Below are 72,089 nucleotides of genomic sequence, written 5' to 3'. Positions count from 1 at the left end.
TATTGCTCTTTAGTATAGTTTAAGATCTGGTATAGCGATGCCACCTGTTTCACTCTTCCTGCTTAGAATTGCTTTAACTATTCTTGGTCTCTTATTTTTCCAGGTGAATTTCATAATTACTTTTTCTATTTCTGTGAAGAATGCTATTGGGATTTTGATTGGAATTGCATTGAATCTGTATAGTGCTTTTGGTAGTATGGTCATTTTAAATAATATTAATTCTGCTTATCCATGAGCAAGGTAGATCTTTCCATCTTTTAAGGTTTTCTTCTATTTCTCTCTTTAGGATTCTATAGTTTTCATGCATAGATCTTTCACCTCTTTTGTTAAGTTGATTCCCAAGAATTTTTTTTTTGAGGGTATTGTGAATGGGGTAGTTTTCCTCATTTCCTTTTCAGAGGATTTGTCACTGATATACAGGAATGCCTTTGATTTATGGATGTTTATTTTATATCCTGCCACTTTGCTGAATTCATTTACTAGTTCTAGAAGTTTCTTGGTAGAGTTTTTTTGTGTCTTTTAGGTATAGAATTATATCATCAGCAAATAGTGCTAGTTTAAGTTCTTCTTTTCCTATAGTTATTCCTTTAATTTCTTTCATCTGTCTAATTACTCTGGCCAGTGTTTCAAGAACTATGTTGAATAGAAGTGGTGAGAGGGCATCCCTGTCTTGTTCCAGAATTTAGAGGGAATGCCTTCAGTTTTTCTCCATTTAGAATGATGCTGACCTGAGGCTTAGCGTAGATATCTTTTACAATGTTGAGGTAAGTTCGTGTCATCCCTAGTTTTTCTAATGTTTTGAACATAAAGGGTGCTGTTTTTGTCAAATGCTTTTTATGTGACTATGGAGATAATCATGTGGTTCTTATCTTTAAGTCTATTGATGTGATGAATTACATCATGAATTACATTTATTGATTTCCGTATGTTGAACCAACCTTGCATCCTGGGGATGAATCCCACTTGATCATGGTGCACAATCTTTTTGATAATGTTTTTATATCTGATTTGTCAGGATTTTATTGAGGATTTTTGCATCTATATTCATTAGAGATATTGGTCTGAAGTTTTCTTTCTTTGAAGTGTCTTTATCTGGTTTTGAAATCAGGGTGATATTGGCCCTGTAGAATGAATTTGGAAGTACTCCCTCTTTTTCTATTTCCTGAAATACATTGAAGAGTATTGGTATTAACTCTTCTTTAAATGTCTTATAAAACTTGGCTGTATATCCGTCTGGTCCTGGGCTTTTCTTGGTTGGTAATCTTTTGATGGCTTCTTCTATTTTCTCACTTGATATTGGTCTGTTTAAGTTGTGTGTATCTTCCTGACTCAATCTGGGCAGAGCATATGAATTAAGAAATTTATTGATGTCTTCACTATCTTCTATTTTATTGGAGTATAAGGTTTCAAAATAATTTCTTATTATCTTCTGTATTTCTGTAGCATCTGTTGTGATATTGCTTTTTTTATCCTGTATGCTAGTAATTCGGGTTCTCTCTCTTCCTCTCTTCTTTATCATGGCTAAAGGTCTGTCAATCTTATTTATTTTTTCAAAGAACCAACTTTTAGTTTTGTCAATTTTTCAATTGTTTTGTTTCAATTTCATTGATTTCAGCTCTGATTTTAATTATTTCTTGCCTTCTACTGAATTTGCTGTTGATTTGTTCTTCTTTTTCTAGGGCTTTAAGGTGTAGGGTGAGGTCATTTTTTTGTTGGCTTTTTCTTCTTTTAAGGAATGAACTCCATGCAATGAATTTTCCTCTTAGCACTGCTTTCATAGTGTCCCATAGATTTTGATATGTTGTGTCTGTGTTTTCATTTACCTCTAAGAATTTTTAAATTTCCTCCTTGATGTCTTCTATAACCCATTGTTCATTCAGTAGCATATTGTTCATTCTCCATGTGATGTAGGAATTTTTCTTCCTTATTTTATCGTTGATTTCCAATTTCATTCCATTATGATCAGATAAAATGCATGGTAATATCTCTACTCCTTTATATTTGCTAAGAGATGCCCTATGGCATAATATATGGTCTATTTTTGAGAAGGATCCATGTGTTGCTGAGAAAAAAGTATATCCACTTGATGTTGGTTGAATATAGTCAATTAAGTCTAAGTTATTGTGTTATTGAGTTCTATAGTTTCTTTGTTCAACTTTTGTTTGGAAGATCTGTCCAGTGGTGAGAGAGGTGTGTTAAAATCACCCATGATTATTGTGTTGTGGTCTATTTGTCTCTTGAACTTGAGAAGAGTTTGATTGATGAACATAGCTGCACCATTGTTTGGGGCATATATATTAATGATATGTCTTGTTGGTGAATGGTTCCCTTTAACAATACGTAGTGTCCTTCTTTATCCCTTTTGATTAACTTTGGCTTGAAGTCTATTTTATTTGATATGAGTATAGACACCCCTCCTTGCTTCCGAGGTCCATGTGAGTGGTATGATTTTTCCCAATCTTTCACCTTCAGTCTGTGTATGTCTTTTCTTATCAGATGAGTCTCCTGTAGGCAGCATATTGTTGGATCTTTTTTTTTTAATCCAGTCTGCTAGCCTATGTGTTTTGATTGGTGAGTTTAAGCCATTAACATTTAGGGTTACTATTGAGATATGGTTTGTACTTCCAGCCATGCTTATTTATTTTTGTTATTTAACTTGATTTGTTTTTCCTCTTTGATTAGTTTTTCCTTTACTGTACTATCTCCCACTGTTGATTTTCGCTGTTGAAAAATGTTTTGCCAATGATGCTTTGAAGCACCGGTTTTCTAGTTGCAAATTCTTTTAATTTTTGTTTTTCAAAGAAGATTATCTTCAAACCTGAAGCTTAATTTTGCTGGATACAAGATTCTTGGTTGGAACCCATTATCTTTCAGTGTTTGAAATACGTTGTTCCAGGATCTTCTAGCTTTCAGAGTCTGTGTTGAAAAATCTGCCGTTAACCTAATTGGTTTACCCCTAAATGTAATCTGCTTCCTTTCTCTTGTGGCTTTTAAAATTCTCTCCTTGTTCTGTATGTTGGGCATTTTCATTATAATGTGTCTTGGTGTGGGTCTCCTGTAGGCTTCTAGGATTTGGATTTCCGTTTCATTCTTCATGTCTGGAAAGTTTTCTAAAATTATTTCATTGAAGAGGTTGCTCATTCCTTTGGTTTGGACCTCTATACCTTCCTCTATTCCAATAACTCTTAGATTTGGTCTCTTTATGCTATCCGGTATTTCTTGGATGTTCTGCTCGTGGTTTCTTATCAGCCTTTCTGAGCTGTCTACATTTTTTTCGAGATGATATATTTTGTCTTAGTTGTCTGATGTTCTGACTTCTAAGTGTTCTACTCTGCTGGTGATACTCTCATTTGAGTTTTTAATTTGGTTTTTCATTTCCTTCATTTCCAGGATTTCTTTACCTATTCCCAACACCTGGGACATGGAGTACTCAGATTCACTGGTCTAGGTCACATAGTGGCACTTCTAATGTCCCCTTTCCCTGATCCAGCTACTTCTAAATTCTGTGAGTCAGTGGTCATTTGTCACCAAACATCCTACTATATATATTTGTGAGTAATTCAACAAATATGCTTTAGTTTCTAGGTGAATAAAATTTATCTCACTAAGCAAGATAAAGGAGTTGAGCTTATAAGACACATAGGATCCTGTGTCTATTTAAAGAATAATTTATCGTGCTGGGGCTGTGGCTCAGTGGCAGAGCACTCACCTAGCATGTGCGAGGCCCTGGGTTCGATCCTCAGCACCATATAAACATAAATAAATAAAATGAAGGTATTGTATCCACCTAAACTAAAGATAAATTTTAAAAAAGAAATTATAAAAAAAGAAAAATTTATCATTTTTTTTTCCTCTTTTATGTGCAGTGTGGGGGATTGAACTCTGGGCCTCCAGCATGCTAGGCAAATACCACCTTTAGAAGAACTGGAACAGTGACTGCACATCCCTGATTTTGGTAGTAGGACTAAGAAACATACTACAAAAAGATTGAGAAGTGAGGATTTAGATCAGGGGCAGATTGCTTGCTTGGTATATGCAAGGCCCTGAGTTTGGTCCTTAGTATTTCAAAACGGAAAAAGAAAGAAAAAAAATTGAATCCCTGTCTAAAGTGAGGACTTACATTGGGCTTGTTCATTTGTGTTATTTGGTGTGTACTTTTCCTTTCTTGATGTTTGTCTCAAACATGTTACTGGCGCCCAATGTAGAAGCTGTTGGAAGAGTTGGTCCTATGTTTTGTTAAAAATTCAAGCTGACTGCAAAAATTATGAAAGTATCCAGTGAAGGAACAAGAAGAGTGTGTGCATTTGTGTGTTGGCTTAAGAGGCAGCCAATGTCTTTGTCAAAACCAAGGAAGAAAATGTTTCAGAAGGGTAGGAAGAGGGTGAAATTCTGGGGGCTATGAGATTTTAGGGTGCCAGCCCAGTGCTCTTTGCAGCACTTTGTTGAAAATTCTGGAGACTACCACTGGGAGTCGTGTCTTGATGAAAATGATCACACCCTGGCCACAGGCCCCCATGAGGACATGAAGACTGGAGCAATGGCCATCTCCAAGGTAAACAGTCAGACCATTGAACTAATGACCACAAAGCTTCTGTGATGCTTTGGTGGCAGGCAAGACTAACAGTGGGATCTATCTATAACCCTGGTGGCATTCTCTTGGGAACCTCAATAATGATGGAGGTTAAATTTTCTGTCATTGTGACAGCATGAGGTCTCATATTTGGATTTAATTTAATTAAAAGAAAATAAACAAATGTACGTTTTTTTTTTTTTCCATACTGAGTGTGCCCTAAAATTCAAAATTGTTACTTTTGGATGAAGCATTGGAATCCACCTTGTCCCTTGATTTACCTCTTTTGAATAAGTATCTGAAGAGAGAGACCCTGTGGGAGTCAAGTACCATCCAAGAAGGGTCCCAAGGATTGCAAGCATAATCAGTGACATTCTTACCCGTAGAAGGCATAGATGTTGAAAATATACTGGTTTGAATCCAGGAGTAGAAATTCATAAAGAATAGAAATTAATATAACTACTTTATTCTTTGTATTCTATATCCCTCCAAATAGGCTGCATGTACTAGTACTAAAATTTCTTCATTTGATTGTCCCATATGGATGATGTACCCATTTAGTGCTCATGGTTGCAAGTAACATATAATCCAACTTAAATGGTTTTTAAAAATAAAGGAAATGCATTGACCCCTAGCAGTAAAATGTGTAAAAAGAGGACAGTTTCAAACTTGCCTTAGTTGGGGCAACTGACTCTCAGCTCTACCTTTTAGATGGGCTTTATTCCCTTGTTGCCCTCTTCATGGGGATAGAGGGGGTTTTAGTCAGCTTTTTAATCGCTGTGACTAAAGGACCCGACCAGAACAATTGTAGAGGAAGAAAAGTTTATTTAAGGGCTCTTGGTTTCAGAGGGCTTACTCCATAGAAGGCTGGCTCCATTTCTCAGGGCTCAAGGTAAGGCAGAAATCATGGCGGAAGAGTATAGCAGAAGGAAGCAGCCCATATGGTGATCAGAAAGCAGGGCGAGAGAGAGAGAGAGAGAGAGAGAGAGAGAGAGAGAGAGAGAGAGAGAAGACTCTACTCTCCAGATACAAAATGTATACCCCATAGCCATGCCTCCAATGAGCCACTTCCTCCAGCCACACCCCATCAGCCTCCAGTCACCACTCAGTTAATTCCATCAGGAATTAATCCACTGATTGGGTTAAGGATATGACCCAATCATTTCTTTTCCAAACTTTCTTGCATTGTCTCACACGTGAGCTTTTGGGGGACACCTCACATCCAAACCATAACATGGGGTTACTATGAAACATCCTTCCTCATTCAGAACCAGGAAGAGAGGGTTTTTATACATATTGGACTACTGACCTGTTTGGGGGTCTTGTGTTGTTTCTGAACCAATTAGTGAGGCAAGGAGCCTAGAACACTGTTACTACCAGACTTAGAGGTAGTGTCAGTTCCTAAGTACCTGCCACAGAGTGGGGAGGGCTGGGATGGAGGATTGCATAAGTGGCACAATTTCAAGTACATCTAAAAAAATGATTCACAGAAAGAAGATAGGATGAAATATATTAAATGCAAAGTGTCTTTGAGACTATGAGACTCAGGGTGAATTTCCTTTTCCCTTACATTTTGAGTTAAATGTGTGTATCTAATACCTATATCTACATATATCCCCCTGACCATAACCATGTATCACTTTTACAATAGAAATAAAACACCATGAAAGTAGCAAAATACCAATGTAAGATTCCACCAGACAATTAGTACACAGTCTAATTGCTAATAAGTGGAAGAATCTGTAACAGGAAAAGTAAGAATGAGTCATGATTCTCTTTGTCTCCTTGAAGAGACTTTTACTTTCTCAAGGCTCTTTATATCAAATGGAAGAAAAATTGAAAACGCTTTAATGCATAACACCATGTCTCAAGACAGCTATTAGAAATATATTTTGGGTTCTATTTGCTGGCTGTTTAGGTCTTGCTCTGTTTTCCTGTTTGACAATCACTTTCTATCTGTTCCTGAAACTGTGTGTCCTGTCTCTTATAGCCCTGTCTTCTAGTACCCAGGAGACCAGTGGGCATGGAGTTTTCACTCAATAAATGTTTGCTTAATGAATGGATGGGTAAACGTAACCTTTCTGTCTCAGGGTGTCTTTGTGTTCATTTTTCATTGTGACCGTCTCTGAGCCATGAATCTAAATGACCAAGTGTGGAATAAATTAACCTTGAAACTGTCTGGCTTTTTCCAGCTGATATAAACCTTTCAGGGACATAGCATTTGGATACAGCACTGTTTTTTTCATACATTTATTGGTATATTATAATTATACATATTAGTGTGGGATTTTTTCTTATATATTTGTACATGCACACGATATAATAATAATTTGGTCAATATCATTCCCCAGTTTTTCCCCTTTTCCTTCCTCCTCCTACCCCCCTGGTCCCTTTCCTCTTTTCTAATTGATTTTCATGAGTCTCAAGCTTTTTTCTCCTTTTTTCTTTCCTCTAGCTTCCCCATATAAGAGAAAACATACAACCCTTGACTTTTTGAGTTTGTCTTATTCAATTAACACAATGCTCTCAAGTTCCAGCCATTTTCCTGCAAATGACATAATTTCATTCTTATATTTTTTCTTTTTTTGGTACTGGGAGTTGATTCCAGAGGTGCTTTACCACTGAGCCACGTTCCCAGCCCCCATTTTTAAATTTAAAAAAATCTTTTTTGAGACAGGGCCTTGTTATGTTGCTTAGAGCCTCACTAAATTTCTAAGGCTGACCTTGAATTTGGGAACCACCTGCCTCAGCCTCCTGAGTTTCCGGGATTACAGGTGTGCACCACTGTGCCTGGATCATTCTTATCTATAGCTGAATAAAACTCCTTTTGTATATATACCACATTTTCTTTATTTATTATCCAATGACATGTTTTATAATTTGGCTATTGTGAATTGTGCTGCTATAAATAGGGGTATGCATGTATTACTGTAATATAACTTTAACTCTTTAGGACAAGTACTGAGGAGTGGTACAGCTGGCTCAGTTGGCTTATATGGTGGTTCCATTCTTAGTCTTTTGAGGAACCTCCATATTGCTTTTCACTGTGATTGTGCTAATTCACATTCTCACCAACAGTGTAAAAGTGTTCCTTTCCCTCTACATCCTCTCCAACATTTATTGTTTGTATTCTTGACTGCCATTCTAACTGGAGTGAGGTGAATCTCAAGTGTAGTTTTGATTCACATTTCCCAATTATTAAAGATAATGAACATTTTTTCATGTATTTGTTGGCCATTTGTATTCTTTTTTGGAGAAGTGTCTGTTTAGTTCATTTGCCCATTTATTAATTGGGTTTATTGTTGTTTTTGGCAGTCAGTTTTTTGAATTCTTTACATATTCTAGATGTTAATCTTCTGTCAGAAGAGTAGCTAGCAGAGATTTTCTCCCATTTTATAGGTTCTCTCTTCACATCCCTAATTGTTTCCTTTGCTATGTAAAGCTTTTTATATTTTATTTTTTCTTTCCATATTTTTAATTGGTGTATTATTGTTGTACCCAATGGTGGAATTTGTTGTGACATAGTTGGACATGCACACAATATAACAATATAATTTTGTTAATATCATTCCCTAGTATTTCCCCTTTTCCTCCCTCCATCCCTCTCCTGGTCCCTTTCCCCAACTCTACTAATCTCCCTTCAGTATTCATGAGACACCCCCCCAACACACACACCTTTTTTTATTTGCAAAAGTTTTTTTTTTTTTCACAAAGCAATCTTTATTTAGCAGATTCCAGGGACTATGGAGATTGACTGACCCACACTCCTTCTCAGAATAAGACACATTAGCACTTCTGTGAAGCTGATGGTAACTCAGGGCCCCTTCAAACCTGTTAAATATATGTTCATTTGGGATAGGGATTCTCTATTTAATAAAATAGATTTAATAAAAAGCAAAAGCTTTTTAATTTGATGCCATTCCATTTATTAATTCTCAGTATTATTTCATGAGCTTTGGGAAGTCTACTGAGAAAGTCATTGCCTGTGCCTATATGTTGTAGTGTCGATCCTAGGTTTTCTTCTAGGAGTTGCATGCTTTCTAGTTTAATTCCTAGGTCTTCAATCCATTTTGAGTTGTTTTTTTGTGCAGGGTGAGAGATAAGGGTCTAGGCTTGTTTTTCTACATATGGATAATCAGTTTCCCCAGAACCATTGTTAAAAAAGCAGTCTTTCTCCAACATATGTTCTTGGTGCCTTTGTCAAGGATCAGATGACTATCTGTGTAGGTTTGTATCTTTCCTGTATTCTGTGTGATTGGTCTACGTGTCTGATTTTGTGCCCGTACCATGCAGTTTTTGTCACCATAGCTCTGCAGCATGATTTGAAGTCTGGAATTGTGATGTGTCCAGTATTGCTTATTTGGTTTAGAATTGCTTCAGATATTCTGGGTCTTCTGTTATTCCAAATGAATTTTAGGATTTTTTTTTCCTACTTCAGTATTTGGCACTGTTCCATAATCTTTCCATAGTGATATCCAAAGGAAGGCTTGGAGTCATAGCATATGAAGTAAGAATTCTCTCACTTTTTAGGGGTCAGGCTCAGCTTGGAGTTCATTACCCCATTTTAAAGACATTCATAGAGCAATATGATCTTTGGAGTCATCCTGTATGTAAATCTGACTCTATCATTCACTGAAATCTTGGGCACGAAGTTTCCTCATATGTAAAATGGTGATAGCAATACTATAAAATAGTATTAAACCCAGGGATGTTTAACCACTGAGCCACATCCCCAGTCCTTTTTTAAAAAAATTTTTTTTTAGTTGTTGATGGATTTATTTATATGTGGTGCTGAGAATTGAACCCAGTGCCTCACACATGTGAGGCAAATACTCTACCACTGAGCCCCAACTCTATCACCCCCAGTCCTTTTTGTTCAGGGTGTTGCCAAATTGCTGAAGCTGGCTTTCAACTTGTGATCCTCCTGCTTTAGCCTCCAGAGTGGCTAGGATAACAGGCATGTGCCACAATGCCTGGCCAATACTATTTTATTCATTATTTTTATGTGGTGCTTCATGCATGCTAGGCAAGTGCTCTGCCACTGAGCTATAGCCCCAACTCTAATGCTACATTCTTAATGAGATTGCTGAGCAAATCAAATGGAATAATGTATGGAAAGCACATCTGCTCTAAAATGAGTGCTGAATAATTGTTAATAATTATTACTTAACATACATGTGTTAAGTTGTGAAGAATTAAAACACACAGACACACACACACACATTAAAATAGATGTAGTTCCTGCCTTCTTGGAGCTCACCTGGAGCATGAGGTTTGGACGTGTAAATAAAATTGCCGGCATGAGTTCTTCAGAGTGACAATATGGTGTGTTGGGTGCCTCATAAAAGGGACACTTATCCTGGGATTGAGGTCAAGGAAGGCTTCCAGAATAATGTTATGTAAAAATTGATATAAGAAAGCTGAGAAGGACTGTACCAAATAAAGAAAAGGGGGGCGAGTATTCTAGGAATAGCATCTTCAGAGGCTGAGAGTCAAGAAACAGCTTGAATCAGTTGAAGAATTGAAATAAATTCAGCATTATTGAAGCTGAGAGGCAATTCTTCAAGTTGAAAGTAATAACAAGAACTAAGGCTGGAAGTAGGTACAGCCACATCATACTGAACCTCATAAATCAGTTTAGGAAGTGGGAAGGGTAGTGGGAGGACATAAAAGAATTTTAATCTAGGAAGTCACTTGATCAGATTTGCAGTGTACAAAGACTGCCCTACCAGCTGTTGTTATTGGGAGCAGCATGTCTCCAAGTACAGAGACCACCAGGCAAATTCAGAGACTGTTGTCATAATCCAGATCAGAGATGATGATGGCCTGACCCTGGAGGGTGGACTGGGATGGAGAGAAACAAACTGATCAGAACACATTTAAGAGTTAAGATTCTTTCATCATGGATGGATGTGAGAGTTGAGCTAAGCATGATGATCAGAAAGCCTGGTGGATGGTAGTGTTGACCTAAAATAAGAGCAGAAAGAGTAGATTTCAAAATAAATGAGTTTATTTGGGAATGAGCTGGGGATTATAATTCAAACTATGCCTGTTGTGATGGATCATAGACATATCTGAGGAGGTAAGGGCAAGGGAAAGATTTTAAGGGCTAAAAGGAGAAGTTCACACACAATGTCCTGAAACAAAGTTTATTAATCACAGAGGCTCATGGCAGAAGCTGGAGATTACTCATTGTTAACACTGATTGTTGCCGGGGAGATGTCTTTGCAGAGCAATTTATCTGGAATGCTTTGTGTATTAGTGAGTTCTTGTAATAATTTTCATCATAGGCATACGTGCATAGGGACCTTCAGAAGGGCTTTGTGATAGTTCTTATCAAGGGCATGTGCTAAGAGACTCTCCTTTACGCTCTCCTAACTCCCTTTTGTTAGGATTTGGCATAACACAACTTAATTTTGATTATGACAACTTTCACAGTAGTATTATTGCATGAGGTAGGGAACACTGGAAGAGAAGTAGTTGTGGGGGTGGAGCTCCTGGGCAAATAATAAGTTCAATGTTAGCTATATTGAGTTTTGTTGAGTTTGAGGTGCTGGAGATAAAACAAGGGGAAATATTTAATAGGCAGTTGGATAATCAGTTCAGAAGAAGTATCTGGGAAGGAGTTATAGCTTTTGAGTTGTCACATAGAGTTGTCTACAACCATGGAAGTTAGTGACAAGTGTACCCTATTGTGGGTAAAGTGAGCTGAAAGAGGACCAAAGAGAGAACACTTGAGAAACACTGACAAGAGTTAATATAGATAGGGGAACACAAAAAAAGAGGCAGAAAAGAAAAGGCCAGAGCAATATGAGGAAAACTTGGAGATTATGTCAAAACCAAGTGAAGAGAGTTTAAAAGAGAATGACGTTGAGCTAGGCTCAGTGGCATATGCCTGTCAATTCAGCTATTTTGGGAGTTCAGCTATTTGCAAGTTTGAGGCCAGGGCAACCAGAGAGACCCTGTCTCAAAAATAAACAAACAAGTAAATAAAAATAAAAAGGGCTGGGGATATAGCTCAGTGGTAAAGTGCACCGCTGGGTTTGATCTTCAGTACCAGGGGGAAAACAAAAAGAGGATGATGTCGACAATATCAAGTTTATTGATTGTTGAAGAAAGGACTAGGAAATAGCCAGGGGACCTAGCAACAAAGTCATTAGTGAATTTACTGAAGGTGGTTCTTGTAGGAGGCAGAAGCCAGACAGCTATGAATCGAGGAGCAGGTGACATGAAGAAGTAGAAACCATGAATGTAGCCAGCTCTTCCAAGAGGTGTGTGGCTGTGACAAAGGAAATAAAGTGGTAACTAGAGAGATGCTCTCTCTCCTTTGAAACAGGAGAAGAAAAAAATGGCACATAAACTGTAGAAAACTGAGTTTGATAAGAGAACTGAGGGAATTCTTATTTAATGACATCTAGTATTTTCTATGAGAAATAAGAAATTGGGCCATCTGCTGTGTGTGCCAGGGAAGGGTTACAGATTTAAAGAGAAAGCAACTCTGAATAGTTAGAGGACTAACATCCAGAACTATAAAGGAACTCAAAAACCAAAAAACCCAATTAATAAATGGGCAAATGAATTAAACAGACATATAAATGGCCATAAATATATGAAAAAATGTTCAACATCCTTAGCAATTAGGGAAATACAAATCAAAACTATGATGAGATTTTATCTCTTACCAGTCAGAACAGAGTTCATCAAGAATACAAACAACAATAAATGTTGGAGAGGATGTGAAGAAAAGGGGACACTTTTACACTGCTGTGGGATTGTAAATTAGTACAACCACTATGGAAATCAGTATGAAGTTTCCTCAAAAGACTTGGAGTGGAACTACCACATGACCCAGCTATAGTGATGCATGCTTATCCATATCTATAGCAGCACAGTTCACAGTGGCCCAACTATGGAACCAGCCTAGGTGTCCAGCAATAGATGAATGGATAAAGAAAATGGGATATGTATACCCAGTGGGGTTTTGTTCAACTATAAAGAAAAATGAAATTATGTCATTCTTAGGAAAATGGATGGACTATTATGTTAAGTGAAATAAGCCAAACTCAGAAGGTCAAGGGTTGTACATTTTCTCTCACATGTGGAAGCTAGAGAGGAAAAAAGAAAAGAAAGGTGTTAGGTCTCGCCAGTGACCAGTGCAGATGAGATGAACCGGGTTTAAAAGAGCTGGCTGCTACTTTAAGCTAAGAAAAAGGGTGAAAAAGCACAGGACACAGAAGTAATTTTCATATCGAGGGTGGGACAGCTCTGTGACCTTAGGGGTCAGCTTCTGCTTGGAAAGAGAACGTGCACCCAGAATCTCTTTATTTTTTATAGGGGGACACACAAAGGAGTTTTGATAGAATGTTCTTCACCAAATAAGGCAGGGGATTAGGTAGGTTTCAAAGGGGGTTGTCCAATCCCATTGGGTAACACCCAAGTTCAGGGCTAGAGCAAACTTTTTTGCCAAGCGAAGTTGGAGGCCACTTATATTGCACAGCGTAAGACGAGTAATGCCAGACCAACACCCCCTTACTCAAGGCTGGGAGAGGATGCTTAGCTTATGGGCGGCCTCCCATAGTTGGGGTGGGGAAAATCAAAAGGCGATCAGTTGAATAAAGGAAAGGGATTAGGAGGTGGGAGGTGGGGAGGGAGGTGCGAAGTGCTGGGGAGAAATAATTGCCAAATTATATTGAATATGTAACAACAAATTTCACCTTGTGTACAAGTATAATGCACCAATAAAAATGTGAAAACAAAAAGAAACTCTGAATAGTCATTGCAAAGAGTGGAAGAGAGATCTGACAAAAGTCATGGGGGGGGTGGATTTCTGACCAATGCCATTATCCCAGTTGAGGTTGAAAACTGAATATTTGTACCAGCTCGGTAGGCTGCAGGGGTAAGCAGACAAAGTGTGGGTAGGAGAGATTGTTTTCCTGACAGGTACAACAGAAGGTCCCCAGAAGATAGCTGAGAATATTGGCAAGTGACTAGGAGAAATGATGCAGCATGAACTGTAACCTGATTATAAAAAGGTTAATGGAATGTTAATAAATAGAATAAAAGTAGAGTGGTCAAGGAACTAGGAGTCTTTATAAAACACAGGGGCAGGGCTGTGGTAGCTCAGTGGAAGAGCGCTTGCCTAGCATGTGTGAGGCAGTGGGTTTGATCCTCAGCACTACATAAAATAAATGTATAAAAAGTACAGTAAAAAAAAAAAAAAACCACAGGGGCAACTTTAGAGAAAATTTTTAAAAGATTGGAGAGGCATGATGGTGTATACCTGTAATCCCAGTAACTCAGGAGGTTGAGGCAGGAGGATTACAAGTTTAAGGCCAGCCTCAGAAACTCAGTGAGGCCCTGTCTCAAAAGAAAAAATCAAGAGATTGGATGTAGTGTAGTGGTAAAGTACCCCTGGCTTCAATCACCAGTATGACGACGACGACTACTACTATTGAATAAATTTAAAAAGATAAGAGGCTATAGTTGGGATTGATAAGGGATTCTCGCAGAGAGACGGGACACGGAGGCTTTCAGCCAGGAAGCAACTTTGTTAGTGCTAGCACCTTTGGAGTGAATTGGTAGGAAAGTGCCCTCTGCCTCTTGCTAGGTAACCGAAACCTAACTTTAAACAATAACTGCCCCCCCCTCTTGCTAGATCACCAAATCTTAGCTTGTAGCAAGAACTGGCCTTGAACACAAAAAAATAGAAACTTACCCTTCCCCCAAAATCACCTGGCCCTTACAGCCAACCAAGAATATTAACCCCGCCCTTTGAAGAAGTGGCAATGGCTGTTCCAACTAGAGGCTGTCCCCCCTTTAAAAAAAACCCTTGTTTAGGTCTGGGGTTGTGGCTCAGTGATAGAGCACTTGGCTAGCATGTGTGAGGTACTGGGTTCGATCCTCAGCTCCACATTAAAAAAAATAAATTAATTAAATAAAGGTAGTGTGTCCGTCTACAACAGAAAAAAAAAAAAATCTTACAAAACAAACAAAAAAACCCTTGTTTAAAAACCCTTTGCAGATTTTCTGAAAGTGCAGCACTCCTCTCTCTGGGTGTCTACTCAGTAGTCTGCACCAATAAAACCTTTTATGCAGTGTGGTCTTTTCTCAATAGTTAACCTTACAGAATCCAAAGGCTGAGCCCTCAGCTCAGCTGCGCAATGCCTAATATATCCTCTATTAGTTTTCCCTTTGCATGTTAGGCCCTCTATTTCCAGTAAGTGGTAACAGTCATTCTGATTGGGTATTTTATTATTGATGTATTATATGTTTTACATAATGATGGGATTTGTCTTTACACATTTCAGTTATAATTTTTTGTTTATTTTTTACTTGCCTGCTTGGCCAAATACATATATAACAAATATAAATTATATGTGTAAATACATATTTAAGTCAACATACTCTTTACAGAATAAAAATACTGAAAAAATAATCAATACCTATGCAAAGACACACTTATAACTCATTATTAAATGTATCACATCACATTCACCCTTGTGTTAAAGCTAGTTTACTTTTCTCTTGAGTATTAGAGAATGCATATTTTTATAGATTTGACTTACTCTAATGGACCCAATTATAACATTTTTAAATAAAATTGCTATAACTTGACCAGTGGATGTATCTTGAAGCTTTGTCTGTCTGGCTCTTCCCCTTATATTCTTGAAATATTTTTTTCTTTCTTGCTTCAACATGATAGTCCAAAGACATACTAATTTGTGTGTGTGTGTGTGTGTGTGTGTGTGTGCTGCATGGAATCAACTACTCTGCCAATGCATTCCAGATTCTTTTGGTAGATAAAAGCACTAAAGATTATTATTTTTTCTTTATTTGGCCCAGGGCCTTGGGTGCAGGGGCAAGCTCTCTATCACTGAACTACACTCCCAGCCCCAAATTTAGATTTTAGGGGTGTTGTTCAGACTAGATGCTGGGCAAAATTTTTTGAGCAGCTATTGGGCCTTTTATAGTAGTGACAAATTTAGAAAAAAATATTTTAAGGTCATGATCTTGAAATGCTGTTTTCTATTTTAACATGTTTTGTTACTGAATCATAATTTTTTTCCCCTGGTGGTACTGGAGATTGAATCCAAGGTCACTCTATCCCTGAGCATTATCACTAACCCCTTTAAAAATAGTTTTGGAGAGGTTAGGAAAGGCAGCAGAATACAACATACACTAGTATGGCAGTAGGTAAAAAAGTGGATGTGTAGCCGATGTGAATCTGCAATGTGTATATAGGGTAAAAATGGGAGTTCATAATCCGCTTGAATCAAATGTATGAAATATGATATGTCAAGAACTTTGTAATGTTTTGAACAACTAATAAAAAATAGTTTTGGGTCAGGGTCTCACTAAGTTGCCCAGTTGGCTTTGAACTTGTGACCCTCCTGACTCAGCCTCCCAAGTTGCTGAGATTATAGGCATGTGCCACCTGGCCAAGATGAATCATACTTTTCTTACAAGTTTCATTGACCACTAACACTTTCCCAATATTGATAAATATTATCTTGTCCTAGTAATTATTTGCTCTTCTGAGAGAATCCTTTAGAAAAAAAAAAAAAAAAAAAAGAATCCTTTAGAACTCAGAGAGGGCTGTTAGCCCTTGGTAGAAGTCTCTGGTCACATATGTATTTTAAAAATTCTTGCATTTGAATCCCAAACTATCAAAATTGAAAAAGTCCTTAGAAACTTTCTTTTTAAATCCATGCAGATTGTAGATGTACTGGATTTTGAAATTTTTGGTAGTCTAAGCATCCAACACTCCCTCTGACTCAGAATATTCTGATCTCCCTTTTAGGGAAATTCTCCATTATTGTGAGTGAAGATGATTCCTCTGCCTGCCTTCTACTGCCAGTCTCACAGTGGAAGTTGTCTTAATCCATTTTTTGTCACCAATAGCACAGTATCATAGATGGGCAAGTTATAAAGAAAATAAATTGGGGCTGGGGCTGTAGCTCAGTGGCAGAGCGCTTGCCTAGCATCATGAGGCACTGGGTTCTATCCTCAGCACCACATAAAAATAAATAAAATAAAGGCATTCTGTCCATCTACAATTACAAAAATAATTTAAAAAAAGAAAATAAATTTATTTTGGCCCATATTTCTGGTCCAAGGTGGAGGGGCTGCCTCTGGTGTTGACCTTGCTGGCATGACCTTCATAGTAACTTCTGTGTTTTAAGTTTTAAACTTGCTGAGTATTCCCTTGCACCACTAGTCTTATTTATTTATAATGGAACCCATGGCCTTGTGCATGCTAGGTAAGGGCTCTACCCCTGAGCTATATCCCTAGACCCATTGAAATACTATTAATGAGATCTATCTTTGTAATCCACAGATGAAGTGTGATGCCAGATTTGTGGGATCCCAATAGAACTCCAGGAGCCGAATCCGATGCAATCACACAAGAGTCTTTATTGCAAGCTCAAGCCTGGACTCACAACCGTTCCTGACACAGCGGTCCCAGAGAGTGAGTCCCAGTCTTTTGTTCAGTGAGATTTTATAGGTTTTGGGGGGATACTCTATGCGTCACAACATCACACAGCAAATCATTCCATACCTCGGGAAAGTCAAACAACAACTCTTAACATTGATTAGCACATTCACTGGCGGGAACAAGTTGTGTCCATCTACAACTGAAAAAAAAAGATAAAAATGTTTATATGACTATAGGCATGAAAAAGAACATTTTGCTTACAAAACAAAGGATTAGACTTTGGCTTTCTCTTCTACAATATTCTAGCAGAATATTGTACCTAACCAAGACATCATTCTTGGGCAAACTGCTGACAATTTTGGAAATACCATAAAATAATGGTAGAAGTTGCTAATGTTCCACTAAAATCCACCCTTCCTCCTTTCTGTGAGATTGTAATTGTAGTCTGGAATGTGTCCCTCTATCTTGATCCCCAGTACGGTTAACGTGTAGCCATGTGGACTGAGTTGCATCTAAATGAATGCAATCAGAAGGGTTATGTGCCATTTCTGAACCCAGCAACTTAAGACCTTGTTCACCTCCTCTATACTCGCAGAATATGTGCCTTGATCCAGTTACAATGACAGAGAAACAAGATGTGAAAATACTATGTCTCAAAATAATTGTGTAGAAGGGCAATGACCTACTAATGCCCTGAAGTGTTATACAAGAGAAGGATAAACATCAATTTTATTTGAGCTATTGATTTTTGGGGTTTATTTGTCATAGAAATTTAGTCTTTAATACATAACCTTATCTGAAGAAAATAATTTGAAGGGTAATCTAGTTTTCAAGGTATTGGAAAATGAAAAAAAGTGTGAAAAACAATAAATCTGTACACTATAGTTAAATCTACATAGAACAGAACATTTTAACTGAGAATATATCATCAAAGTATAAAATAAAAATTCTTGAAACAGAAAATGCATATGTAAAGGAAATTCTAATCAGACATGATAATATGCAGTAGTCCCAGATTAGAGGCAGGAGAATCATTTGAGCTCAGGAATTCAAGGCCAGCCTAGGCAACACAGTGTGACTTCCTTCTTTTAAAAGACAAAACCAAAACCCAAACTAAACTTTAAAAGGAAAAAAAGAATTTCTTAAAGGAAATTCCTAGTAATATCAGACTAAAATTTGCTATTGTATTGTGTTATTTATTGTTATGTAGCAAAATATTCCAAAACTTAATGACTTAAAACAATAATTTGGTATTTCTAATGATTGGTCAGATTACTTCCATTCCACATGATGTTGATGGGGTCATTTCTGTGTCTGTGTTCTGCTAGAAATTTGACTGGAATATCCAAGATAGTGCCACTCAATTTTCCTTGTTTCTAGAATAAATATAATATTTAATCATTTTAAGTTGAAAACATAATAGCAGAAACAAGATAAAGATGTCCAATTGCATGATTTTCATTCAACATATTATTAGAGGTTTTAGCCAATACAATAAAGCAAGAAAAAGAAATAAAAGTTATAAGATTTGAAAGGAAGAAAAACATTAGAATTAATAAGTGAATTTAGCAAGGGTGCTATGTTCCAAACCAACAAACAAAAGTAAGTTATATTTTTGTATTCATACTGAAAACAAATAATTATAAAATAAAAATCTTTATAAAATAAAAATCTTATAATTTAAAATAATTAAAAATATTAAATCACCTAGAATTAATCTAACAAAGACATAAGCAATCTTTATGCTTAAAACTATAGAACATTAAGATAAATTAGAGACACCAAAATAAATGGAAAGACATTCTATCTTCATAGATTAGATGAGTAGACCCTTTATATGCTGGTATTAGTTTCCTAGTATTTTAATAGTACTTTAATCCCTGTCTCTCTTGTCACATGGTGTTCTTCTATGTGTCCATCTCTATGTCTCTTTTCTTATGAGGATGTTAGTCAAACTGGATTTAGGGCCTGTCTTACTCCAGTATGGCCTTGCCTTTACTAATTACATCTGCAATAACCCTATTTCTAAATAAGGTCACATTTTAAGAGTTAGGACTTCAACATATCTTTTGCGGAAGACATAATCCTACACACTAAGTAACAAATACTTATTTTACAAAATAAGTATACAGCTTCAGTATAATACTGAATACAAACCCAGCTAATTTTAAAATTTACAATTTTTCTTATAATTGATCTGATTCTAAAATTTATACAAATATGCAAAGGAGCAAGGAAAGCCCAGACAATCTTTTTTTAAAAAACATTTTTTTTTAGGGCCAGGGTTTTGACTCAGTGGTAGAGTGCTTGCCTAGCATGTGTGAGGCACTGGATTTGATCCTCAGCACCACATAAAAATAAATTCAATAAAGGTATTGTGTCCATCTACAACTAAAAATTTAAAAATTACATTTTTTAGTTGCAAATGGACAGAATACCTTTGTTTTATTTAATTACTTTTATGTGGTGCTGAGGATAGAACCCAGTGCCTCACATGTGCTAGGCCAGCTGTCCACCACTGAGCTACAACCCCAGCCCCACAAACACAATTGAGGAACATAATGGAAGGAGGATTTTTTTCTATCAGATATCAAGATTTATTATAGAGCTGTAACATAAATTAAGATAGTGTGGTATTTCCATAAGGAGAGACAAAGGAACAAACTGCATGGTTCTGAAACCAACCTATGCATATATAGACAAGATATACGACAAAGGTGACAGTGCAGAGAAATAAAGGACAGCCTCTTCAAAAATAGGGTTTTGAAATTTAATATTCACATAGAAAAAAATAACACCTGATTTACCACATACTATATGCAAAACCCAACTTCAGAAGGATAATAGCTCTAAAAGGGAATGACAAAGTAATAAAACTTTCAGAGATTTCCAACCTATGGTAGGAAAATATTTCTTAACAGTATGCAAAAGGCACTTAGTGTAAAAGTCTTCTACATTCATCAAATGGCACCAAAATAAAGTGAAAAGGCAGACAACTAAATGGGGGAAGATATTTGGAATACTTGTATTCGAAAAGGACTTGACATAGTCCATTTCTATTGTTACAACAAAAACTGGGTGATTTGTAAATAATAGAAACTTATTTCTTTTAATATTTATTTTTTACTTTTTGGTGGACACAACATCTTTATTTTATTTTTATGTGGTGCTGAGGATCGAACCTAGCGCCCTGCGCATGCCAGTCGAGCACGCTACCACTTGAGCCACATCCCTAGCCCTAGAAAGTTATTTCTCATGGTTCTGGAAACTGGGTAGCCCAAGATCACTGTGCCAATCAATCTGGTGTCCAATATGTGCTCACTCTCTGATTTTACATGGAACCTTGTTGCTGGATCCTCTGGAAGGGAGTAACATTGTCTCCACATAGGTGAAGGGTAAAAGAGAAGGAGGGTCAGGCAAACCTTGTGTTAAGCCTCATTTATAAAGGTATTAATTCCATTCTACAGTCTAATCACCACCCCACAAAGCCTTTACCTCTTAAGAGCATCACTTTGGGATTTTAGTTTCAATATCTAAGAGAGGAGAATTCATATCCAGAAAATATGCCCACAAGAAAATGACAGACAATCCAACAAAACAAAAACACCAACAGCCAAGTAAGAGTTTTGAACAGGCACTTTGAGAGAGGATATCTAGATATCCAAAAACATGAAAATGGGTTAAACCTCAATAATCTGGGAAATGCTAATTTGTTGAGAGCCACAGCCAAAGCGGCCCCAGCAAACTTCCAGCTGATTGGCTCACCCCGGCCCCAGCAAACTTCCAGCTGATTGGCTCTTCTGCGGTGATGCTCATTGGGCTGTTTCCCCACCCTTTCAGGCCATGGAGCTGCTCATTAGGGGACTCTTTTGGCTCCACCCACACGACCCAGCCAATCGGCCTCAAGAGCGGGAGGAGGGGGGGTTGAGAGGCTCACTGGAAGCCCGTGGTGGCAGTTGGGCTCTGAGGGAATTCCTGAAGAGCTCCTGTGGTGCAGTGTGTTTCTAAAAATAAAGTTCCTTTCTGCTTGACAAGTGGCTTGTGAATTGTTCCCAGCAAGACTGTGGCATTTGGTGGCCTACATGGGGAACGACTGAGGGTAAGTGATAAGGTAAACTGCTCGCCCCTGAGGGCAGGGTGAGAGGACGGGTAGCCATTTTAAGATTCTTCTTTCCTTTTGTTTTGCTTTTAAGTTGCCTGTCCCTGGAGATGGGTGAGACGGAAGAAAAACTGCTCACATCTGAGGAAAAACTATTTGTGTCGGAGGAACAGATAGGGAGAAAGGACGGATGGACATTTCAGGAGGATAGAAAGGCTGATATAATGAATTTTTGTTCCATTTTTGTTTCATTCTGTTTCGGTTTTGTTTGGTGTTATCTTGTTGGGTTGTGTTATCTTTATAATAGAAATATGGGATCAGAAATTAGTAAAAAACAAACCAAAAGAGTGTTAAGTAAATTGTTAAAGGAGGCATCCCAGTAAAACCAAGAACAATTAGGGCATAGGTCGATACAATACAAAAATGTAGCCCATGGCTTTTTAAGGAGGAGTTGTTGAATATATCACATTGGGACCATCATGGTGAAGATTTAAGGGAGAGGGAAAAGAAAAACCCAGGAACTCTGCCAGTTGGCACATTTCCATTATGGATGATGATACGATTTTGTTTGCCTAGTCCAAAGCCTTCAGTTCAGACTATGGTAGAAGACATGTTAGATCAAGTAAAAGAGAAGTTCTCTCGAGCTAGTCAGAGGAAGAAAATTTAAAGGAGGAAAAGCCATTAGGGGAGAAGTTAAGACAGGAGGCTGACGCCTTGAGGTCAGCTCATCTGATGACGGGTAAGGACCATATGTAGTATTGGACAAAGGCAGGCACGGTCCCTAAGCCACATGCTTGTTGTTTAATTAAACAGAGAGGGGGAGATGTTGAGAGCCACAGCTGAAGTGGCCCCAGCAAACTTCCAGCTGATTGGCTACTCTGTGGTGATGCTCATTGTGGTGGCAGTTGGGCTCTGAGGGAATTCCTGAAGAGCTAGTGTGGTGCCGCGTGTGTGTTCTAAAAATAAAGTTCGTTTCTGCTTTACAAGTGGCTCATGAATTGTGCCCAGCCAGACTGCGGCACTAATTAATTTTTTTTTGAGGGGATGCCTGAGATTGAACTCAGGGGCACATGGTCCCTGAGCCACATCTCCAGCTCTATATTGTATTTTATTTAGAGACAGGGTCTCAATGAATTGCTTAGTGCCTTGCTTTTGCCGAGGCTGACTTTTGACTCATGTAGCCTCCCAAGCCCTGTAATTATAGGCATGTGCCTCCTCACTTGGCGGGAAATGTTAATTAAAACTTCAGTGAGCCAGGAGCGATGGCACATGCCTGTAATCCCAGCAGCTCTGGAGGCTGAGGCAGGAGGCAAAACCAGCTTCAGCAACTACTGGTGACCCTGTCTCTAAATAAAATAGAAAAAAGGGCTGGTTATGTGGCTCAATGATCAAGTGCCCTGGTTTCAATCCCTGGTATTAAATAAATTAATAAAAATTAAATAAATAGAGCCACAGCCAGATATGGCTGTACCCCAAGAGTTGGCTAAAATTATAAAAATTTTTACTAGCAATTATTGGTTAAGATGTCGGGCAACTAAAATGCTCACACATTGCTGGTGGAAGTATAAACTGAAATTACCACCTTCTAAAATTGTTTGACATTATCTACTTAAGTTTTATGTATATATGCAAGCAATTACATGTGTGCATATGTTACAAAAATAAGAACATTCACAGTAGTCTTATTCCTAATAGCCCCTGTTGCAAGCGGCACTATTAATAATTACTCAGAGGCAGATTGTCTTTGAATACAAGTGTATATTAGATTACACCAATCATCAAACAATTAATGCAAAAAGTGTGGGGTGTGCTGGAGCACCTCAATTTGCATTCAATACACACTAATTAAGCACAACAAGCAAGTCACACAATCCTAGGGCAACCACAAGCCCCAAAGTCCCTCTGATGCCACCAGACTTCTCTTAGCCAAAGAGCAGACCTTGTCATTGTACGCTGGTTCTCTCCAGCCAATGGTTGGATATCAGGGAATGGTGGAGTCCATCTGGGGACGGACAGCAAGGCTGCCAAGTCTCACTGACGTCCTCAGAGTGAAGCTCTTCAATGTTGCAGGACAGGTGGTTTATATATAGTTCCAAGTTGGTGGTGCATGTTGGTGATTAGTTACACCCAGTGAGAGTCAATGTCCATTGATTTATGTCCAGTGAGATGATGTAATTGTGACTGGGCATGTTCTTTGCGCATGTCCATGGAGCTATGCTTCCTGTCAATTGCAACCAGACATGATTAAGCATGCCTGTGGCTGCTATTCCTTATGCCTAGCAACTTAGTGAGTCCCAGCATGTCTATGGCAAATGCTCCTTACAGTCCCAAATTGGAAACGATTTAGGACCATCAATCATAGATGATCAAATTGTAGTATACTCATTAAAGATAGTACTACGGAGCAAGCAAAAGGAATAAACAACCACACAAATCATGGATGCATCTTCAAAACAATGTTGAATGAAAAAATACTCAAACTTGACTTTGGCAAGTTAATAATCTCAGAGATATAATGTATTTCTTAGAGGTGCGTTCAAGATTAATGGAGCCGAGTAGGATGGCACCCCCATCAGCTGGGGTGGGAATGCGGGTTGAAGCAGGAGGATCATGAGTTCAAAGCCAGCCTCAGCAAAAGCGAGGCGCTAAGAAACTCAGTGAGACCCTGTCTCTAAATAAAATACAAAATAGGGCTGGGGATGTGGCTCAGTGGTTGAGTGCCCCTGAGTTTCCCTAGTCCACCAAAAAAAAAAAAAAAAGAAAAAAGGATTAATTGGAATAATACATGAAATGTCAGGTATTATTTGTATTATTTATTATGTTGTCTTGACAGGCCACCTTTCTGCAAACAGCCATTAAAGAACAGAGCAGAACACTTGTAGCGCCATCTAACGTCCCTGACAGCCTACCCCAAACTCCTTTTCCACTCTTTAACAAGGATCTGTTTCTTTAAGAAGTCAACCATAACTGGGGTAAATGGGATGCTGGGAGTGAAGGTCCTCTCTGCTAGGTCCTGGGGCCTGACGGGAAAAGGGGGCGGAGACTAGTGCTGGCAAGGTCCACTGAATTCAGGTCTGAGGCATGACGGGAAATAAGGGCGGAGACAGGGCTCTGAAGGCTCCCTGAGCTCAGGTCCGGGGCATGATGGGAGAGAAGGGTGGAGACCAGTGCTGGCAAGGTCCACTCAGCTCAGTTTATGGCATGACGGGAAAGAAGGGCGGAGACCAGGGTTGCACACGCGCCCTTGGCCGAATATTGCGTTAAGCTGGATCCCGCAGAATTCCGGTAGGAGAAAATACTGTTCCTGCCAGCGCGAGGCCTTAGTTCCTGTTCTGCTTTCTCCGCTCGAGACTCCTCCGGGAACCGGGAGGCAACTGAAGGTGGGGCGCCGCCGGGAGGACAGGCGGGCGGGGGGGCGGAGCGCAGCCGCCCCACGTGACTAGGAGGCGCTGGGTGGGCTGCGCGGCAGCGGTGGCATGCTCCTACAGCAGAGGTCTCCTGGGGACGTGCTGACGGGCCAGCGGGTCCAATGCTCTTCCTCCAAGACTGGGTTGCGGCGTCGGTTCTTACTGACGGTCACGAGACTTCTTGGTGGGAATGGGAACTTGGGAACTCATGCAATAACTCGGAGGAGGGATGAGCGCCTTTAGGTGGTTAAAACTGTGGCAAGTGGTCAAAAGTTCTTAAGTCTTCTTTGGCACGGACTTTAAGAGCAGTTGTCAGTTTCCTTGTTTGTCTTGTTTGGAGAGGTTCCCATTTGGTTCAACTTTAATATGCATTTTTTTTTAGAGGAAGGGAAGCTGACTTGAATGGCCAAGTTTCTTGTTTACAGGATGGCGTTACCTGCATTCAGAGGGGCCTGACCCCTATGGAGACGCTGAAAGGTACAGGTGACCCACTTTAACTAAGGGCATATTGTTGTGATGGGGTCTGGACCTCTGAACCAGCGTTAGACTAAGAATTGGCACCCTTGAAGGGTTCAAGTGAAGGGTGAGTTAGAGATATGGGGAGGTTGCTGTGTCCCTCTTTAAGAAATAAGACCTCTAGGTCAGTACTCCTGGAATTAGGAACTGTATTTCTTGAATCCATTCTTCTGAAAGATTGGTAACTTCCTCTCACAGCTGGGTCTGCTATTCTAATTTCCTTTGCAACCTTAAACATTTTCGAGAAATTAGTGCTTGTCTTTAACAGGGAAGTTCAAGCTGTTGATAGAAGACTTTTCTTATGTTAAGGTAGTTACTAAAGGAGAGAAAGCAGGAAGAAAAAAGAACAGTTAGTCATGGTTCCAGAGGGTTGTTTTTCAAATGTTCAATCCTGACACTTTTAACATTGATAAAGGGGAGGATTCCCCCTCCCCATAAAAACAACAACCAACCAAACAAAACAAAAAAACACTAAATAGCTGTGTACTGATTGTGTATTTTTGTTTTAGGAGTCCAACTATCCATTGCCAAGAAGAAATCTATTGGTTATAAAACTAGAACGCCTCTACATAAAAAAGTAGAATGAAAGAACCTTTGGATGGTGGATGTGTCAAAGCAATGATACCTCAACAGGGGCTTCTGGACAAAATTAAAGAAGAACCTGACAATGCTCAAGTAAACTTTTCCTTTTGAAAAAGTGCCCCCCCCCCTTCTTGTCTACTTTTGAATTGAAAAATTTACCTAGCCAGTTTAAGGCTTATAAACTAAAACAAATATTCTTTCCCCCTTAGGTGGGTGCTTTGGTTTGATTTTGTACTCTCAAAGTTCATGTGTTGGATGCATAATTAACCAATGCAATGTTGTTGGGGGTTGAGGCCTAATACCAGATAATTAGGTCATGAGGACTTCTGTCCTCAAGGATGGATTGATGCCATGGAGTGGGTTAGTTATTGCAAGAGAGGCCTTCTTGTTATAAAAGCCAGTTCAGCCCTCTTTTGCTTCTTGCTCTTTCTTGGATCCTCTGTTGCCTTTTCCCCTGATGCAGCACATAAGACCCTGACTATGTATAACCCTTATATCTTGGATTTCACAGGCTCCAGAACTGTAATAAATTTCTTTTCCTTATGAATTATCCAGTCTGTGGTGTTCACTTATAGCAACACAAAATGGAGTAAGACAATGGGTTAATCAGATTTCTGTGCTTTGAATGATAAAATATCTTGGTAACCCTACACTATTTTGTTTTGTAAAAAGAAAGTGTTATGAATTACCATTTTTTTTCATATTTGGCATTTTTTAAAAAAAAGTCTCTTATATCTGATATCACTTTCTTGTTCTGTTAGGTATTTGTTGTCTATTGTATGCTCTGGGGCCCAGGAGTAGTTACCTTAGTCTCCTACTTGTAGAATTTACTAATTAGTAAAGAAGACAGATTATACAAGTATTGGCCAACTAAAAAAAAATATTTGTATATGTATGGTTACAAACTATAACAAGTGCTTTGGAAGAAAAGCCTAAAAATGGGCACTCTGACCTACTTTTGGTCAGGGGATAGGAGTAATTACAGAAGGCCTCCCAGAGGGAAGGATTTGTAAGCTAAATTGTGAAGAACAAATTGACTAGGCAACTGGCATGAAGAAGAGTGTTCAAAACAGTCCTGAGTTGGAAAGATACATGGTTCTTTTGGTGAACTGCAAGACCAGTGAACCTGGAACAGAAAAATATTAAAATGATAATGATGGTGAACAACAACAATAACAGATGGTATGGGGCTGGAGTTGTGGCTCAGTGGTAGAACATTTGCCTGGCATGTGTGAGGCCCTGGGTTCAATCTTTAGCACCACATATAAATAATTAAAATAAAAAGATCCATTGACAACTAAACAAATATTTTAAAAAACCAGATGGTATTAGTGTATCCATATGTAGTATATGTTGTGTCATAATAATATGATATAATTATTAATAACTTATTATATGTACTTAGAGCTTGAACACTGTTGCAAGCAGTTTACATACATGAATCCTCTTGGTGATTGCAACTTTTGGGTTAAATAGGAGCAGACATACATAAGAAACAGACAGTAGTTTGTTAAAAGGTCACACAATTAAGGATACCATCTGTCTTATATGTTTTCTGTTGCTATAACAGAATACCTGAAACTGGGTGATTTATAAATAAGTTTATTTTGGCTCACATCTGGAGGCTGTGAGTCTAAGAACACGTTATTAGTATCTGCTTGACTTCTGGTGAGTGCATAGTATTGTCTTACCTCATAGTGGAAAAGTGGAAGGGCAAGCATACGAGCTTGGAAGTTACAAAATTTAAACCCTGCTTTATAACAACACATTCAATAACTAATTCAGTCCTATAAGAAAGACATCAATCCCTCTTAGTGGTCTGATCACCATTTAATGATGTCACCACCTCTCAACACTTTTTCAGTGAAAATCAAATTTCAACGTAAGTTTCAGAGGGGATGGATCACATTCAAACTGTAGCACTAAGTCATTTCATATTGCTATAACAAAATACCATAGACTGTAAGGTCTATAAATGACAGATGAATTTCCCTATGGTTCTGGAGGCTAGCAGTTTGAAATCAGGATGCCAGATGATTGGGTTTTGGGAAGAGCCAATTTCTTGTAGACTTAGGTGGTGAAAAAGCTAGCTAGTTCTCTAGCCTCTTTTTTTTAATATTTATTTTTTTAGATGTAGATGGACATAACACAATGCCTTTATTTTTATGTGGTGCTGAGGATCGAACCCCGGTCCTGCCTGTGCTAGGCAAGCGCTCTACCGCTGAGCCACAATCCCAGCCCCTCTAGCCTCTTTTTTATAAGGGCACCAATGCTGATTATGAGGTCTCTACCCTCATGACCTAATTACCTCACAGGGCTCACCTCCAGATGTCACTTGAGAGATTATAAGGATTTCAACTTATAAATTTGGGAGGAGGGGACATAGACATCCAGTGTATTGCAGATATCTTAGTAGTAATGAAATAACATAACCAAAGACAGTGGAATCATTGACAGTGTCAGATTTAAATAAGGCCAAGTAAGATAGAAACCTAAAAGTGTTTATTGAACTAGGTAATTTGAGATGATTGGTTATCTTAAATAATTTCTGATAAACTAGTAGCCTGATTGGTTCGGGAAGAAATTAAAGTGAGGAAGTAGAGAAAGAGTGAAGTACATTTATTGAAGTTTGGTGGACTAGAGAGGGAAGAGGGAGGGGAGTATTATAATTCGAGGGGAAGAAACCAATATGGAGATGGAGAGAGGTGGTAGTTAAAGGGAGGCAGGATAGAGTGCTAGAAGAAGGAAGAGAAAAATCGTGAACACAAGCACTGTTTTAAGAAGGTTGCCTTTTCCTGTGAGGTAAGAGAAAAATTTGCTGATCAGTTTATAGATAGCGGGAATCAGGATGTTGAGGAACTTGTTGCTTAGTTGCTTGTTTTTAATTGATTAAATTGAAACACTAGTGAGCAGGAAATATGTGAGGTATGGTTTTGAGGGTAATGAAGGTTTAGAACAGTTATTTTGCAAAATAAAAGAAACTGACCAGGGAAATATAATAAGAATATAAGAAAAATATTAGAGATTGAGTAGTTAATAAGGCAAAACTGAGGAAGGTATATATTAGTACTTTTAACTTCTACCTCTGAGTGCCAATAAATAAATATCAAGTAATGTTTAAGACCATTCACTTTGGATGGAATGGATTTGGATTTATTCATTCATAAAATATTTATTATGGCCACTAAGTATAAGAGCTGGTATTTTTGGGTATACATCATTATGCTACACACTTTATGTTAGTTAAATCATTTGTTTTCTGCTAATGGTCTATGGGTAATATCTTTATTTTACAGTTAAGGAAATTGAAATGAAGAATGTTTAAGTAACTTGTATAAGAGCCAAGATAATGTTTCTCTCTTGTCAGAAACCATAGTTTTCTCTGTTGTTTACTATGCCTGGTATCCGATATACAGAGGTGAAAAGACAGATACGGTCCTTGTCCATAATGGACATAGTCCTTTCAGTCTAGTGTGTTAGCCATTAATCACATTACCATTCCTCAAAATATGAAATAATGTTATGATAAGTGCTATGAGAGAAATGAGATGAAAGAGAACTGAAGAAAACTTAATTTCAGTTGGGGACCAGTGTTTGAATTCATCCTATCAGTTATATTGTATTTGTACATCTGTGAGAGAGAGCATGAATTTTGGAAGAGAGACCTGGGTTTGATTTTCATACTTAGTATTTTTGTTACCTTGGACAAGTTACGGAACATCTCTAAACTTTACTTTCCTTTTCTATAAAGATTGTATAATAGTTATCTTTTTTGAAATTTTTTTATTTGTTCTTTTTAGTTATATATGACAATAGAATGTATTTTGATATATCATACATATATGGAGTATAATATCCCATTTTTTGTGGTTGTACATGATGTGGAGTTACACTGGTTGGGTATACATATAAGACATAAGAAAGTTATGTCTGATTCATTCTACTGTCTTTCCTATTCCCATGCCCCATCCCTTCCTTTCCTTTTACCCGCCCCCCCCCCCCCCCCAATCTAGTGAACTTCTGCCCACTCCCATTCCCCTTGTTGTGAGTAGAACATATCAGAGAGAACATTGGCCTTGGGTTTTTGGGATTGACTTATTTCACTTAGCATGATAGTCTCCAGTTCCATCCATTTACTGGCAAATGCCAAAATTTAGTTCTTTTTGGCTTAGTAATATTTTATTGTTTATATGTACCACATTTTCTTTATCCTTTCATCAGTTGAAGGACAGCTAGGTTGGTCCCATAGCTTTGCTATTGTGAATTGAGCTGCTATAAACATTGTTATGGGTATGTCGCTGTAGTATGCTGATTTTAAGTCCTTTGGGTATAAACTGAGGAGTGGGATAACTGGATCAAATGGTGATTCCATTTCAGGTTTTCTGAGGAAGCTCCCTACTGTTTTCCAGTGATTGCACCAATTTGTAGTCGCACCAGCAATGTATGAGAGAGTGTTTTTTCCCCACATCCTCACTAATATTTATTGTTTCTTGTATTCTTTTTTTAATATTTATTTTTTTAGTTATAGGTGGACACAATATCTTCATTTTTAAATTGTTTTTTTTAAATATGGTTCTGAGGATTGAACCCAGTGCCTACCATGGACTGAACACATAGTAGGCAAGCGCTCTACCTTTGAGAGACAACCCCAACCTGTTACTTGTATTCTTGATAATTGCCATTCTGACTGGAGTGAGATGAAATCTAGTGTAGTTTTAATTTGAATTTCTCTAATTGCTAGAGATGTTAACATTTTTTTCATATATTTGTTGACTGATTGTATTTCTTTTTCTGTGAAGTGTCTGTTTGTTTCCTTTGTCCATTTATTGATTGGGTTGTTTTGTTGGTGTTAAGTTTTTTGAGTTCTTTATATATCCTGGAGATTAATGCTTTATCTGAGGTGCTGGTGGCAAAGAGTTTCTCACATTCTGTAGGCTCTCCCTTCACATTCTTACTTGTTTTCTTTGCTGTGAAGAAGCTTTTTAGTTTGATACCATCCCATTTATTGATTCTTGATTTTACTTTTTGCACTTTAGGTGTTTGGTTGAGGCTTGTTCCTAAGCCGACATGATGAAGATTTGTGCCTACTTTTTCTTCTAATAGGCGCAGGGTCTCTGGTCTAATATCTAGGTCCTTGATCCACTTTGAGCTGAGTTTTATGAGGAGTGAGAGATGGGGGACAGTTCTGTCTTATAGGGAGCACCTCTTTTGGTGTCCAAGTACCTTTCACGGAAAGTGGTGAATTAATGCAGTGGTTCCTAGTTTTTGGCACTTAATAAAGCAATTTCAAAATTTTTGGTTTTGGAACTGACATAGTTGTTTATTTTGATAAGTATAGGTAGGTTTTGCTAACTGCCATTTATTATATCCATTGTTTTAGAAAAGACAGTTTTTAAAAAATTGTTTATTCAGAAATACGTAAGGCCATTTTAACACAAAAGATGGTCGTGATTTCCAAATAAATGGTAGTCCTTTTCAAGATAGGTGTATATATTTTTAAAAATTTGTTTAATGATTATTTTATTCTACATTTTAAAGAGTATATTAAGGTAAATCTGATTTAGGCTGTGATGCTTTGTGCATAATGAGTTGATTGCATTGAAATTCTTCTCTCTTTTCTGCCGTTACAGATATGACAGCTTATAAGTCTTTTGGCTAAAATTACTGATTTAGATCTAATCTCTAAATCATCCAGATTTCATTTCATTTACTGCTCCCTTGTAAATACATCCTAGAAAATGAGTAGTAGTCTGGGTTGGAATAACTGTATATTATTCTCATACATCAAGATTATATTTGGAAAGTGGATATAGCTTTATAAAATATTCTCCAATTCTAAAGATTGTCTTTATGAAGATTAAATCTACTCTAATAACTTTCAAATTTTGACTTTTGAGATATTTGTGAAGGTGATTGTGAGTAAAATATAAAAGATATGAATGTGATAGAATTACTTACATATATTTTATTCATTTTTCTCTTTTTCTTTGTATTTAAAAGGAGTATGGACATGCCCAACAGCCAAAAACTCAAGAAAGTGAATTGAAAATCAGTGCTGTATTTTCAGTTAGTGACAATTCTCTTGGTAAGAAATAGAACTGTGTGAGTTAATACTGTTAATATTTGTTTACTCTGTCTAATACAATTGAGGGAAAGCACCTCTTCATCTAAGTCTTCTCCTTTAGAGCATGTTTTTCAAATTGGGAGCTGTTATTCACCATCATTTAAAAAAAGGAAATAGAATGAGAATATATCAGAATGTGATGTGTATAGCAGGGAAATGTGCTATTTCTTGAAACTTCTGTTTCAATTATTAAATTATACACACACACACACAAATGTGTGTGAGAACTGGGTTATAATGTAAAATTTAATTTTTATAGGTCATAATTTAAAAAGTTTGAAACCCCTGTTTTAGAACATTGTTTCATTGAATTTCAAAACAGATTATATGTCCTAAAAAAGAATTATATATACATTTAATATTTTGCATATATAAAAAATACTAAAACTGGTGTTTTTTTTTTCTTATTTTGCTAGCCCAGCAGTTGACTTCAGGCTTTTCTCTTGTACCACCTGGCACAAAAGTATTGGTTCCTTCAGTTCCACCTGTAGCTATTCAGGTTTTTTGTTCTGGTTGTAAAAAGATGCTTTACAAGGGTCAAACTGCATATCACAAGACAGGATCTACTCAGCTCTTCTGTTCCACACGATGTATTATCGGATATTCTTCACTTGTCTGCCTACCACTTCCTCCCAAGAAAACCTGCACAAACTGCTCAAAGTATAAAATTCTTAATGATATCTCTTTTTTACTTTTTTAAAATGTGTATATATTTTCGTTTAAACATGTTGCTACCTCATGTCTCTTTGACACATTTCTATGGAAATTGTTTTTTAATTATATGAAGTTTTACAACGTTATATAAGTAACTTGGTGTTAGAAGTATTGCCTAAACCAGTTTTCTGCCTCTTTCAGTTTAAATTTTACCATGGAAAGAAATGAACCATTTTTGGAATTGTAGGACCACTCATATTTCTGTAAATGTGGACAACAACCATTTAGAATTGGTTTAAAAGCTATCTTAAAGTATAGATACAGCTGGGCATGGTGGTGCATGCCTATAATCCCAGTGGCTCAGGAGGCTAAGGTAGGAGGATCATGGGTTCAAAGCCAGCCTCAGCAAAAACAAGGCACTAAGCAACTCAGTGAGACCCTTTTTTTTTAAAATAAAATACAAAAAAATAGGGCTGGGGATGAGGCTTAGTGGTCAAGTACCCTTGAGTTCAATCCCCAGTACCCCCACAAAGGTATAGATACATTAGTATCACTTTTTTTGTGTGTGTCTGTGTGTGTGTGTGTGTGTGTGTGTGTGTGCGCTCCAGATTTAACCGAGGAGTGCTTTACCACTGAGCTACATCCCTAGTTCTTTTTCTGTTTTATTTTGAGACTACATCCCTAGTTCTTTTTCTATTTTATTTTGCTAGTTGCTGAGGCTGGCCTCAAACTTGCCATTCTCTGGCCTCAGCCTCCTGAGTGCCTGGGTTTACAGGCACATGCCACTGCATCCAGCTTAGATTCATTCTTAATAATATATGAAAGTTATTTAATTTTTTAGAAGGCAAAAACTGCTAAGTGGTCACAGAAATAGGTGTTTACTTCTAATATCCTTGTGAGCCTTTATTTGGGTCCTTGCTTTATAATACTGCTTAGATGCAGAGAGAAGAAGAAACAGAAAGTTGTATAAACTTTCCTTTATCTTACTTTTGAAGAATTTGCCATGATTTGCCTATTTTCATGATAGTTGATTCCAGTAAGAAAGTGTGAGACTTCTAGCTTCAAGTTTCATTTGCTGGAGCTAGTAGGACTAGATTTAGTGGCCATCACACAACTCTAGATCCTAAGGTAAATGTCTTCTTACTGGCTAGCAGCTGCCAAGATCACACATGAATGAGACAGCAAATGAAATTGTTGCAAGTTTGTGTTGTCAGTAGTGATTACGTAGAGGAAGAAAAGTTAAAAGCTTGGTTGTAGATCAGTGGTGGTAGTTCATTGGTAGAGCAGTTGCCTGACATGAGTGAAGCTCTGGGTTCAATCCCCAGAACTAAAGGGGGAGAAAAAAAAAGAGCTTGGTGTTTTAGATTATGATTCCATCACTTCTTATTAGCTAAGTGACTTGGGAGAGATATGTTAACTTTTCTGAATCTCAGTTTTTCACTGGTAAATAATATCTACTACTTTTTTTTTTTTTAGATTTTTTTGTAGTTGTAGATGGACAGAATGCCTTAAACTATTTATTTATTTTTTGTTTATTTTTATGTGGTGCTGAGAATCGAACCCAGTGCCTCACACATACTAAGCAAGCGCTCTACCACTGAGCCCCTGCCCCAGCCCAATATCTACATCTTTTTAAAAAATATTTATTTTAAATTATTTTTCAGTAGACCTTTATTAATTTATTTTTATGTTGGCTGATTATCGAACCCAGGGCCTCACATGCCAGGCAACTGCTCTACCACTGAGCCACAGCCTCAGCCCCAAGAGTTTTTTCTTTCAACATTTTTTTATTGGTACATCATAGTTTTACATAATGATAGGATTTGTTACATATTTATACATGCACAGGCACACAGAACAACACAGTAATTTGGTCAATATCACTCCCCAACGCTTCCTGCCTCCTTCCACTTCTGCTATCCCCTAGTCCCTTGCATTTATTGATCTCCCTACCCCCTAGGATTTTTGTTGTTGTTGTTCTAGGTATTGAACCCAAAGGTGCTTACCCAATGAGCCACATCTCCAGTCTACCTCCCCTTTTTTTTTTGTGGTGCTGGCGATTAAACCCAGGGCCTTGTGCATGTGAGGCAAGCCCTCTACTAACTGAGCTATATCCCCAGCCTCCAGCACTTTTTTATATTTTATTTAGAGATGGAGTCTCCCTGTGTTGTTTAGGGCCTCGCTAAATTATTGTAGCTGGCTTTGAACTATCCTCCTGCCTCAGCTTCCTAAGCCACTGGAATTATAGGCGTGTACCACTGTGCCTGGTTCCCTCGGATTTTAATAAGACAGTGTTAAAACATTACCTAGCACATAATTGATAGATGGAATCTTACTGTTAATAATAAATTTTAAATATTTATGTGCTACTATTTATAATTATTACTTTGCATTATTATTGTGTATACTTTATAGGCTCTTTCATCTTTGAAGATAGGTGACAGTTTCTTTATCTAGTTGGTGTGTTTGAAAGAACGAACAAGGCTCGTCGTTGGAGAAAATGCCGTTTATTGAGCAACACCTCTGCATATTTATAGAGCCGGGGGTAGTTTGACAGTTATGACAGTTTAATGGTTGAATGGTTTGACAGTTGGCATGGGGTGCTTTCTGATTGGTGGGTAAGGGTCATTGAGCCAGCAAGGCTAGTCTGATTGGTGGGTAAGGATCATGTGAGCCAACAGGGCTCACCACTGGACGGCTCTTCTCAGGGGATGGGGAAGTTAGTCTTTGGAGCCCAGGCGACTCCCAACATGTTGGCTTAAGGTATCTAAAAGTAAATTCTGCTAAAAGAAAAATCTCCAAAAGGGAGAGGTGTTGTTCAGGGTTTTATTTGTATATTCAAATGTAATTTGTTTTAAAATGCCCTTTTTATACTTTAATATGATAATGTCTTTTTAAATATATATTTTTATTCGTAGATGGACACAATACCTTTATTTCCTTTATTCAGTTTCTTTTTTTTATATGGTGCTGGGTATCAGACCCAGTGCCTCAGGCATGCTAGACAAGCACTCTACTACTGAGCCACAACCCCAGCCCTGTTAATGTCATTTTAATGAAACTGAAATGAAAGAGTAAATCTAGTTTTGTATTTAGATATCTTGTTTCAACATATTGAATATCAATATAAAATGAATTAAGTTTTAAAGAACTTGGCATGACTTACACATCTGAGTGTATAATATAGTTTTTAAAGTAGCCACGCTGGTTGGTGACTTTTTACCACAGTGCTGCCCTTGTTTAGATTTATTTATTCATGTGTTTATTTATTTATTTATTTATTGTGGTGCCAGGGATTAAACCCAAGGCCTCACACATGCTAGGCAAATGCTCTGCCACTGAGCAGCCCCCCAAAAAAGTTTTTGATCTCTGGATATTGCCTTCAGAGTGTATGGAACATTCTTTTAGATTAATTTAGGGTACAAATCTGTCTTTTCAGCATGGATTTAAAAAAAAAAAGTTACTTGATGTCTTATCAGGTCAGTATAGTGAGTGATTAAACTGAGTTACCCTGTCAAGCATGATATTCAGTCATACAATTAAACAATGGTTTTAGGTTCTTATAAATTAAGAGAAGTTAAGGGAAAGAAGAGAAAATAGAAGAAAATGTTTTGAGCCATGTTATTATGGCAACAGGTATAATTTTTTTCCCCAGGATAAATGTTAAGGTTTAACATTCATTTGAATACATAAGGGGATAAATGTTAAGGTTTAACACTCATTTGAATACATAAGGTTTGGAGTGCATTTGTATTTGTGTGCACAGTTTTTTTAAAAAGTCGTTCTTATTGAATAACTTATGCATACACTATGTCACTGGCAGATATGCCTTATTAAGTAAAATTCTTTATTGCTGTTTTTAGTAAAACAGAGCGATACTTTTTAAAATTAATACTTCACTTACATATAAGCATATCTATTTACTTTTTTATTCTGCATAATAAAGATACAGATGGGAGCCAAGTTAGTGGAACAATTTAATTCCAGGCTGCCTGCATTTGTACTCTGCCATCACTGCTGGCCAACAGTACAACTTTGACAAGTGATTTCACCTCTCATTTGCTTTTCTTACTCGTGAAGTGGCAATTATATTTCCCTCCTTGTGTTTTTATGATATTTAAATTGGTAATTGAGCCAGGGGTGGTGATACATACCTGTAATCTCAACAACTCGGGAGGCTGAGGCAGGAGGACTGCAAGTTTAAAGCCAGCCTCAGCAACATAGTGAGACCCTGTCTCAAAAAGGGCAGTGGATTTCATTTGGTGGTTAAGGGCCCTGGGTTCAATCCTTGGTACCAAATAAATAAATAGGGTAATTGAGTAAAGTGAATAATGCCTGGCACATATTAGTTACTCAGTTTACTTATATATAATATTACTGCCATTATTATTATTTTGACCTGGACTACTGTTTCTAGTTAATGACTGTTACCTTTGATTTTTATACTTGTGGGAGGAATATTAATATTTAAGCTCTCTTTTACCAGGGTATTTCCATCAGTGCTAATTGCAATAATTAGCTCTTATAAAATGGCTCTAGAAATCTCATACAATTAAAAAAAAAAAAAGAAATCGCACACAATTATTCAGTTATTTGTGTTCTTCCTGTCTCATTTATGTCATGCTTATTTTTTATGTTAGTCATTGGTAGTTTCCATTTCCTCAAATCTTGTATTTTTAAATTTTAAAAAATTTCACATAATGTCTCATTCATATTTCTATTCTTGGCAGTTGCTGGAGAGTAAGAGGACACATATCTTGAGGTCTGGAGTTACGGGATGGCCACTGAATTTAGTCTTATTGACTCTAGAGATGAAATTTGGTTGGAGCTGGAAGCTTCACTGTTTTTTTGTCATGAGCTACTGGCCAGTTATATTTTTTTGTTTTATTTTTAATTAAGAACTTCTTTTTTGAATCCAGAGCCCCCTGTATGCTATGCAAATGCTGTACCACTGAGCTATTCCTAGCCTCTTTTTATATTGTTTTGAGACAGGGTCTTATTAAGTTGAACAGTCTGGCCTCTAATTTGTGATGCCCCTGCCTCAGCCTCTTGAGTAACTGGGATTACAAGCATGTGCAGCCATGCCCCACTGACTGCTTATATTTTAAATGAAGTTCTCCCTCCACACATCTGTGAATTAGATATTATAAACCCCATTTACACGAGGAAATTGAAACAGTAATTGCCTAACTCATTGTTACTCAGCTGATAAGTGACAGAACATAATCATCCAACCCAGATTATTATTATTATTATTTTTAATTTGTAGATAGACCCAGTACCTTCATTTTATTTGTTTATTTTATGTGGTGCCGGGGATCGAACTCAGTGCCTCATGTATGCTAGGCAAGCGCCCTGCCACTGAGCCACAACTCCAGGTTTTCATATGCTTTATTCAAGTTCTTTTTCTAGCTGCCCCTGGTAAATATCAGGGGTAAATACTAGCTTACAAAGAGGAGAAAGTTACATTTTGTTTTGCCTTTGTTATTTATTTTTAGAGAAATTTTAAATATAAAGGATGTGATCACAACCCGGTTTGAAAATTCTTCTCTTAGCAAAGATTTCTGCAGCCAATCATGCCTGTCTTCTTATGAGCTAAAGAAAAAACCTGTTGTTACCATATATACCAATAGCATTTCGACAAAGTGCAGTATGTGTCAGAAAAATGCTGATGTAAGTTACATTTTACTTTTATTGGGACTCTTCTCAAAGATCAGAGATTTTTTTAACTGGCTGCACTTACTTTATATGTGTGTGTGTGTGTGTTTGTGTGTTTATTTCCTAGGTTCGATTTGAAGTTAAATATCAAAATGTGGTACATGGTCTTTGTAGTGATGCCTGTTTTTCCAAATTTCACTCCACCAACAACCTCACCATGAACTGTTGTGAGAACTGTGGAAGCTATTGCTATAGTAGCTCTGGACCTTGCCAATCCCAGAAGGTTTTTAGTTCAACAAGTGTTACAGCATACAAGCAGGTATGAATATCAGTTTGTCATGCATAGTCAGGCTTACTCTTGAGCTGGCTGAGTAGGGATGAACTGCAGAGTAAAAGAGTAAGCTCCTGCCATCCATTCAACCTAATGTGATTTCCTCTCCAGGAAAATGTGATTCTGATATTGCAGGGGTGACTGTGATGTAAGATGATATAGGTGGAGTAGGTTACTTTAAGGTTCTCTTCATGCCTAAGAATTCATAGGTAATTACATGATTTGCTGTGTGAACTATTTTGTGAAATTGTGAAGAAAACTCCTTATTGTTAATAAACTATGAGCAAAAGTTAAAAGGTGATAATCAGTGAATCTTGGGAAACTACCTTTTTTTTGTTTGTTTTTGGCACCAGGGATGGAACCCAGGGTTGCTTGACCACTGAGCCACATTGCCAGCCATTTTTTTTTATGTTAGAGACAGGGTCTTGCTAAGTTCCTAAGGCTGGCTTTTAACTTGCAGTCTTCCTGCCTTAGCCTCCTGAGCCTTTGGGATTATAGGCGTGTGCCACCACTCCCAGCATCTTTTTTATTCTGAAGAGTATTTTGAACTTAATTGTCATTTTGTTTTTTATTTTTAATTGTTATTTTGGCTTAAGTATTAAAATACTTTAGCTGATTTTATTTATTATAGTTAATAGTAGATTAATCTGGTTATTAAAAATATCACTTTGTAAATTTGATTATTTCTAATGATTTGGGTTTTTAGTTGTTTTTTTTTTTTTTTTTTTTTTTAAAGAATGTGAACTGGGCTTGATCCTCAGCACCACATAAAAATGAAAAAAAGATACTGTGTGTCCACCTACAACTAAAAAATAAATATTTAAAAACAAAAAGAATTTGAATGACAGTTTTTTTTTGACCAGGTTTTTGATTTGGTAATTCTGTTGTGCTGTTAGGAATGTACATTCGTGATTAAAAAGTATATCTTTTCTAGGAGTTGCCACTTAGGCAGTCTATTTACTACTTTCACAGGAATAGAATCTGATATTTTGTAAATGATCCAAAAATCAGTTCCATGTTTAATTTTGTTACTGGTGTTGTACTCAGTCCATTGCATAAAGGATGTTCCTCTTTTGCTAGGAAGATTATGTGAAACTTCACAATTTACATTTTCCTGCTGTTTACTTTCTTACTGAGACCATTATATAGCAGTTAGGAGCCAAAACTTTGGAGTGTGATGGAATAAGTTTAATTTCCTGTTTCTATTTATCTGAATTTAACTAAAGTTGCTTTTTAAACTTTGGTTAATGTAATTTTTGAAAGCACATCACTATGTTGTTTTAAGAATGATATGATATAGTCTATGTTAATTGCTTAGCATGGGATTTGACTTAAATTAAGCATTCAGAAAGATTGGTTGTATAAATAATAGCCATTTAATACTACAATTATTTCTTGCAACAAACTTACAGGCAGACTTTATTATGAAATTCAGTTTAAAAAAATTAGTAGTTCTGGGGCTGCGGTTGTGGCTCAGAGGTAGAGCTCTCGCCTAGCATGTGCAGGGCGCTGGATTCGATCCTCAGCACCACATAAAAATAAAGAAAATAAAAGCATTGTGTCCAAGTATAAAAAAACTAAAAAAAAAAGTAGTACTGTAAGATCTCATGATATGCATAAAATAGCATTTCAGTCTCTCACTAAAGAGTCTCATAAGTTAAGTAGCTTTAAAGATGGTGGTGGATTTTACTAGATTGAGGTTTAGGTCCATACTGAGGATGGCTGTTTGGCTCAGGGACCACCTGGTCCTCTCTGGTTATTTATGATGAGAAAAGTATGTTATTTCCTTGTTTATTACTTGTAATGTGTTTTGTTCTCGCTAAAGTCTGAGTAGCTACTACTTTTCTTCAATCTTATTATTGTCTGAAAAAACCTGTTTTCCAACTTTCAGAAAAGTCTACTTGTCATGCTCAAATATTTCAGTCAAAGGCAATTGTTAAAGGTAGCTTTTCTTCTTTTTAGAACAATATGTAGTTATGTGTGCTTGCACTAAATATCTAAACATTATTTTGTTTTCTTAATAGAATTCGGCTCAAACTCCTCCCTATGCTCTGGGGAAATCATTGAGGCGCTCTGCTGAAATGATTGAGACTACAAATGACTCAGGAAAAACAGAACTTTTCTGTTCTATTAATTGCTTATCTGCTTACAGAGTTAAAACTGTTACTTCTTCAGGTAATGTTTAAATTTGATAAATTTATAGATTAGTAACTGTTGAAGAAGCCTGTAACTGCTTTTCTTTCATTTTCTAACAACCTAAATTTATCTGTAGGGTTAAATACTCAAGTTTGATTTAAAAAACTGATTTTTAAATGCAAATAATTGTATATATATTTTATAGGCTTTGTATATGAGAAGAAAGAAAAAATAATTGTAAGTTCTGGTTAGTTATTTAAATAGGAGTTAATAAAGGTTAGATGTGGTTAGATTTACAAATTATTATAGAATTCCTTGATTTTTTTTGTTCTTTATTTTTGTTGTTGTTGTTTATTATAGTTGGTATTCCATATCTGTAGCTTCCCTATTCATGGATTCAAACAACTGGATCAAAAATATTCCAGAAAAAAATTGCCTCTGTACTAAACATATACAGACATTTTTTTTCCTTGTCAAGTATTATAGGTAATCCAGAGATGCTTTAAAGTATATGAAAAGATATTTGGAAAGGTATGCATAGATTACATGCAAATACTGTGACATTTTATGTAAGGAAATGGAGCATTTACGGATTTTGGAATCCTCATGGAGTTTTGGAACTAATTTCCCCAGGTTACTCTGCTGTGCCGTTGTACTGAATATTTGATTATTTTTTCTTCCACTTATAGGTTTTTATTTGTTCATTTTTATAATGTATTCATTGCTTTTTATTTTTTTTTTGTCATCAAGGCGTCCAGGTTTCATGTCACAGTTGTAAAACCTCTGCAATCCCTCAGTATCACCTAGCCATGTCAAATGGAACTATATACAGCTTCTGTAGCTCCAACTGTGTGGTAGCTTTCCAGGTATGATCAATCTAAGGTAGTGTTTAATCCTTGTAGTTTTCTTAGGTTTTATTCCATGGCAAAATGTTAACTGCTGAAGGTCTATACTTTAAAAACTTCATATTTAAAAAGAAAAACATTCTGTTCAGCCTGGGTTCCAGAGGTTATTTGTATGAATTATCTAAGCCTGGACATAGGGCTTCATTATTCAGGGTACTTAGGTGAACTATTCTTCCCTTCTACTTTCTCCCTTGGTTCTCTCCGTTTCTGAAGGATGGAGACTAGGCTATAGTATGGTGAAGTACAGTAGTAGCCTTTGGGAGCTCATGTGCCCCTTACTGTCATTCTGGGCCAGAAACTTAACAACTCTTCGCATGTAGTTGTAAGCATCCACTTGTCCCATTTTCTTCTATTTTCTGCAATCCACACAAAAAGAATAGAGTTTTGTGATATCCTGGGTGGAAGGAGGCCTGATGTGGTATCTCTGGTCCCAAGGAGAAAAGAGACTGCTGGTAGCCACAGTGTTATAATAGCTATTAGGAGTTGGTAACTGAGTGTAGTGGCACACACACCTGCAAACCCAGCTACTCCAGAAGTTGAAGTAGAAGGATAGCAAGTTCAAGGTCAGTTTGTGCAATGTAGGTGAGAACGTGTCTCAAAGTTTTTTTTTTTTTTAAAGTATGGGGGCAGCAGTGCAGGGGATGGGTTCAGTTGTAGAGTGCCTGCCTAGCATGTGTCAGGCCCAGGGTCTAATTCCCCAATGCTACCAAAAACAAGAAAAGATTTGGTTGGTGACAAGCATGCAGGAAGAGGTACCCTGAGGGAAGGCGAGGCCTGCCATAATTTACTGGAGAAATATCTGAGAGTTTGTTATCTGGGCAGTCTGGATTCCAGTCCTCAACCTTTGGAAAAAAAAAAAATAACATAAATATAAATATATATATATATATATATATATATATATATATATATATATATATATATATATATTTTAGTTGTCCGTGGACCTTTATTTTTTACTTATTTATATGCAGTGCTGAGAATCTAACCCAGTGCCTCACACATGCTAGCTCTACCACTGAGCTACAACTCTAGTCAAGTCTCAACCTTTTAATGTTGCATTTGTCAGTCCTTATATTTTGAAAGTATGTCATTGAAACTCTTCCTATGAGAAATACGATTTTTAAAAACTGTTGTGGGATTAATTAAATTGAGAAAGTAAAAATATCAAGTTAAGTTATTTCTCAGTTGATTAAAATTTTTGCCTGTGTTCATTCAGAATGTATTTAACAAACCAAACGGAACACAGTCTTCTGCCGTGCCTCCGTCTCAGGGCCAAGTGGTTGCGAGTTCACCTTGCCAATCAGTAAGGCCACCAGGAGGTGGTGGCCTTGCCTCTGCCATTTCCTCCAACTCTGTCACTGGCTCTGCCATAGCAGCCAGTCACCAGACTCTTGGTGAACAATCCCAGCAGGTTGCGGTAACGCAGACAGTTGTGAAACTCAAGTGTCAGCACTGTTATCATCTGTTTGCCACAAAGCCAGAACTTCTTTTCTACAAGGTAAGGAGAGATGATAAAAGGAATTGCATAGGAACTTATGCAATAGAAGCACTTTTAGAAGTACTTTTTTCATCTTTGACAGTCAACTGAGTTTGCTTTGAAATAAGAAGGAAAAGGATTTATTAACAATAAAGCAGCTGTTTAGTTAGATCTTAATGACTGTTATTTCTCTGCAGGGTAAAATGTTTCTGTTTTGTGGCAAGACTTGCTCTGATGAATACAAAAGAAAAAATAAAGTTATGGCAATGTGTGACTACTGTAAACTACAGAAAATTATAAAGGAAACTGTGAGATTCTCAGGGGTTGATAAGCCATTCTGTAGTGAAGGTAAAGAAAATGGCTTCGTATTATATACACAGCACGTGGTTGTTATGAAATAATTTATGATGAGTTGGGCAATTAATCATGATTAATTTTCAAGTAATTTTTCTCTTATGAGGTATAAGTTGAACATTTTTTATGTTGAGATTTACTTAAAGTCTTTTTTTCAAGTTTATTTTTTTGCTGTGCTGGGATTGAATTTATGGCCTTTTTGTTGTAGGAAAGTGATCTATTACTGAGCTATACCCCAGCCCTGAAGTCTTTGTTTTTTTTTTTTTTTTTAAATATTTTTTTAGTTGGTCAATGGACCTTTATTTTTTTTATTTACTTCTATGTGGTGCTGAGGATCGAACCCAGTGCCTCACACATTCCAGGCAAGTGCGCTACCGTTGAGCCACAGCCTCAGCCCTGAAGTCTTTCTTTTTATAAATGTTACAGTAACCTCAGTGAGGAAAAATTATCAAAATATAATTAAATAATGGTATTCATATAGAAAGTCTTGTAAGTTTAGCTATGACATTAGAGTTTTTTTGTTTTTTGACCTGTTTGTAAATAGGGAACTTTAGCAGTTACTGCTTCTTGGTTTAAGAAACTTATAGTTCTGATGTTTCTGAATATAGATGGTCTTATATTTACATTTAAAAGGGGATGTGGGTTTGTTTTGTGAATATAAAAAGACTTCTTTAACCTAGAGGCAAATAGTGTGTCAAACGTTTAGGAATTAGCTTAGGATTTGTATCTGTGACTATAGAAACTCACTTTACCTACTAGAAGTTAATGTAAATTTGATGTTTCTTCTTGCATCCCTGTGTGTGCTCAGTCTGCAAACTTCTCTCTGCTCGAGACTTTGGAGAGCGATGGGGAAACTACTGTAAGATGTGTAGTTATTGTTCACAGACTTCCCCTAATTTGGTAGAAAATCGATTGGAGGGAAAGTTAGAAGAGTTTTGTTGTGAAGACTGCATGACCAAATTTACAGTTTTGTTTTATCAGGTAAGTGTGATATACTTTTTAACTTTTCTTTGTTTTCCCACTGGGACATGGTCTTACTGTGGTGTTGAGTTGGCCTTGAACTCACAATCCTGTCTCTGCCTCCCAAGTAGGCTTTTGTGTGTTTTTTTTTAAGTTAGTGCAAATTATTTTCTATTTAAAATATGTTCAAATTATGTGAATAAAAGTGTGGTGTTTAGAGCTGTATAGAATAAATTATAGGCTACTGTAACAAAATTTGGTTGAATATAACCATCTTTGGAGAACAGAGTTAGGATTTCTAGAGACTTTGTTGTTGATTGAAGACATGTACCATTTATTTTTGCTTTCTTTCATTTATTTCAAGGCACATTGACCTTGTTTGTAACTTCGAGTTCTTTTCAGTTATAACTTTACATAATATTGCCTGAAGTGGCTCTCATTTAGGTTACTCTGAAGAATTTGAAGTCAGACCTTGTTCTTACTTCATGGGTCAAATGACAATGACTAGCAACCTTACCCACTTTCTTTTAGAAAAGGTTACCTTTTGAAAGACTGTCAATGATAGTTACAATTAAAAATAAAGAAAAGAAGTGAAGACTAGGGAGGTTAAGTAATGTGCCTTTGAGGAAGCTGGTAGGTGACACCTAGGTAGCACCTGTAACACTTTATTGAAGTCTCTATTTTCTTATCTACCTCACTCCCAAAATATAATATTCTTGTGGTGGCAGATAATAACTTTTTCATCACTCTTTCTATGTTTAGGACCAATCTGTGCTTAAGACAGTGGATATCTAATTAGATGTTTGTTGAGTAAATAAAAGTCTTAATGACCTCAAAGCCTATATTCCTTCTACTGTCATATGCTGCTGCCTTTTGTATGTGTGTGTGTGGGTGTTACTGGGGATTGAACCCAGAAGTGCTGTACCACTGAGCTATATTCCCAGCCCTTTTTATTTTACTTGGAAACTGGCTAAGTTGCCCAGGCTGGCCTTGAACTTTTTTTTTTTTTTTTGGTGCGTCATTGGGGTGGGGGTACCAGGAATTGAACTCGGGGGCACTTGGCCACCGAGCCACATCCTCAGCCCTATTTTGTATTTTAGAGACAGTCTCACTGAGTTGCTTAGTGCCTCACTTTTGCTGAGTCTGACTTTGAACTTGTGATCCTCCTGCCTCAGCCTCCCAAGCTGCTGGGATTACAGGCGTGCATCACTGTGCTCAGCTGGCCTTGACCTTGAATTTTTGATCTTTCCACCTCAGCCTCTCCAGCAGCTGTAATAACAGGCGTGTACCACCATGCCTATATGGCTTCTTAATGTTTTGAAAATAGAATCTGCCTTTAGATTTTTTCATCACTAATTTTGAAAACAGAAGAGCAATTTGTATGTTCTTTTTTTTTTTTTTTTAGTTATAGGTGGACACGATATCTTTTATTTTTATGTGGTACTGATGATCGAACCCAGCGCCTCACACATGTGAGTGCTCATGCTAGGTGAGCACTCTAGTGCTGAGCCACAACCCCAGCTCCCTGTTTGTATATTCTTAACCTAGGACATCTATGTGAAAAAAAAATAATTATATGTGTGTGTGAATATCTATATCTATCTATCTATCTATCTATATATATATTCACATTTTATATATATTCACACTTTAATTTCAGTATTTTAGAATAGGAACCTTACATTTTGTAGACTCAGCTGACCTATATACCATGTTTTCATAGTGCCTCTAGTTTATGATGAATGTTATCTTTTCATTATTTTATAGTTTTGAGCCTATATTGTCTTAAATTTCTTTCTCAGATGGCCAAGTGTGATGGTTGTAAACGACAGGGTAAGCTAAGTGAGTCCATAAAATGGAGAGGCATCATCAAACATTTCTGTAATCTGTTCTGTGTCTTGAAGTTCTGCCATCAGCAAAGCATGAATGATCCTCCTCCACAAAATAAAGGTAAGATTAAACTTAGCTAATGAGACTTTTATATCAGTTCTAGGATATATTATCAGCATACGAAGTTGAAAATAATATAATAAAAACAAAATTTTACTGGATTCAAATAATCTGATGGGAAATTTAATTTTGGTCTCATAATCAAACATACCAAGAAATTAATAAATCTGTACTAATTTATAGGAAATATTTATTTGATTGCTTTTGATTGAACTTACGTGTACATACATAACTTACATAGTTTATTTTCAGTTATTAACTGACTAGTCTGAAACTTAAAAAATCAGCACAAACAAAGGGAGAGGATTTAAGTAGATTAATATAGTTTCTGTAGCTGATTAAGATTTGATCCAGAGCCTGTTTGTAGCAAAGGAGAAAAGAACAACACATTAATTATCTCAGAAAAAATAAATAGACCACTTCTTCATGGGTAGCAAAGTTTTTCTTGGCTACGAATAAAATAATTTTGTAAGTAGGACAGCTAATGTGGTCAGACTGTCAGAAGAATAGATACGTGGCATGTCCTTAAAGTAGCTTTCCTAAGTAGCACTTTCTGAATGTTAGATCAAAACGCTTGGCATTATTACCCTATATACATGTATGATTACACTATTGGTGTGACTCAACACCACGTACATCAAGAAGAATGAGAAGTTATGCTCCATTTGTGTACAGTGGATCAAAATTTATTCTGTCATGTATAACTAATTAGAACAAATAAAAAAATCCCCCCAAAAAAACACTTGATATAATGTTCTCTGATCAGAGCCTGAAGTGCTACCTAATTAACAGAATTTATGTCCTTTGGCCCCTTGCAGTCTGGCTCTTGTCTACCTTTGCAGTCTTATTAATTCTTACCTTAATCATATATGCTGATCTTTTGTGTTAGCTATTTGTTATCCCGGACCAGTCATGTTTGGAAGAATATTCATTTTGTAATGTAGCTTCAGAAAACCAATGTTAAGTGGTGGATAGATAGGTCCCTCATCAACTTACTTAGATAAATTGGCATGTTAAATTTTTATTTGAAGCAAATTTAAGTGTAGAGTTTTAACATTCACTAATAGAACAGCCCAGTCACTCCTGAAGCTAATACCTATATTTTTACCCAGAAAATGTCATTTGAAGCTTATTTTACAGAATCAAGCTCCTTTTTTTTTTTTTTAAATGTGGTACTGAGGATCGAACCCAGGGAGAGAGAATTTTTTAATATTTTTCAATTTTCGGTGGACACAACATCTTTATTTTTATGTGGTACTGAGGATCGAACCCAGGGTCCCGCGCATGCCAGGCGAGCGCGCTACCGCTTGAGCCACATCTCCAGCCCCAGAATCAAGCTCTTTTTAAGCCCCAGTAAACACTAATCTGACCAGAATCCCTCAACCCAGTGTTATATAGAGTTAGATATTTTCATTGCCTCTTGAGAACCTTGTTGTTAAATAGCTTTGTGTGTTGTATTGTATGATTATTTTGTTTATACCTGGTCTTTTTATTTATTTTAATCAGTAAATATTTGTAAGGCACGAACTGCTTTGATGGAGCTCCCTTCTGCAAAGACAGTTACAACACCAGTTATAACCAATGTTGTGTCATTGGCAAAAATACCTGTTGCCCAATCTACAGGAAACACTAACAGTGTTTTAAAAGGTATGATTTGATAAAAAGGCATTTGGCTAGAAGGTAGAGGTAAGCCTAATTGTTTCTTCTTGGTAATATTTTTCTTTATATAAGAAAACCCTCTTCTCTGTCTCTGGGGAAAGTAGGTAGCAAGCAAGGTGATGTTGGTGTAAAAGCAAGCCATATAGATTGTTGATTTTTTTTTTTTTCAAGAACCCAGATGATTTTAACATACCTGCTTCTTTACCATCAGAGATTCTAATGCAATAAGATGGGCCTTGGGCCTGGGGCCTGGAGATCCCTACCTTTACCATATACTACAGGTGATATTGATGTGGTTTCCTTAGTCCATTTTTTGAAAATTCTAGTCTAGACTGTAGCCTACTTTGGAGGGAGGAAATTAACTCCTTGATCTCAGTGTTATTATATTTGTTTTGGGAATAGTAGTGTATGTCTTGGGGTATAGCTTAGTGGTAAAGTGCTTGCTTAGCATGCACAAGGTCCTGGGTTTGATCCCATCACTGTAAAAAAAACCTTTTTTTAAAAAAAAAAAATCTTAATTTATAACAGGTGCAGCTACTAAGGAGGCAGCAAAGATCATTGAAGATGTAAGTTTTATTTTTACTTTTTTATTTTTCCTGATAATACCATTAGGGTTTATTTTCATTTTGGACATAACATTCTAATATATCTGAATAATTTTCTACTTATAGTCTATTTACAAAAGGCAGAGTAGGGCTGGGGTTATGGCTCAGTGGAAGAGCGAGCGCTCACCTAGCACATGTAAAGCACTGGGTTCGATCCTCATTACCACATAAAAATAAGTAAAATAGGGGCTGGGGTTGTGGCTCAGTGGTTGAGTGCTCACCTAGCATGTGTAGGCACTGGGTTCGATCCTCAGCACCACATAGATTTAAATAAGTGAAATAAAGGTGTTGTGTCCATCTACAACAAAATATATATATATTTTTTTTTAAAAGGCAGAGTAATATATCATGCACTAACTTTTTATCTTGAACGTTATAGTTTGCCTCTAGATCATTAATAAGAATATATTCCTGATTTATTTTACTGTTTGTGTTAACTTTAATTTTTTAAAAAAGATTGCTATTTCATCTGGTTGCTTATTTTTCTTACTATTTTCAAGTATTTATTTTTTAGACTAGAAAGTTTTTTGAAAGTTTAGTGTGGAGTCATTGTAAATAAATTTTGTGAGAATGTGCAAGGTGAAAGTATATGTAAACTCTCATTTTATGTCTCATTTGAAATAGAGTGAAACTTCCCAAAAAATTTTTAAAAATTTAGGAAATGCATCATTTCAGATCTGGTAGGCTAAAAGGATTACAAACTATGCATCACCTTAATAGGAGAATAAAATTTCCTTTGTCCTTTATCAGGATCATGTTAGTGTGTTAGTTCTTGGGTTAATGTTTTTGGTGACTGTTGTGCTGCTATCTTAACATTTGCTCTTGATATAATTAAAAATCTTATATGATGGTATTATTCAAGGGTTAAGTGGTAGTGCTGGTGCTAAAAAGTGTGCCCCAAATTCAGTAGCTTTGGAATAGAAGTTAGATGTGATGAAAATCTATGAAGATGATACCTCATACTGCTAATTCAGCCAAGTGTACTTACCCTGCACAGTGGTGGAGATGATGGTCAAGAAACCCAAAGCAGCCTTAAAGTAGGTGCACTTCCTTAGTTCACAAAAATTACAGCCAGGCAAGGATAATGAAATAAGTGGAAAATATCCTGGCAGTACGGGCATGATTTGAAAGGAGATGACAGTGAAACAAAATGTTTTACTGAAAGTCACTGCCCTTCTAATTTTAAAGTCCATTGAGATTTTTTCGTTTTCTTTTTTGATACTGGGGATGGAACCCAGAGGATCCTCCTACCACATCCTCCTGAGCCACTGGGATTACAGGCATGGGCCATCATGCCTGGCCCCATTGAGGTTTTAAGAATATAAAACTGAGCAGGCAGACTATATCTACTACCTCTAAAGCTATTAACACCTTAAAGAACCTATCATTTGGAAGACAATATATGGTAACTTGATAAAAATGATTCTGTGAGAGTGGTAAAGAAGGTAGATTTGCACAGTCAATGAAGGGCCCATTAAAAATTTGCTTGGAAGAAGCTAATTTTACAATATTCTTAGTTCTATTTTTCTATCTCTTAATATGGATATAGAGATTGCATGTGTTATACTTATAATACATATATACATATTATACATTATATACATAAAATGAACATGGAAAATTTATTTAAAAACTGAAAATTTGCTTGATTTAGAATTAGAAAAACAAAGGCAGAAGGAAGAAGACCACAGCAATTAACCTGGTCTTCCTTACAACTAACAGTAAGACTGTTGGCATGAGCTTTTAACCATGTTTTAGTAGAAATCATTTATTTTTGAACAAGATAATCCAAGTATGGATTGCTGTTCTAGGTAGCAAGGAAAAAGATCAAAAATGAATCTGCCTGTCAAGAAATCCTCAGTGGAAGAAAAGAGAGAAAAAAAACCACATTAGATTCATTCTTTAGCAAAAGTCTTGCAGGGAATCAAACCACCTTTCACTGGAATGTAGAAAGATAGCTTGTCCTAATTTAGTAGCTCTTAACTCTCCCATTATTTGTGTTGTTGGAAGATGATAATTCCTACTTAGTTATCTTCAGGCAATATACCATATTAATGAAATGTCATTAAATTAACTTACTTTGATATTTATTTGTATATTATATGTTGTACATTAAATTATTTTAAAATTACATGATTAGTAAATCACTATTGTACCATTAATAATTGTTATTAACTATACAATATAATTATTAACTATACAATTATATAATGAAGTGTTTTAATGTTATATATTAATAAGTATTATTAACATGTTTATACAAATGTTCTATATTGATTGTAGATTTATGTAGTCTGAGAATACATCCCTCTGCCACTTTGTCTAAATGGGACAGTTAGTCTTGAATTATGCTAGGTTTGAATTATTCAGGTTATTCAGGAACTCTGTACCTCATATTTAATGTGTCTGCCCTATATATGCTTTCCTCATGTGGAGTATTTTTAAAATTCACCAGTCATTTAAATTGTGTTACCAAGTACCTCTGATTAAGATTTTCAGTTTAGTCTATAAAAAGCTAACAGTAAATAATGTAATGCTCTTATGATGTGAAAGAAGTCCCTGACAGTCTTAGAATCATTTTGTTGTTGTTTCTCCAAGAATGGCAGTGTGAATCTCCCTTCAGTTATTTAAATGTACTTAAATTTGGTGGAATGGCAAAAAAATTATGAAAAGTACAAAGAAAATGTGAAAAAGTCAGCAAACTTTAGGTAGTAAATACTTTGTAGATCATTTGGTCTCTGTTCTGCCATTGCCGTGCAGAAACAAACACAGACAATAGACGAATTAGTGAGTGTGGCTGTGTCCCAATAAAATTTATTTACAAAATGGATAGAAGATTGGACTTTGCCCAAAGTCTGTAGTTTGTCAACTCCTGCTCTACTTTGTTCCCATCACCTAGAATTAACCATTATTTGCCTACAGTTTTTCCCCTCTTGCCTTTTTCTTTTTAAAAATTATTCACTATCACTAACCCCTTCTCACATCTCCAGAAGCAATATCATGAGTTTTGGGTGTCCTTTCAGACCATTTTGTAATCTTTTGTATATGTAGTATGAAAATATTTAATATTATTTTTAGAAATATTTATCCGTGTTGATACAATACATTTTGTACATTTCTGTTGATTACTATTTAGTATTGTATTTTCTGTAGGTACCATATTTAATTATCCACTGCGTTATTGTTAAACATTAGGTTGTTTCTAGCTTTTTACTATTAAAAAAAAAATCTCTGCTAAAATGAATATCCTTGTATATGTCTTCTTGTGCATCTATATGCAGGAATTTCTCTAGTGTAGAAATGAAAGAGTAGAATTATTGAGTCAAAGAGTATTTGGATTTCTAGTTTTTAAATTGCCCTACAGTGACTGTTATTTGTTTATATCCATTTCTCATAGCCTCACCATCATTTCTTTTTACTTATTTATTTAAAAGTTTTTTAATTGGCTGAGTACAATGGTGTATACTTGTAATCCCAGAGACTCAGGAGGCAGAGGCACGAGGTTTGTATGTTCAAGTCCAGCTTCAGCAATTTAGCAAGACCCTGTCTCAAAATAAAAAATGAAAAGGTCTGGGGATGTAGCTTGGTGGCAAAGCACCTCTGTTCAATTCTTTTTATTTATTTGTTTATTTTAATTGTTTAGTTGTCAGTGGACTTTATTTCTCTACGGTGCTGAGAATCAAACCCAGTGCCTCACACATGCTAGGCAAGTGCTTTTACCACTGAGCCACAACCCCAGCCCCCCCTGTTCAATTCTTTTTTGTGTGTGTGGTTCTGGGGATTGAACCCAGGGCCTTGTGCATGTGAGGCAAACACTCTACCAACTGAGCTGTATCCCCAGCCCCTATTCAATTCTTAATACCACAAACGATTAATTATTGTATTATAATTATACATAGTAGTGGGATTGGTTGTTATATCTGCATGCACACAGTATAACAATGCAATTTGGTCAGTTTCATTTCAGAGCAACTCCCTGAGCAACTCCCTTTTCTCCCATCTTCCCTCCTTCTGTTTCCCTTTCTTTATTCTACCTGTCACCATTCTATTTTAATGAAATCCCCCTACCTTCTTCTTTTTTCTCTCTAGCTTCCACATGAGAGAGAAAACATATGACTTGACTCTTGACTTTCTGAGTTTGCCTTATTTCACTTAACATGATGCTTTCAAGTTTCATCCATTTTCCTGCAAATGACATAACTTTATTCTTCTTTATAACTAAATAAAACTCAGTTGTGTTTATAATACAATTCCTTATCTGTTCATCTATTTATGAATACCTAGGCTGGTTCCATAATTTGGCCATTGTGAACTGTGCTGCTATAAACATATGAGTACGCATGTTTGCTGTAGTATAATGACTTCAAGTCTTTGGGATAAATACTGAGGACTGGTGTCACTGGGTCATATGGTGACTCCATCCCTAGTCTTTTGAGGAACTTCCATAGTGATTTTCATAGTGGTTATACTAATTTATAAACCTATCAATGGTGTAAAAGTGTTCCTTTTTCCCCCACTCATTTTTATTAAATGTCATATTTAATTTTTTTTCCTCTTGCCAATCTGTTTGATGGTTTTATTGTTTTCTTATTTTATATGTCTCTGATTACTAGTAGGTTTGCTTATATTTCTGTATTTTGGTCCTTTGGATTTTCTTTTCTTAGAATTTCTTTCTTTTAATCTCCCCCTATTTTTGTACTGAATTACCTTTTTCTAACTGATTTCTGGGTCTTTGTACAGTCATTTTTGTTTCTATGGTTTCTGTCACCCATGGCCAACCATAGTCTGAAAATATTAATGGAAAATTCCAGAAATAAGTAATTCATAAATTTTATATTGCACACCATTCTGGGTAGCATTATGAAATCTCACACTATTCTAGTCTGTCATTAGGTAGTTTTTAGTACCACCTAGATGATGGGGCTGATTTTCAGATTCATTCCTCTTGCTCTGACCTTTGAGCTCTAGCTAGATTCATGTATCCAACTGCCTACTTGACATTTAGATGTAGCCATTTAGAATAACTATCTCAAATATGTCTAAAATAGAATCATTGTATTTCCCTTAGGCTTCTCTGCAGCCTTGGCTACTTCTTACCACCCTTGGGCTACATCTGTACTGTCGCCTTTCTTCTGGATTATTTCAGTGACCTCCTGCCTGTCTTCTTGTATCCATTCTTACCCTGTTTTTTCTCCCTGTGGTTGCCAAAATGATCCTTCTAAAACAAATCAAATCATGTTACTCCTATGCTCAAAAGCCTTTTTGTTGAAATTCTAAAGCAGAGGAATAAAGAAAGGAAGGAGCTAGTTCCCACATATTAAAATTATTGGAAAACTACAGATATAAAGCTACATACATAATTAAGACACAGCTACAGGAGTAGACATCTAAACAGAAAGGAAATCCAGAAATAGACCGTGTGTGTGTGTGTGTCCAAATTTAGTAACAATAAAGGTGGCATTTCAGATCAGTAAGAGAAATATGGATTATTCAATAATGATATGACAGCCGAGTAGACATATAGAAGATTTCTATATGGATTTCTACCTCACAATTCAGACCAAAATAAAGTTTAGATAGAGAAAATATTTAAATGTAAGAAACAATGAAGGTACTAAGAAATAAACAGGAGAAAAATTTAATAATGTAGAAGTGGGGAAAGCATTTCTACTTTCCATGAAAGAAGCCACAGGGAAATTCAACTATATTTCAAAGACAAATGACAGAATGCAAAGGTTGCAACTCTTTTTACAAAAAGCTAGTTTAAAAAACTGTATAAAGAGAATTTGTGAATCAATAAAAAGACCCAATGTCCAGTAGAAAATAGGCCAAAATATGATCCATCAGTTTACAGACTGAACATAAAAATAGCTCTTAAACATAGGAAAAGATATTCAACTTCAAAATTAGAGAAATACTGTTAGAATTGCAGTTTAATCATATTGGCCAAGATAGAAATGATGAACAGCATTGTTAAATCATTCTTACACATTGCTAATAGGAGCATAAATGGGTAAAGCTGCTACAGAGTCATTTAATAGAGACCTTAATTTAAAATGTAAATATAATTTACCTAGAAATTCCATTTTTAGTAATATACCTTTCAAATACATTTTGCACATTTGTGAAATTGATTATATACTAGGATATAAACTGCAGCATTTTTCACAGTAACAGAAGTGTGAAAGCAACCTGGTTGTTTCATCAGTGACTGGGCTCATGGTGAGTTCATTCTTGAATTACCATGTGAATTAGGAAAAAATAGCCCTATTCAGGCAAAGTCTGAAGTTCACCCCTTTCTGGTCCCACACCTGTTTACATGGCCTGATAAGTGGAACCTCCCTTACAAGCATATATAATAGCCTTGGTTGTAGTTAAACTTGGTATAACATATCCATACAACAGAATACTATGCTGTTGTTAAAAAGAATGCAGCAGCTCTGTATGTGTAGACATAGAGGAAAAGCACCCTCCCATTTGTGCTTTAAACACAGGTGTGCCTTTGTGCATTTTTGTATACACGTATAGAATATACCTGAATATGCCAACAATAACTAGATTATAGTGACTGTCTCTGAGGAGAACTGAATGGGAGAGAATTTTAAGAGGGAAAATTATTTTGACATTGTTTACTATTTGAATCTTTAAATTTTATGTTGCATATGCATAGGATTTAAAAAAAAATAAAGGAAAACAAGGCAAAGATTTGATAGACAATTCACAGGAAAGGAAATGTAAGTAATGCTCACACATGAAGAAATGCTTCATCACACTAGAATAAGATAATTTTTCACTCATTAGAAATAGCAAAAACTATAATACTCAGTTGAATAGGATGTTGGGTAACAGGCTTGCATATATTGCTAATGGCCTTGTAATATGGTATAACTTCTATGAAGAGCAATTTGGCAATATCATCAGAATTAAAATCATGTACATGTACTTTAATACCCACCAACAACTTTAGACTTTATTCTGTAGAAATACTAACATATGCAGAACCAGTTTATGTATAAGATAGTTACTGTAGCGTAAGATTTATAACTACCTAAATGGTCGTCAGCAAGGAATCTTCATATTATTGTATGTTCTGTAATGGCCAACTATGCAAGCCGTTCTAGGCAGCTTCATACAAAATTATGTAGATATACCTCTAAGATAGGTTGTTAAGTGACAAGAACAAAGTGCTCAATCTTGCTAATATGCTACCATTTGTAGTCAGAAACAATTATTTAATTATATAGACCATCTCTAGAAGAAACTGGTAATAGTGGTTGTATGCAAATTTGAGTCTAGATAGATGGCATTAACATGTACACTTTTATACCTTTTTAATTTTGTACTAAGTACATTTATTATTTACTTATTTGGTACTGGGGATTGAACCCAGGGGTGCTTTACCATTGAACATTCCTGTTGTTTTTTTTTTTTTTTTGAGAGGGGGGTGGTCTCACTAATTTGCTGAGACTGGCCTGTAATTTGAAATCCTCCCATCACAGCCTCTCAAGTCTCTGGGATTACAAGGCATGTACTACTGTGCCCAACTCATTACTTATTTTAAATAAATGAATTTAAATATAACTTTCAGTGGCATCCCATCATATTTAAAATACAGTCCCTTTTTTGTTGTTGTTGCTGCTGTTTTTAACTAGGATTTTCTGGTTTTACACATATTGACTTCTGCCAACCTTCCCAATATTCCCATTCTCTCCCTGCTTACTATTTCAGCTTCATTCTTGTTGATATTCCTAAGCCACGCTAGGCCCTTTCCATCTTGAGGGTTTTTGCACCTACAGCTCCTCTGCCTGGACTCCTCTGACCTCAGACTTTTGCTTGGCTCATTACTCTTGAATAATTCAGATGATCTTTGCTCAGATGTTTTCTCCAGAAGTATCCTTCACACTGTCACTTTTCATTCCCTTACCCTGCTTTATTTTTCTTTACTGCTGTTGTCACTATCTGGAATTATACATTATATGTTTGTTCTACTTGTTTGTTTTCTGTCTCCCTCTAGAATGTAAGGCTCATAAGAGCAGGACTCCATTTGTTTTCTGCTCTATCCCCAGAGCTTAGAACAGTCCCTGGTTTGTGGTAAACATTCAGTAAATATTTACTGAATGAATAAACATTTAAATACATTCTCCCACTCTGTTGTTTATCCTTAATTTTATTTTATAAAGACCTTTGTTCACAGAAGTTTTAAATTTCCAGGTGGTCAAGTGTATCAGTCTTTTTTATTTTGTTATTTCTTTTGTGTTTGATTTAAGAATATTTTCTGTGCACTTTGATCATTTGGAAGTTCTCCAGTGATTTTAAGTTTTTTTTTAATATTGGTCTTTAATCAATAAAGAATATTTTTTTCCTGTATGTTCTGAGGTTGGATCTAATTTTTCTGAGTAGCCAATTGTCCTAATCAGCAAAAATTGTTTTCATTATTTGGATCATGCTACAGGCAGAATTATTACTTATTTTTTGTAGTGCTTGGATCAAACCCAGGGCCTTACACATGCTAGGCAAGGGCTCTCCTTCTGAGGTACTCTTCCAGCCCTCAGAATATCTTTTTTAAAAAGTCAGTAAATTGAACTGATACCAATTAGGAGAATTGAGAATTAACATATGTTTCCCAAAGTACCTTCTTTTTTGCAACTGCTCTTTCAGACAAATTATATTTCTTTTGATATATCACCTTTTTAAAAATTTTTAATATTTATTTTTTAGGTGTAGATGGACACAACACAATGCCTCTATTTTTATGTGGTGCTGAGGATCAAACCTGGGTCCCGCCCGTGCTAGGCGAGCGCTCTACTGCTGAACCACAATCCCAGCCCCCCCCCCCCATATATCACTTTTAAATGATAGTAATTAGTGATAAGGAACTAAAAACTCTCTTTTGTATTTAACTAGGAAAGTGCACAATCAGATGCCATGAAACTTATATCTTCCCAGTCTTCTCAGTCTTCCAAGCTTTTAAAGAATAAAGCTGTATTATGTAAGCCTGTCACACAGACCAAGGCCACCTCTTGCAAACCACATACACAACAGAAGGAATGTCAGACAGGTACGTGACTTTGTGCTTTCCCCAATGTGTTTACTGGTTTTTATAAGAAAGGAAAGAAAGAATTGACAGTTTCTTGAATGTGAAAAACATTAATTTCTAGATCACCTCTCTAAATTCACATGCACACATGTATGTGAACAGACTTGTATATACACAGACATCTACATGTGTATATTGCTCTTTTCCAAATATGCAGACAACTATTTTAATTACTAAGATAAAGATTTGATTAAATTTATTACTGATTTAGCTGGGTGTTGTGGTGCATGTGTATAATCTCAGCCCCTCAAGAGGCTGAGGCAGGAGGATCCTAAATTCAAGGCCAGCCTCAGCAACTTAGTGAGGACTTAAGCAACTTTGTAAGACCCTGACTCAAAATAAAAAGGGCTGGAGATGTGGTTAAGTGCCCCTGAGTTAAGTGACATGGCATACCATGTCCAGTCTGATTTTATTTTTAATAAAGTGTTACTGGTTTAACCTTAGTTCTTTTTTCTTTTTTTTAAACACTGACTTCAATTGTTAGACATATCTAAGATGTTTGTGATCAGAAAAATTGTTGGACTTCATACTTGAAAAAGCTGTAAATTATTGCTCCAGTCCATGTTAACTACTTTTAAGCCCACTGTGCTTGTATTTACAATTACTTTAGTAGCCAGCTATGCCCAAAGCATTTTTTAAATTATTTTTAATGATACTGGAATTGAACCCGGGGCATGTTTGGCAAGTGCAAAGCATTGAGCTATATCCCCAGCCCTTTATTATTTATTTATCTATTTGTCTTTATTGATTGATAGATACTAGGGATTGAACCCAAGGGTGCTTAACCACTGAGCCATATTCCCCAGCACTTTTTATTTTTTATTTTGAGACAGGGTCTTGCTAGATTGCTTACAGCCTTGCTTAGTTGCCCAGTCTAGCCTCAAATTTTTGATCCTCCTACCTTAGCTGACTGAACAGCTGGGATTTTAGCCATGCATACCATGTCCAGTCTGATTTATTTTTAATAAAGATTTTTCCTTATGTAATTATCTGTATTTAAAAAGCTTAGTCTATGTGGGCACGGTACACCTCTAATCCTAGCAACTCAGGAGGATGAGGCAGCAGAATTATAAGTTAGAGGCTGGCCTCAGCAATTTAGCTAGATAAACCCTGTCTCAAAAAAAAAAAAAAAAAAAAAAAAAAACAATAACAACTATAGCAAAAAAAAAAAAAAATCTGTCAAAAAGTACTCAGTTGTTTTTTATTCAGGGTACCTTTCTTATGGTAGGAGTCAAAGAAATTGCTATTTTTCTTCTTCAGGAGATTTGATTATTTTATATCCCTGTTAAAATGATACACTATGTACATGAATTTATATGATCACATGTGGAGGTTAGTAAAGGCTCTGTGGGCATCTATATGTGGGGGTATATGTGTACCTATACATTTTTAAATTTCTAGACTAAATATTAGATTATTTTCTGTATACTGTTGTAAACTGTTAATTGCTTTATTATTTCATACTATTGAAAATATTCCATGTCAGTATAAATTTAAATATACATCAGAATTCTTAATATACATAAATTTCAGAGTATATAACATAACCAACCCCCTAAGACTAGAACTTCAGATTTATTTATCTCCTTCCTTCCTTCCTTTCTTCTCCAGTACGGGCATTGACCCCAAAACATGCCGTATGCTAGGCAAGTGCTCCACCACTGAGCTCTACCCCCAGCTCCTAGATTTTTTAATACTTATAAACAATGTCAAGTTAAAGTGTATTAATGGATCTTTGTCCACTTGTCTAGTTATGTTCTTAAGACAAATCCTAAGAAGCAGGATTACTCATTCAAAGGCTGTAGTCAGTTTTTAAAGCTTTTAAAACCTGTTGCTAAATTGCCTTCCTGAAAAGTTACAATTTATGTTCTAAATATCAGTGTTGGATAGGATTAATTTCTCTTCACCCTCTCTGACACTGGATATCACAATCAACAATTGCCCCTGTGTCTTTAACTAAATAACTAGGTTTCTTTCTTTTCCTCAACTTTAATTTTGAAAAATATCAAAATTCAGACAGATTGAAAAACAGTATCATTAATGTCAGCATACCCTTTATCTAGATTCACCAAGTACTTCCTTCTTCTAACATTTTGGTTTTTTTCCTGAGCTCTTTGAAAATAAAATAATTTATTCTTAATCTGTGTGTGTCATGGACTTCAGAACTAATTCCAGTAAACTATTAGATACTTGAAATTAATTTCACATTTTACAGCTTATAATTTTATTATAATCAAGTGGCCAAACCTTGGACAAAGGAGGAAATTGAGTTTTTAATGGCATCATGAAGGTATTATAGTCTGTTTTTAAAACTTTAATCAGGATATTATTTTCATAAATATAAATAGTAACAAAAAATAAATTTTAAATGTGTGGGGAAAAAACAAAGAACAATGCTTATTTGTTCTTGAACTTAACAGTTTACACATTTAACAGTGATTCAAATATTTCCTTCAGATTTAGCTATGCCAAATGAGAAAAATGATGCAGAACTTGATTCTCCACCTGCAAAGAAAAAAAGAATAGGTTTTTTCCAGACTTATGATGTGGAATATTTAAAGGTTGGTTGTATTATGTGTCCTGGATCAAAAGAGAGTTCACCAAGGCCACAGTGTGTCGTTTGTGGAGAGATCTTACCCAGTGAAAGTTTGAAGCCGGCAAATCTTTCTCATCATTTGAAGACAAAACATTCAGAATTAGAAAACAAGCCAGTAGATTTCTTTGTACAAAAATCTCTTGAAATGGAATGTCAAAACAGTTCTTTAAAAAAGTGTTTACTAGTTGAAAAGTCACTTGTGAAAGCTTCTTATTTAATCGCTTTCCAAATTGCTGCCAGCAAGAAGCCATTCTCTATTGCTGAAGAATTAATCAAACCATATTTAGTAGAAATGTGTTCGGAAGTTTTGGGTTCAAGTGCTGGAGACAAAATGAAAACCATTCCTCTCTCTAATAATATAGTTGGATACAGAATTGATGAATTATCTGCAGACATTGAAGATCAGCTGATCCAAAAGGTCAGAGAGTCAGCGTGGTTTGCTCTTCAGATAGATGAGTCATCAGAAATCTCAAATACCACCCTTCTCTTGTGCTATATTCGTTTCATTGATTATGAGTATAGTGATATAAAAGAAGAATTATTATTTTGCCTTGAAATGCCTTCTCAAATCACTGGTTTTGAAATATTTGAACTAATAAATAAGTATATTGATAGTAAATCTCTGAATTGGAAACATTGTGTTGGTCTCTGTACTGATGGGGCTGCAAGCATTACTGGCAGGTATTCTGATTTAAGGGCAAAAATTCAAGAAGTTGCCATGAGTACAGTGGCATTTACACATTGTTTTATTCACCGTGAACTCTTAGCAGCTGAAAAGTTGTCTCCATGTTTACATGAAGTTCTTTTGCAGTCAGCACAAATTTTAAGTTTTGTAAAGAGTAATTCATCGAGTTCACGGATGTTAACAATTTTGTGTGAAGAGATGGGACCCGAGCATGTGAATTTACCACTTCATGTTGAAATATGTTGGATATCAAGAGGGAGAATTTTAACAAGGTTATTTGAATTACGACATGAAATTGAAATATTTTTAAATCAAAAGCATTCAGATTTCGCCACCTATTTTCATGATGAGGAATGGGTTGCAAAGCTAGCCTATTTAGCGGATATATTTTCACTTATAAATGAGTTAAATTCAAGTCTTCAAGGAACCATGACTACTTTCTTCAATTTGTATAATAAAATGGATATTTATAAGAAAAAGTTAAAAATGTGGTTGAAGCGGACACAAGAGAATGATTATGATATGTTCCCTTCATTTTCTGAATTCTCAAACTCATCAGACTTAAATGTGAGAAATATCACAAGCATTATTCTTGAGCACCTGGAAGGACTTTCTCAAATGTTCCATGACTGCTACCCACCAGAAGATGACTTGCGTCCAGGAAATTTGTGGATTATTAACCCATTTACGAATCACCAAAATAATAATCTTACTAATTTTGAAAAAGAAAAATTAAAACAGTTATTTTCAGATTTAGGATTACAGTCACTATTTAAATCAGTGTCTGTAACGCAGTTTTGGATAAATGCAAAGACAAGTTACCCAGAACTGCATGAAAAGGCAATGAAATTTTTATTACCTTTTTCAACTGTTTATTTATGTGATGCTGCCTTTTCAGCTTTGACTGTGTCAAGACAAAGAAATCTGTTGGTTTCTGGCTCTGCCCTGAGACTTGCAGTCACATCATTAATTCCAAGGATAGAAAAATTAGTAAAGGAGAAAGAAAAGCAGTGTGCATGTTGTTTATCATCAAAGTCTAATTTTTGAGCTGGGGTTGTGGCTCAGTGGTAGAGCACTTGCCTGGCATGTATGAAGCACTGGGTTCAATCCTCAGCACATTAAATAAACAAACAAATAAATAAAGGTATTGTGACCATCTACCACTAAAAATATAAAGAAGTCTAATTTTGTGTTAAATTTTGTGTAACTATCCTAAAATATAATTTCCTAATGTGGATTTGTGTTTTCAGTGTTTGTTTTAATAATTTTCTCATTTTTGTGGAAGGATTTAATAATTACGCATTTGTGCATAATTATGTTTAGTTTTTTAATAATCCAAGATAGAGAATTTGGTTGACAAACTTGGGTTAGTGACCAAGATTGCATCTAATTAAAGACCTTTTTTTTTTTTTTTTGTATGGGGGACTGAACTGAGGTGCTCAGCAACTAAGCCTCATTCCCAGTTCATGTTATTTTTTGTTTTTATGAGATAGGGTCTCAATAAATTGCTGAGGCTGGCCTTGAATCTGTTACCCTCCAGCCTCAGCCTCCTGAGCTGCTGGGATTACAAGGAGTCCACTACCTCCCCCTGCTAAAAGGCCCAGTTTCTAATATGATAGCACAATCTGGATGTTGAAGTTGGACATGAGAGATTTCTGTCTTCAGGCAGCCAGCTGCCCCCAGCAGATTATAGGTAGGTGGAAAACAAAGATCATAAGTAATGGTTAACAGGGAATAGGACAGAGGGGAGTTTGAGACTGTTTGGGGCTTTCTCTGGCCCGCTAGACCAGGGCTTGGTAAACTTTTTTCACAAAGGGCCATATAGTAAATATTAGGTTTTGCACCCATAGTGTGGCCACTCCTACACAGTTGCAGTGTAAAAGCAGCCATAGACAAATGAGTATTTCAGTAAAACTTTATGAACACCGAGATGTCAATTTCGTATAATTTTTATGTGTCACGAAAACTTCTTGCACTTTTTAATCATTAAAAAGGGTAAACAAACATTATCATCTTGTATGGAGGAGAGCAGAAAAACCAAACAGCTAGCAGAATTTGGCCCACACTTTGCCCAGCCAGCTCTAAACAGACATCCTGGTAAGAGCAGATGGACCAGGAATGGCCTACAGCGCTTTGTTCAATGAAAGCCTCTCTTCCCCTGACAAGTATCTGAATTTTCAAACACCTTTCACATTTTAAATTCAGCTGAGACGTCAGAGGGCAGATACTTCAAGCAAGATATACAGGAACACCTTTTTTTTTTTTTTTTTGAGGGGGGGAGGGGTACTCCACCACTGAGCCACATCCCCAGCCCTGTTTCTATTTTATTTAGAGACAGGGTCTCACTGAGTTGCTTGGGACCTCACTGAGTTGCTGAGGCTGGCTTTGAACTCAGATCCTCCTAAGGGATTACAGGCTTGCGCCACCGCGCTGCACGACTAGTTAAATTATTGGTTATCTATGTATTAGGTTGTTCAGATTACTCATTTACAAATGATTTTCTGCAGGCCTGTTAGCCACTCCTGAGAACCAAGGCCTTATTGCCCTGTGGGTGCAGACACTGAGGCCGTTTGGGGTCGGGCGACAGCCCAGCTCCTTCTGCTAGTGTGGCAGTCGCAGGGCCGAAGCCCGGGCTCTGGGGCAGAACGCGGCTCCTGCGCGGCCACGGCCAGATGCCCACGTTTGCCTCCACTTTGTGCTGGCCGGGAGGCGGGGCCGCCCCTGGATTCGGGCGGTGGCAGTTCGCTCGGGAGCCCGCGGGCCTGGCGGGCACGTCCCAGAGTTGGGGCGCGGCCTTCCGGCCGCGGCGGAGGCGGAGGCGGGAGGAAGCGAGCCCGCGAGGCGGCCCCTGGGTCCCGAGCGGCGCGGCCATGGCGCTCGTGCTCGCCGCCCTGCGCGTCCTGCTGGGCGGTTTCTTTGCGCTCACGGGGGCGGCCAAGCTCTCGCAGATCTCGGCTCCCGTGTCGCAGCAGATGGTGAGCGAGTGGGTGGGCGGGGGCCCGGAGCGTGGCGAGCGCTCGGCCTGGCCGCGCGGGAGCTGGGGACCCGCGCCGGGGACTTCCCCGGAGTTCCTCGAGTTTTCTGGCTCCTCCTTGGGCGGGAGCGGGTGGGACCACCCTTTCCGGCTGAGCAGTGGCTTCGCGGAGCGAATTAAGAGCCCGAGAGGAGTGCTTGGGCACCCTTTTGGCGGAGGATGAGTGTCCTTCCACCTTCTTCCCCTCTACTTTTGGGGTGAGTCGCGAAGCAGGCTGTAGTAATCCCCACTTTGCAGGTAGGAAACCTGCCCTGAAGGCAGGAAGCAGGACTCAAACCAGACTTTCCTAATTCAATCCATTCTTTTCCCAACAAGCCTAGAAAGCCCCTGCCAGCTCTCTGGCTAGTTCCAGAGTGTAGAAAAGCTTTCATCTCCAGCTTACCAGTGCCCCCAGCCCCTCCAAGAGGCCAGGCTTTGAGGGAGGCCCCAGTTGCCCCTCTCTCCCAAGCCTGGGTACTCCCTTTATGATTTAGGATGGTGGATTATTTGGGGGAAGAATCTCACCAGAGCTTTCAGGGCCGAGTAGGAGAGGTAGAGGAGAAGTGGGAGAGCAGGAAAAGGCAACTGTGGGTGAGCTGTCATTTGGCCTAGAGAACGGCCCAATTCAGCGAGAGGGTCTTATTGAGCCATTCCTTTTCTTCCTTGAGTCTGCCACATTGGAATCCAGAACCCAACTGAGGATATTGAAGATGGGGTCTGTTTAATGAGTGCTTCCACCACCTCATCACCTGCAAACATTCCCTGAAAAGCAGTCTGAAGAGGAACCAGGCCTAGCGTGGTGGGCTTGCCTGTAATCCCAGTGGCTTGAGAGGCTGAGACATAGGATTTCAAGTTTGATACCAGCCTCAGCAATTTAGCAAGTCCCTAAGCCACTGAGATCCTGTCTCAAAATAGAAAGGGCTGGGGATATAGCTCAGTAGTAAAGTGCCTATTGGTTTAATCCCCAGTACAAAACAGTAACAAAACAAAAAGGATCTTGGAATCCTCAAGGCCTTATTCCTAGAGGGGAAGGCCCAAGCCCTGGGGCCAGGGTGTAATCTGTTGAGAGGTCTGATGAGAAAATCAACTTCTTCTCACTTGGGGCATAGAGCATGTATGTATCCTGATTTCAAAGCTCAGCACCACAAGGTGGCTTTTCCAGGCTGACCTCAGGCTCTGACCTAGGGTAAATAGCAGTTTTATTAAGGGGGTTGTGAACAAAGGTATAGAATGCCCCTGTGGGGCATCTGGACAGTATTTCCTAGGTGAGCATGGCTGATAGACATTCCCTGCCATTTGTAGAAAGCCCTGTTCGTGCAGTTTGCTGAGGTGTTCCCGTTGAAGTTGTTCGGCTACCAGCCAGATCCTGTGAACTACCAAACAGCTGTGGGCTGGCTGGAGCTGCTGGCTGGGTTGCTGTTGGTCGTGGGCCCACCGATGCTACAAGATATCAGTAACTTCCTCTTGACCCTCCTCATGATGGGTAAGGGGGCCTGGGGAAATGGGATCTTCTGGGAGGAATGATAGAAGACCTGTTCATTCCCCCACTACTGTTGCCACCTTTTCTCTCTGGGACCAAGAACACTTTCTGCTCTGCTGCAGTTTCCATAGTCTTCAGAAGAGGACAGGTGCTTTTGAAACTTGATATACCATAATACTAACCCATGTCAAGTATACTTTTTACCTCATGGCTGCATAGTATTCCATTATGAGGATGTATTATAACCTCAGAGCCCCTACTCCTTCCACACACCCACTCCTGGAATGAGGGGAGGAACAGCAGCTGCCACTTGGCTTATGTGTATAGCAGATGGGAGTAGAGAGCTGGGAAGCTAAGGCCCCCTGAACAGAAAGGCAGATGGTTTCTGTGAGGTGCCTCTTGTAGAAGCTGTGTTCACAGGAACTGCTGATGACAGAAACAGCTCTGCCTCAAAGACTAGAAATCTTCAGGCTCTTCTTTATCCCCTTGGCCTGTGTCACCATTATTGGTACTGTTACCACCCTATCTCCTAAGCATTCTTTCCATTTCTAGACCTTTCCTCATTTTCAGATCTTTGCCAGCACTTTTGCCACAATTCCCACAACTCCTCCCCTCCTGTAGATGTAGGATTAAGAAGAAGGATTGGGGAAAATTTGTTCCCCAATCCCTGTCTACCTACCTCACAGTCCCTGCCCCCTTCGACTAGAATGTTGCCGTTTCTTTCTTAACCTCTGAGTGAGCCTTTATTAGTCCAAGAGGCTTCTAACTCTTGGTCCTGCTTTCTCCAGGAAGCCAAAGATGAGGAGAAGGATTCATGTGGAGGATGTTTAATCGGAGGGCTTGGCTGGAGTGGGTCAGCCTAGGCTGGAACCCCTGAGCTCTCTGGATCTTCTGGGTGCTTCCAGGGAGCCTCAGGGATTTCGTTTTCCATTCCAGTGGCTATCTTCACTTTGGTATCTCTGAAAGAGTCACTGAGCACCTCCATCCCAGCCATTGTCTGCTTGGGGCTCCTGCTGCTGCTGGACGTCTGCCAGTTCTTAGCCCAAACTAAGAAGATGGTCACACACTCTAGGAAGAAGACTCCAAGTGCATTCAAGGAACCCTGGACGTAGAGAGTCCCTTCATACCATGCAGCTGTCACAGCAGGAACATGCTGGAATAGTCTGTCACCTCATTACCAGTACGTTCCATGTCTTCCAGTGTTGAAAGAGACATCTTGTCTACCTAGCCCTGATTACTCTCTGTAACTATACTGTTCTCTTTTGAGGGATAGATGTTGCACACACTGACATTCTTCATGTCATGTGAAAATAGAAAATAAGCAAAAAAGAAATTTAAAACACCAAAATTCTAATATTCCAAAATTACCACTTTTAATGCCTTGGTACTATATCTCTTGTCTTTTTCTATGCCTTTGTATAGATTTATATATTTTTAAATGAAAATGAGATCATATATCCTATTTTATTACCTACTTTTTAAACCTGGTATTCTATAACACCATTCCGTGTCTCTTTTACCTCATTAGTCTTGATGGCTGCATAGTATTCCATTTTAAGGATTTAGTCTACCTTCCGTGAGGAACGTTCCCAATTTTTTGTGATTGTAAACCTCACAATAAATCATCTTTGCATACTTATTTCCTTTCCCTAGAAGTGAAGGTGCTGGTTCAAAAGGCATACAATTTTTGAGATATTAAAATACACATTTTAAAATTTATAGGTTGAATGTTACAGAGTTTAAGTATCTGTTTCTGCCTATGCCCTTCTAAGCCACATGAAAGATTCCTTCCCATTCTTTTTTTCTCTCTTACACTTTAGATTTGCAGAGCTTACAAAAATGGGCATGAGTCATTTTATAGGACCTGAAATCACTGGTCTTTGATGGTGACGTATGGCCCAGTCCAGGGCTCCTTGACTCCTATGTAGATCTGGGACAGCCAACTCCCTGGAATGCTGAATGGTACAGCAGGGCCGAAAGCCTGGGAGGAATCCCGGGGATCAGAAGGGAAGGTGGACAACATGTCATGTCACCAGCCACTTCACCTTTTGGAAAGTACTGTGCCTCCCATGAGGGAAAATAGGAAAAAGTTTATTTATACCAATATTCTATATCAGCTTATAAATTGCTTTGGAGGTAGGAGCAATCAGAAGTCTATGTATGTTACACCACTTCAGGTTCATGTTAGAAAAGCAATTCCTGCTCTGTCACTGACTAGCATGAACCTCAGGCAAGTGGAAAATCTTGGTCGGAGATCTTGTGTCCAAAAGCACAATGATGTAATCTACCTATAGCACAGATAAATAGATAAGTGGATAACAGTACATAAATACGTGCGGCAGCGCCAAAACAATAAGGAAATTTTCTCTCACTTAAGCAGTCCAGAGATGACTTGACTTCATTTTCAGTGTTGGTTAATTTTGTGCTTAATGAGGACACAAAGGACCAGCGTTCTTTCAACTTTCTGTTATGCTGCTTTCAGTTTATTGGCTGCTGCCTTCAGAGTTGCAGAATAGCTGCAGCAGCTACAGACTGCACAGTTGCACATTTCTAAAAGTGAAAAGAAAGAGAAAGGATCTTCTAGAAGTCCCTAGATTTTCCCTCACATCTCACCGGCCAGAATTATGCCACATTTCCATTCCTAAACCAATCTCTGTCAAGAAAGATGGAATTCCTATGGTGGACTTAACACCCATTTTTACCCATTTGGTCAATGAGGAAAGGGCGGGGAATGACAGTATTTGCCACTTGCTAGTTTGTTTATAAAATACGAAAAATAACTAATTAAGGTTGGGGTTGTGCCTTAGCGGTACAGCGCTTGCCTAGCACATGCAAGGCCCTGGGTTCCATCCTCAGCATCACATAAAAATAAATAAAATAGGGCTGGTGTTGTGGCTCAGTGGTGGCGTGCTCGCCTAGCAAGCGCAAGGCCCTGGGTTCGATCCTCAGCACCACATAAAAACAAATAAAGGTATTGTGTCCAACTACAACTAAAAAATAAATATTAAAAATCAATAAATAAAATAAAGGTATTGTTTTTTTCAGATCTTTGCCAACACTTTTGCCACAATTCCCACACCTCCTCCCCTCCTGTAGATGTAGGTTTAAATAAACATTAAAAAACTTTAATGATTTCAAAATTTGGCATATAACAGGCCAGTAAATGCTGTTATTACATATCAATTTGTTCTGATGAGACTATGGATCAGAAAGTTTTAGGTATTTATATGTCAGACCTGAGACTAGAACTAAGGCCTGACTGATTCCAAATCCTACCCTTTGTTTTGCACCAACTGCCAGAACTGAAAATAGGCTGGTATGACACCTGGGATGACCTGTCCACTGTGATCAAATCTGCCCTGCCTTCCAGAATTACCCCTCTGCATGAAAATTTTGAAACCCACAGAAGTAGAGCCTGGAAAGCCCTGGCTGCTGTAGCCCACCTGTCTCCAGTCAGGACTGTGAGTAGAAGAACCTCTCGCAGCTGGCACTGGACTGAGGCCTCCCATTTACCAGTGCTTGGCCTGTAGGTTGATGAGTAGCCACTGGCTCTCAAAGTTGGCTATAGGACAGGCCCAGCAGCTGCAGGTCAGACATGGTGCTGAAAAAAATGGGATGGACACCTTGTGTGGAGGAGCAGTTAGGATTGACTGCAGCAGGGATCTTGAGGGCCTCCTCAATAGCCCAAGGAGAAGCCAGGCCCCAGGAAATGTGTGCCCCATACTGCATCCTAAGTCTAGGTTAGTTAGCTCAGCACCTTTACATTCCCTTGCCTGGCCTCCTGCTATCTTCCTCTATGTGCCATTGCTGTACCCCACAAACCCAGCTCCCAGCTGCCATAGGTGGGCCCCAGCTTCTCCCTGTAGGGGCCCATTCTTCATGTCTCATCCAGAGATTAACAAGAAAGTTCTGGGACATGTGGGTAGGAGGGGATTCTTCCCTGTCTCAACTCCTTATCAGGACCCCAGAGAAAGCTCCAGCAACCAGCACAACCAGAGGAAAGAGGGATAATCTGAAGGGATGACAGGGAGGAGTTGAGAACTAGAACTGAGGTGGACAGAACTGGGAGTGGGGTGGGGGTGGAATACACTAATTCGGGGTCCTGGAAAAGGACTGGAGCCTGAGAGACTCAAAGGTGGAAATCCAGATGTTAGCACTGGAGGGATTGAGTTTGAGGACATGATAGGGTTGTCTAAGTGTCAAAATTAGTAGTTTTGGTAATGTATGGACAATAAAAACGGACATTGTATGCGCTCATCCTCCTTGGAGGGGGCAGGAACATGACCAGATGTTTTTGTGTTGTTCTGCTGGCTGCATGTGTGCCTGTGTGGGTATGCACATTTATCTGCGCGCTGCCTAGAGGGAAGGGAGCGAGCGGTTATGGTGTATCTCCCCAGTGTCAGCCACAGGGCCCAGAGTTTTACTTATGCTTTCTCATAATCCTCCCAACAACCTTATGAGGTAGGTATTTTAATCTCCATTTTACAGCAGGGGAGACAGGCTCAGTGAGGCTGAGTAATTGGCCCAAGGTCACATGGCAAATAAATGTGTGTATCTAGAAGTGCAAGGTTCCTGGGCCTGTGCTTTTTTTGCTTTGCTGCCCAGAGTTCTCAGTCTGACCCAGAACTTCTTTATGGTCATAGGAAACTTCTTTATGGAGGAGTGTCCCCCCACCCCTGGGAAGGACTCAATATTCCAGCCTCATTTCTCTGGGACTCCCTATTGCCCCAGCCCTGCTTGGACTCACTTCACATAGGTGTACCCCTGGATTCTGATTATCTGTGAAGGGCACCTCCCCTGTCCCAGTCACCAAGGTGGGAAATTTCCAAGATCTCTTGGGACTCCTCTCTTTCCTCATTTCCTCCAGCTCCTCACTGAGAACTCTGGCGTCCATCCCCTCCCCTCTGTCCACAGCAGTTGCTCAGTCCTCAGCTCCTCTCATGGAACCCCTTGCCTCTACTGTTCCCTTCTAGCAAGGACTGGAGAAGAGGGATTAGCGTGGGACGCGGTGGGCTGGGGACTTATTTTTGTCACCTGGTCTCTACAGGGACCTCTCTTCCTCTCCCCAGTTCAAGGTCGAAGATGAACCTGGGTGTTGGCAGTTGCAGCCCCCGGGTCCACCCAGCTAGCTTCTTCGTGATGTCTGTGGCCTATGCCTTGGCCCTGAGTCTGGGGCTGCCTCCCAATGTGGCCACGCTGGCGGTGTTTGTCTGCAGTGGTGGGTGCCTGTCCTGGCCCTGTGTCTCTGCCTACTTCACCTGGCCCTGGCCAACGTGCGCTTCAAGCTCACACTGCCGCTACGGCCACCTACTACCAGGGCCTGGCCTACTGGCCCTTCCCCGAGGCCGCCTACTCTGTGTCCACCTGTGTGGCTGTGGCCTTGATGGCACTGGTCATCTTGTGGCAGTGCGGCTCAGTGTGCGGGCCCAGTTTGGTCTGCACAGTGCCGTCACTGGGCTGCTGCACGAGCTGCGCCCGGGGCCTGGCTGCCTTGTTGGCTGCCTGGAGCAGGCCTGACCTGCGCCGCGTTGGCCTTCTATACCACAGCCTTTCTGCTGGGACTTTCAGCAGACAGGAGCCTGGCATAGGCACTCGCGGTACCCACATGCTGGGCCCTGCCCCTGCCAGCCTGCCTCGGTACATGGCCAAGACTATGATCTCGGGGCTCTTGCTCATCTTCGCGCTCTGCCTGGTGCCTCACAGCCTGCTGGAGCCCTGGGACTGAGATGGGTGCCGCCCCCTCCACACTCAGTGTCCTGCACACCCTTAGCCTGGTGCTGTGGAGCCTCAGCAGTTGCTTGGGTTGGTTCATCTATTTCTTCTTAGTGCCCCACATTCTCCAGGACTTCAGGAAGCTGAGCTTCTGACCCAGGTGGGAGGCCAGGCTCACAGGGACTCCTTGGCATCTTCCTAGAGAGGCCCCTGGCCTTCCTGTGTGCTGTACCCCTCTGGTACCCACAATAGAGTGGTTCAGGGTGGAGAAAGCTCATTGGAATGACCTGCATTCCCATCCTATGGCAGTCCCTTACTAGCCGTGGAGCCGTGGACCAATGGCAGTCTGTGACAAGGGGAGAACCTTCTTTGTAACCTGTGTCCCCGGACTCTGCCAGCTTCTGAACACAAATAATATGCTATTGTTTTTTTAAAACTCGTGAGAGGTTTAAGAGCCTTAATGTGGGTAACTGGATCTTGCTACCCTCTAGAGTTCCTCTTCTACTACCCCTACCTCTCTCTGTGGGCTTAGTTACCTTCTCAGTCCCTGGAATATGACAGCCTTTGCACCTGACTTAGCCAGGAATGATTTTCCTCTCTCTCCTTCACTAAGTAAATTCCTCTTCCTCCTTACTTCCCCAAAAGTCCCTCTTAAAAAGATAACCTCTTCAACAAATGGTGCTGGGAAAACTGGAAATCCATATGTAGTAGAATGAAATTGAACCCCTATCTCTCACCCTGCACAAAAAATAAACTCGAAGTGGATCAAGGACCTAGATATTACACCAGAGACCCTGCAGCTATTAGAAGAAAAAGTAGGCCCAACTCTCCATCATGTCAGCTTAGGAACCGACTTCCTCAATAACACTCCTAAAGCACAAGAAGTAAAATCAAGAATCAATAAACAGGCTGGTATCAAACTAAAAATCTTCTTCACAGCAAAGGAAACAATCAAGAATGTGAACAGAGAGCCTGCAGAATGGGAAAAAATCTTTACTACCTGTACCTCAGATAGAGCATTAATCTCCAGAATATATAAAGAACTCAAAAAACTTACCACCAAAAAAACAAACAACCCAA

At 38.0% G+C, this 72,089-nt stretch overlaps 2 protein-coding genes across 6 annotated transcripts; both read left to right on the top strand.

Moving 5' to 3' along the window:
* Window positions 1-24,212: 24,212 nt before the first annotated feature.
* On the top strand, window positions 24,213-62,041 carry Zmym6 (zinc finger MYM-type containing 6). Of its 5 annotated transcripts, none has more exons than XM_071617646.1 (17): window positions 24,213-24,485; window positions 24,938-24,989; window positions 25,538-25,703; window positions 31,611-31,695; window positions 32,151-32,394; window positions 37,887-38,061; window positions 38,174-38,365; window positions 40,402-40,552; window positions 41,264-41,379; window positions 42,638-42,919; window positions 43,096-43,246; window positions 44,061-44,233; window positions 46,015-46,162; window positions 47,669-47,809; window positions 48,350-48,387; window positions 57,331-57,484; window positions 59,981-62,041. In XM_071617646.1, the coding sequence occupies exons 3-17, from the start codon at window positions 25,611-25,613 to the stop codon at window positions 61,849-61,851; spliced, it is 4,014 nt and encodes a 1,337-aa protein (XP_071473747.1). In that variant the 5' UTR covers window positions 24,213-24,485; window positions 24,938-24,989; window positions 25,538-25,610; the 3' UTR covers window positions 61,852-62,041. The 5 variants fall into 5 exon arrangements, with proteins under 5 accessions (XP_071473747.1, XP_027793289.1, XP_071473748.1 ...); XM_027937488.2 differs by having other exon boundaries at window positions 24,895-24,989; XM_071617647.1 differs by lacking the exon at window positions 24,213-24,485 and adding an exon at window positions 24,520-24,696.
* Window positions 62,042-63,628: 1,587 nt separating this feature from the next.
* Window positions 63,629-66,936, top strand: Tmem35b (transmembrane protein 35B). The gene is made up of 3 exons (XM_027937615.2): window positions 63,629-63,779; window positions 65,120-65,300; window positions 66,234-66,936. The coding sequence occupies exons 1-3, from the start codon at window positions 63,675-63,677 to the stop codon at window positions 66,407-66,409; spliced, it is 462 nt and encodes a 153-aa protein (XP_027793416.1). The 5' UTR covers window positions 63,629-63,674; the 3' UTR covers window positions 66,410-66,936.
* Window positions 66,937-72,089: the final 5,153 nt, after the last annotated feature.

This window comes from Marmota flaviventris, chromosome 10 (assembly GCF_047511675.1).
Source record: "Marmota flaviventris isolate mMarFla1 chromosome 10, mMarFla1.hap1, whole genome shotgun sequence".
In the NCBI taxonomy this organism is placed as follows: domain Eukaryota; kingdom Metazoa; phylum Chordata; class Mammalia; order Rodentia; family Sciuridae; genus Marmota; species Marmota flaviventris.
The sequence above is the reverse complement of the archived record's forward strand: the minus strand, read 5'-3'. Positions and strand labels throughout refer to the sequence as shown.

Coding starts and splice junctions, on each gene's coding strand:
- Tmem35b (XM_027937615.2), top strand. CDS start 63,675: ATGGCGCTCGTGCTCGCCGCCCTGCGCGTCCTGCTGGGCGGTTTCTTT. Junction 63,780..65,119: donor CTCCCGTGTCGCAGCAGATG/GTGAGCGAGTGG, acceptor TGCCATTTGTAG/AAAGCCCTGTTCGTGCAGTT. Junction 65,301..66,233: donor CTTGACCCTCCTCATGATGG/GTAAGGGGGCCT, acceptor TTTCCATTCCAG/TGGCTATCTTCACTTTGGTA.
- Zmym6 (XM_071617646.1), top strand. CDS start 25,611: ATGAAAGAACCTTTGGATGGTGGATGTGTCAAAGCAATGATACCTCAA. Junction 42,920..43,095: donor CAGAACTTCTTTTCTACAAG/GTAAGGAGAGAT, acceptor ATTTCTCTGCAG/GGTAAAATGTTTCTGTTTTG. Junction 43,247..44,060: donor TAAGCCATTCTGTAGTGAAG/GTAAAGAAAATG, acceptor GTGTGTGCTCAG/TCTGCAAACTTCTCTCTGCT.